General features: G+C 46.7%; 1 non-coding gene across 1 annotated transcript; it reads left to right on the forward strand.

Moving 5' to 3' along the window:
- Positions 1–29247: 29247 nt before the first annotated feature.
- TRNAQ-CUG (transfer RNA glutamine (anticodon CUG)) lies at positions 29248–29319 on the forward strand. The gene has a single exon. It is a non-coding gene; the product is annotated as a tRNA-Gln (tRNA).
- Positions 29320–72089: the final 42770 nt, after the last annotated feature.

Genomic DNA, 72089 nt, shown 5'->3' on the forward strand with positions numbered 1-72089 from the left:
ACACTCCAAGGTGTTCCCCAGGTTTCCTCTCCATTGCTTCGATCTTCCGGCTCTCGTTTAGTAGTTGTTGGAAACTACGCTGCATTGGGCCTACAAATTGGGTATGGGGTGTAGAGAGATGGTGTGTTACACTCCAAGGTGTTCCCCAGGTTTCCTCTCCATTGCTTCGATCTTCCGGCTCTCATTTAGTAGTTGTTGGAAACTACGCTGCATTAGGCCTACAAATTGGGTATGGGGTGTAGAGAGATGGTGTGTTACACTCCAAGGTGTTCCCCAGGTTTCCTCTCCATTGCTTCGATCTTCCGGCTCTCGTTTAGTAGTTGTTGGAAACTACGCTGTATTGGGCCTACAAATTGGGTATGGGGTGTAGAGAGATGGTGTGTTACACTCCAAGGTGTTCCCCAGGTTTCCTCTCCATTGCTTCGATCTTCCGGCTCTCATTTAGTAGTTGTTGGAAACTACGCTGCATTAGGCCTACAAATTGGGTATGGGGTGTAGAGAGATGGTGTGTTACACTCCAAGGTGTTCCCCAGGTTTCCTCTCCATTGCTTCGATCTTCCGGCTCTCGTTTAGTAGTTGTTGGAAACTACGCTGCATTAGGCCTACAAATTGGGTATGGGGTGTAGAGAGATGGTGTGTTCCACTGTAGAGAGATGGTGTGTTCCACTCCAAGGTGTTCCCCAGGTTTCCTCGCCAATGCTTCGATCATCATGCTCTCGTTTAGTAGTTGTTGGAAACTACGCTGCATTAGGCCTACAAATTGGGTATGGGGTGTAGAGAGATGGTGTGTTCCACTCCAAGGTGTTCTCCAGGTTGCCTTTCCTGAACTTCTATCTTCAGGCTCTCATTAAATTGTGGTTAAACGGAACAACTGCATTTGGCGTACTAGTTGTTTTGGGGCCTACTATCGGTGTCTGCCGCTCCTTGCTGTTCTCCTGGTTTCCTGTCCTGAAATTCCGTTTTCAGGCGCTCGTTAAGTAGTTGTTAATGTTAGACTGCATTTGGCCTACTAGTTGGGTTGGGGCCTACTATCGGTGTCTGCCACTCCTTGCTGTTCTCCTCCACTGAACAAAGCTGTGCCGCCTGTTTACTACTGTTGCCAATTTTGAACTGCATTTCGACTACTTACTGATTTGGGCCTACTCTCTGTGTCAGCCTCTCATTCCAGTTGTCCTCCACTGCAATGCCCCCTGATTAGTCCTGTGTTACCAATTTTGAACTGCATTTAGCCCACTTTATTCTTTGGGCCTATATCTGTGTTTCCTCCTCATCCTGCCCATTGCCCAGCCAGTGATAGATGAGTCTGCTGGTACATTGACCCATAACGCAACATTTCCCGTGCACGCTACACTGCAAGATTGTGACCCTGCTGAAAGTCAGGTCCCCCTTCCCGCATACCATACCACCTTACACGGGGACAAACAGGAAGGTGCAGATGAAAGTGCAGGTTCCTTCATCAGGTGGGGGGAGGAATACTAGTTGGCGACGTCACTGGCACAGGGCCTCTCATGGTACGCAAAAGTGTTGCTGCCGGTGGGAGGCGCCCCCGCCGTGCAAACACACCGCTGTACTTTGAGGGGCCCTGTGCCAGTGCCAATGCCAACGAGTGGGCCCCCCCTGCTTGCTCAGGTTCACAGCACTTGCAAAGTTGAAATACTTACCTCTCCCTGCTCCACTGCCGTGACGTGGTCCAGATTTCCTGGGCCCACTAATTACTTGAACCAGCCCTACCCACCACAACTTTAGCCAAATGACCCCCAATTTCAAATGCCTTCCAATTATTATAAGGTAAATTACGCTTGACAAGCTTCATTCAGAAGAATGGATGGTTTTGACATTAAAATGGGCACTCTAGGTGTTTTCCTGGCCCCCACTCACTGCCGACTATGCTGCCCCATTGACTTGCATTGGGTTTCGTGTTTCGGTCGATCCCGACTTTACGTCATAATCGGGCGATTTCACTCGACCCGACTTTTGAGATAGTCGGGTTTCGCGAAACCCGGCTCGACTCTAAAAAGGTCAAGGTCGCTCTCCATTGCTTCGATCTTCTGGCTCTCGTTTAGTAGTTGTTGAAAACAACACAGCATTAGGCCTACTAGTTGGGTATGGGGTGTAGAGACGGTGTGTTCCACACCAAGGTGTTCCCCAGGTTGCCTCTCCATTGCTTCGATCTTCTGGCTCTCGTTTAGTAGTTGTTGAAAACAACACTGCATTAGGCCTACTAGTTGGGTATGGGGTGTAGAGACGGTGTCTTCCACTCCAAGGTGTTCTCCAGGTTGCCTCTCCATTGCTTCAATCTTCATGCTCGTCTTTAGTAGTTGTTGAAAACAACACTGCATTAGGCCCTACTAGTTGGGTATGGGGTGTAGAGACGGTGTGTTCCACTCCAAGGTGTTCCCCAGGTTTCCTCTCCATTGCTTCGATCTTCTGGCTCTCGTTTAGTAGTTGTTGAAAACAACACTGCATTAGGCCTACTAGTTGGGTTGGGGCCTTCTATCTGTGTCTGCTGCTCCTTGCTGTTCTCCTACAATGAACAAAGCTGTGCCGCCGGTTTACTACTGTTGCCAATTTTGAACTGCATTTAGAATACTTACTGATTTGGGCCTACTCTCTGTGTCAGCCTCTCATTCCAGTTGTCCTCCACTGAACAAAACAATGCCCCCTGGTTAGTCCTGTTACCTATTTTGAACTGCATTTAGCCCGCTTTATTCTTTGGGCCCATATCTGTTTCCCCCTCATCCTGCCCATTGCCCAGCCAGTGATAGATGAGTCTGCTGGTATATTGACCCATAACGCAACATTCCCCGTGCACGCTACACTGCAAGATTGTGACCCTGCTGAAAGTCAGGTCCCCCTTCCCGCATACCATACCACCTTACACGGGGACAAAGAGGAAGGTGCAGATGAAGGTGTAGGTTCCTTCATCAGGTGGGGGGAGGAATAGTCGTTGGCAACGTCACTGGCACAGGGCCCCTCATAGTACGCAAAAGTGTTGCTGCCGGTGGGAGGCGCCCCCGCCGTGCAAACACACCGCTGTACTTTGAGGGGCCCTGTGCCAGTGCCAATGCCAACGAGTGGGCCCCCCCTGCTTGCTCAGGATCACAGCACTTGCAAAGTTGAAATACTTACCTCTCCCTGCTCCACTCCCGTGACATGGTCCAGATTTACTGGGCCCACTAATTACTTGAACCAGCCCTACCCCCCACAACTTTAGCCAAGTGACCCCCAATTTCCAATGCCTTACAATTATTATAAGCTAAATTAAGATTGACAAGCTTCAGTAACAAGAATGGATGTTTTTGCCATTAAAATGGGCTCTGTACATGTTTTCCTGGCCTCTACTCACTGCCGACTATGCTCCCCCATTGACTTGCTTTGGGTTTCGTGTTTCGGTCGATCCCCGACTTTTCGCGATAATCGGCCGATTCCACTCGACTCGACTTTTGAGATAGTCGGGTTTCGCAAAACCCGACTCGACTCTAAAAAGGTCAAGGTCGCTCAACCCTAATCAACACTACACAGTGCCACTTCTCCTGTCCTGTTTATATACACTGCACTGTACCTCTTCTCCTGTCCTGTATATATATAAACTGTAAAATACCACTCTTCCTGTCCTGTATATATACACAGTACAGTATCACTTCTCCTGTGTATATACACTGCACTGTACCACTCCTCCTGTCCTGTATATATACTTTGCACAGTACCTGTCCTGTCTTGTTGTCGAAGAGGCGACATGGACTTTGGGAGGGTCTATATTGGTTTAGTATTTTCAATATTACTATGGCCAGATAAAATATTGGAAACCTGTTTAAATGGATTATCGCAAGTAATCTCCTCTCCTCTGGATAGGGGATAAATTTCCAGTCACTGGAGATCCAACTGCTGGGATCCACATGATCCTGAGAATCGGAGCTCTGTAGAGTACCATGTAAATGCAACTGTGGTCGATCATACGCACTGTGGTGCCATTTAAACATGGCTCATCAAATAACTTTTATGAGAGTAAAGGGCACTACAAAATAAAGCAAAATTAACTGATCAGGGGTGGGAAGTTTTATAGTATGTGGCTGGTGGGGTTTGTGTGGCAGGGCTGCTTTTTTGGCCCAGTCCGGCCTTGCTGTGGTGGCAGGACCTCCAGGTACAGGCACATACATCTCCTGTCATGACAAGACAGGGCAAAAAGCTTGAACAAACTGCTTGACAAGTACACAGCATTCAGCAAGATGACCCCCTGCTAAAAGAACAACAGATAAGGAGAAGGGGAGTGTGTGTTGACATTGCTGCTCACCTGGAACAATATGCAAGGACCCCCAGAAGCAGGGGAATATCATGGTAACCAAGCCCCTCAGGTAGCTCTGTTTGTTTTTCACACAGAGGGACTGATGTGGAGATGGAGCAGGGAGATTGGCCAGCAATAAATGCTCCTCTGAGGACTGCAACCTCCATCTTTCACCTCACTAGTAAGAATGCAGTGCCTGATAACAATGAAAGTGAGGAAGCAGAATCAACAATGAAATATATATATCGGATCCTAGCATAACCCCTTCCTGACCCATGACGCCACGTAAGCATCATGAAAGTCGGTGCCAATCCGACCCATGACGCCTATGTGGCATCATGGAAAGATCACGTCCCTGCAGATCCGGTGAAAGGGTTAACTCCAATTTCACCAGATCTGCAGGGACAGGGGGAGTGGTAGTACAGCCCGGGGGGTGGCTTCACCCCCCCGTGGCTACGATCGCTCTGATTGGCTGTTGAAAGTGAAACTGCCAATCAGAGCGATTTGTAATATTTCACCTATTAAAACTGGTGAAATATTACAATCCATCCATGGCCGATGCTGCAATATCATCGGCCATGGCTGGAAACACTGGTCTGCCCCCCCACCACCACCACCGATCCCCCCCAGTCCTCCGATCAGTCTTGTACACTGCTCCACTCCCCTCCATCCCCCTGTCTGCTCCCTACGTGCTCTTGTCTGCTCCCCCCATGCTCCAATCCCACCCCCATGCTCCAATCCAACACCCCTGCACTCCGATCCACCCCACATGCTCCATTCCACCCCCCCATGCTCCAATCCACCCTCCATGCTCCGATCCACCCCCCGTGCTCCAATTCACCCCCCCGCACTTCGATCCACCCCTCCATGCTCCGATCCACCCCCCCCCCCCCGTGCTGCCCCCCACCCCATCATACTTACCGATCCTCCCAGGGTCCGTCCATCTTCTCCATGGGCGCCGCCATCTTCCATAATGGCGGGCGCATGCGCAGTGCGCCCGCCGAATCTGCCGGGAGGCAGATTCGTTCCAATGTGCATTTTGATCACTGTGATAAAACCTATCACAGTGATCAAAATAAAAAAAAAATAGTAAATGACTTCCCCCCCCTTTGTCACCACCATAGGTAGGGACAATACTAAAATAAATAAATTTTTTTCCCACTAAGGTTGGGGTTAGAACTGGGGTTAGGGTTATGGTTTCGGTATGTGCACATGTATTAGGGTTAGGGTTTTGGTATGTGCACACGTATTCTGGTCCTCTGCGGATTTTTCTGCAGCGGATTTGATAAATCTGCAGTGCTAAACCGCTGCGGATTTATGGCGGATTTACCGCGGTTTTTCTGCGCATTTCACTGCAGTTTACAACTGCGATTTTCTATTGGAGCAGTTGTAAAACCGCTGCGAAATCCGCAGAAAGTGACATGCTGCGGAATGTAAACCGCTGCGTTTCCGTGCAGTTTTTCTGCAGCATGTGTACAGGATATAATGGAACTAGAGAGAGTACAAAGGAGGGCAACAAAATTAATAAAGGGGATGGGAGAACTACAATACCCAGATAGATTAGCGAAATTAGGATTATTTAGTCTAGAAAAAAGACGACTGAGGGGCGATCTAATAACCATGTATAAGTATATAAGGGGACAATACAAATATCTCGCTGAGGATCTGTTTATACCAAGGAAGGTGACGGGCACAAGGGGGCATTCTTTGCGTCTGGAGGAGAGAAGGTTTTTCCACCAACATAGAAGAGGATTCTTTACTGTTAGGGCAGTGAGAATCTGGAATTGCTTGCCTGAGGAGGTGGTGATGGCGAACTCAGTCGAGGGGTTCAAGAGAGGCCTGGATGTCTTCCTGGAGCAGAACAATATTGTATCATACAATTATTAGGTTCTGTAGAAGGACGTAGATCTGGGGATTTATTATGATGGAATATAGGCTGAACTGGATGGACAAATGTCTTTTTTCGGCCTTACTAACTATGTTACTATGTTACTATGTTACAGCGATTTTTGTTTCCCATAGGTTTACATTGAATTGTAAACTCATGGGAAACTGCAGCGGATCCGCAGCATTTTCCGCAGCGTGTGCACATACCTTTAGAATTAGGCTATGTGCACACGGTGCGGATTGGCCGCTGCAGATTCGCAGCAGTGTTCCATCAGGTTTACATTACCATGTAAACCTATGGAAAACCAAATCCGCTGTGCCCATGGTGCGGAAAATACCACGTGGAAACGCTGCGTTGTATTTTCCGCAGCATGTCAATTCTTTGTGCGGATTCTGCAGCGTTTTACAACTGCTCCTCAATAGGAATCCGCAGGTGAAATCCGCACAAAAAAACACGGGAAATCCACGGTAAATCCGCAGGTAAAATGCAGTGCCTTTTACCCGCGGATTTTACAAAAATGGTGCTGAAAAATCTCACACAAATCCGCAACGTGGGCACATAGCCTTAGGGTTAGGGTTGGAATTAGGGTCGTGGTTAGGGTTGTGATTAGGGTTATGGCTACAGTTGGGATTAGGGTTAGGGGTGGTTTGGGGTTAGTGTTGGAGGTAGAATTGAGGGGTTTCCACTGTTTAGGCACATCAGGAGTCTCCAAACGCAACATGGCGCCACCATTGATGTCAGCCAATCTTGTATTCAAAAAGTCAAATGGTGCTCCCTCACTTCTGAGCTCTCCCGTGCGCCTAAACAGTGGTTTACCCCCACATATGGGGTACCAGCATACTCAGGACAAACTGCGCAACAATTACTGGGGTCCAATTTCTCCTGTTACCCTTGTGAAAATAAAAAATTGCTTGCTAAAACATCATTTTTGAGGAAATTAAAATGATTTTATATTTTCATGGCTCTGCGTCTGTGAAGCACTTAGGGGTTCAAAGTGCTCACCACATATCTAGATAAGTTCCTTGGGGGGTCTAGTTTCCAAAATGGGGTCACTTGTGGGGGGTTTCTACTGTTTAGGCACACCACGGGCTCTGCAAACGCAATGTAACGCCCGCAGACCATTCCATCAAAGTCTGCATTTCAAAAGTCACTACTTCCCTTCTGAGCCCCGACGTGTGCCCAAAACAGTGGTTTACCCCCACACATGGGGTATCAGCGTACTCAGGAGAAACTGGACAACAACTTTTGGGGTCCAAATTCTCCTGTAACCCTTGGGAAAATAAAAAATTCTGGGCTAAAAAAATATTTTTAAGGAAAGAAAACGTATTTATTATTTTCATGGCTCTGCGTTATAAACTTCTGTGAAGCACTTGGGGGTTCAAAGTGCTCACCACATATCTAGATAAGTTCCTTTCGGGGTCTAGTTTCCAAAATGGGGTCACTTGTGGGGGCTTTCTACTGTTTAGCCACATCAGGGTCTCTGCAAACGCAACGTGACGCCCGCAGAGCATTCCATCAAAGTCTGCATTTCAAAACGTTACTACTTCACTTCCGAGCCCCGGCATGTGCCCAAACAGTAGTTTACCCCCACATATGGGGTATCAGCGTACTCAGGAGAAACTGGACAACAAATATTGGGGTCAAATTTCTCCTGTTACCCTTGGGAAAATTAAAAAATTCTGGGCTAAATAATTATTTTTGAGGAAAGAAAACGTATTTATTATTTTTACGGCTCTGCGATATAAACTTCTGTGAAGCACTTGGGGGTTCAAAGTGCTCACCACACATCTAGATAAGTTCCTTTCGGGGTCTAGTTTCTAAAATGGGGTCACTTGTGGGGGGTTTCTATGGTTTAGCCACATCAGGGGCTCTGCAAACGCAACGTGACGCCCGCAGGTCATTCCATCAAAGTCTGCATTTCAAAACGTCACTACTTCACTTCCAAGCCCCGGCATGTGCCCAAACAGTGGTTTACCCCCACATATGGGGTATCAGCGTACTCAGGAGAAACTGGACAACAACTTTTGGCATCAAATTTCTCCTGTTACCCTTGGGAAAATAAAAAATTGCGGGCTAAAAAATCATTTTTGAGAAATTTTTTTATTTTTTTATTTTCATGGCTCTGCGTTATAAACTTCTGTGAAGCAGTTGGGGGTTCAAAGTGCTCACCACACATCTATATTAGTTCCTTTGGGGGTCTAGTTTCCAAAATGGGGTCATTTGTGGGGGATCTCCAATGTTTAGGCACACAGGGGCTCTCCAAACATGACATGGTGTCCGCTAATGATTGGAGCTAATTTTCCATTTAAAAAGCCAAATGGCGTGCCTTCCCTTCCGAGCCCTGCCGTGCGCCAAAACAGTGGTTTACCCCCACATATGGGGTATCAGCGTACTCAGGATAAACTGGACAACAACATTTGGGGTCCAATTTCTCCTATTACCCTTGGTAAAATAGGAAATTCCAGGCTAATAAATCATTTTTAAGGAAAGAAAAATTATTTTTTATTTTCATGGCTCTGCGTTATAAACTTCTGTGAAGCACCTGGGGGTTTAAAGTGCTCAATATGCATCTAGATAAGTTCCTTGTGGGTCTAGATTCCAAAATGGGGTCACTTGTGGGGGAGCTCCAATGTTTAGGCACACAGGGGCTCTCCAAACGCGACATGGTATCCGCTAACTATTGGAGCTAATTTTCCATTCAAAAAGTCAAATGGCGCGCCTTCCCTGCCGAGCCCTGCCGTGTGCCCAAACAGTGGTTTACCCCCACATATGAGGTATCGGCATACTTGGAATAAATTGTCCAACAAATTTTAGGATCCATTTTATCCTATTGCCCATGTCAAAATGAAAAAATTGAGGTGAAAAGAATTTTTTTGTGAAAAAAAAGTACTTTTTCATTTTTACGGATCAATTTGTGAAGCACCTGAGGGTTTAAAGTGCTCACTAGCCATCTTGATAAGTTCCTTGGGGGGTCCAGTTTCCAAAATGGCGTCACTTGTGGGGGAGCTCCAATGCTTAGGCACACAGGGCCTCTCCAAACGCAACATGGTGTCCGCTAATGATGGAGATAATTTTTCATTCAAAAAGTCAAATGGTGCTCCTTCCCTTCCGAGCCTTACCATGTGCCCAAACAGTGGTTTACCCCCCCATGTGAGGTATCGGTGTACTCAGGAGAAATTGCCCAACAAATTTTAGGATCCATTTTATCCTGTTGCCCATGTGAAAATGAAAAATTTGAGGCTAAAAGATTTTTGTGTGAAAAAAAAGTACTTTTTAATTTTTACGATTGGTGATCGATGTGAGACATCAATGTAGATTACAATGGATCTGTGGAGGTGTTTTTTTGGAGAAACAATAGGTGAAAGATGTTGTCTAAAGGTACCGTCACACTAAGCGACGCTGCAGCGATACCGACAACGATCCGGATCGCTGCAGCGTCGCTGTTTGGTCGCTGGAGAGCTGTCACACAGACAGCTCTCCAGCGACCAACGATCCCGAGGTCCCCGGTAACCAGGGTAAACATCGGGTAACTAAGCGCAGGGCCGCGCTTAGTAACCCGATGTTTACCCTGGTTACCAGCGTAAAAAAACAAACAGTACATACTTACATTCAGCTGTCTGTCCCTTGCCGTCTGGTTCCTGCACTGACTGCTGGCCGTAAAGTGAAAGTGAAAGCACAGCACAGCGGTGAGTCACACAGCGGTGACTCACCGCTGTGGCTGTGCTCTGCTTTCACTTTACGGCCAGCAGTCATTGCAGGAACCAGACGGCAAGGGACAGACAGCTGAATGTAAGTATGTACTGTTTGTTTTTTTACGCTGGTAACCAGGGTAAACATCGGGTTACTAAGCGCGGCCCTGCGCTTAGTTACCCGATGTTTACCCTGGTTACCAGCAAAGACATCGCTGAATCGGTGTCACACACGCCGATTCAGCGATGTCTACGGGGAGTCCAGCGACGAAATAAAGTTCTGGACTTTCTTCCCCGACCAGCGATCTCCCAGCAGGGGCCTGATCGCTGCTGCCTGTCACACTGGACGATATCGCTAGCGAGGACGCTGCAACGTCACGGATCGCTAGCGATATCGTCTAGTGTGACAGTACCTTTAGTTTTTATTTTAAAATAAAGCACTTATCTGTGTGTGTGTGTGTGTGTGTGTGTGTTTATTTACAGGTTTAGTAATGGGAGTGTCTGACTGACACCTCTCCATTAGTAACCCTTGGACTTGATGTCAGGTGTGATTTTTGACAAATCACAGCTGTCATCAAACTCATATATTACCCTAATTGCCACTGCACCAAGGCATGGGGATAATGGGGTAAAGTGCCAGAATTTGCAAATCTGATGTGATGTGCCAATTCTGGGGCAGCTGTGGGCTTCTATTTTTTGGCTGGGACAGCCTGATAATAGAAGCGCCCAGCTTTATCTGTGCTGGTTTTAAAAAGGTGGGGGACCCTGCACCGTTTTTTAATTTAATGTGTAAAAAAAACAAACAAAAAAACAGTATCTATTTATCTCTTTAATTTCTATGCTGCATTTCATGTCATACATGTCAGGCGGACAGCAAACTAACAGCGCACGGATATGTACAGCACACGGATAATACACACGGATGGTACATGGACCAAGGATCTCACCTGTACTGGTTTTTCCAGTACCGGAAACACCAGGACGTGTGGAGGCCTATTATCTTTGCACATATTTAAAGCTTAAAAATCAGTAATTACTTGATTAATGCATTATATTGTGGTATGTGTCACACGGACTGAAAAAACATGGACACGGATGCTGATAAAAAAAATGCTCGGATGGCGAAAACGGAATGTCCCAGAGCTGCAGAATATGATGGCGCTATATAAACAATACATAATAAAATACATAGCAATTCACCACTAACTGTTTAGAGTTGTGTGAAAGGTTCCCTTTAAAAAAAAACCTGACACCATCAAAATCAGAGGTGAGCTAAGCCCACCAGCATCAGGAGCTTATCTACAGCATTCTGTAATGCTGTAGATAAGCCCCCCATGTATCCAGAAAGATGAGAAAAAGAGGTTAGATTATACTCACCCAGGGGCGGATCCCGGTCCGGTTCTGGTCCGATGGGTACCGCGGTCCGGTCCGGGGCCTCCCATCTTCTTACGATGACGTCTTCTTCTTGTATTCACGCTGCGGCTTCGGCGCAGGCGTGCTTTGTCTGCCCTGTTGAGGGCAGAGCAAAGTACTGCAGTGTGCAAGCGCCGGGCCTCTCTGACCTTTCCCGGAAACTGCGCACTGCAATACTTTGCTCTGCCCTCAACAGGGCCGACAAAGTACGCCTGCGTCGGAGCCACAGCATGAATACAAGAAGAAGACGTCATCATAAGAAAATGGGAGACCCCGGACCGGACCGTGACGCCCATCGGACCAGAACCGGACCAGGACCGCCCTTGGGTGAGTATAATCTAACCTCTTTTTCTCATATTTCAGGATACATGGGGCGCTTATCTACAGCATTACAGAATGCTGTAGATAAGCCCCTGATGCTGGTGGGCTTAGCTCACCTTCGATTTTGGGGGTGACAGGTTCCCTTTAATGAAAACAGCTGGAGTGTATATTGGTACTAAGTTGTGATACTTTTGATTTTTAACCCCTTTATCCCATGGGTGGTTTGCACGTCAAAAGACAGGGCCAAATTTTACAATTTTGACCACTGTCCCTTTATGAGGTTATAACTCTGGAACGCTTCAACGTATCCCGGTGATTCTGACAATGTTTTCTTGAGACATATTGCACTTAATGATCGTGGTAAAATTTCTTTGATATGACTTCCGTTTATTTGTGAAAAAAATGGAAATTTGGTGAAAATTTTGAAAATGTCACAATTTTACAACTTTGAATTTTCATGCCCTTAAATTACAGAGGTCTGTCAAACAAAATACTTAATAAGTAACATTTCCCACATGTCTACTTTACATCAGCACAATTTGGAAACACATTTTTTTGTTAGGGAGTTATAAGGGTTAAAAGTTGACCAGCGATTTCTCATTTTTACAACACCTTTTTTTTTTTTAGGGACCACATCATATTTGAAGTCACTTTGAGAGGTCTATATGATAGAAAATACCAAAAATTTACACCATTTTTAACCCTTCAGGTGCTTCACAGGAATTTTTGGAATGTTTAAAAAAAAATGAACATTTAACTTTATTCACAAAAAAATTAATTCAGACCCAATTTGCTTTATTTTACCAAAGGTAACAGGAGAAATTAGACCACAAAAGTTGTTGAACAATTTGTCCTGAGTACGCCGATACCCCATATGTGGGGGTAAACCTCTGTTTGCGCGCATGGCAGAGCTTGGAAGGGAAGGAGAGACATTTGACGTTTCAATGCAAAATTGGCTGGAATTGAGATAGGACGCCGTTTGGAGAGCCCCTGATGTGCCAAAACAGTGGAAACCCCACTCAAGTGACACCATTTTGGAAAGTAGACCCACTGATGAACTTATCTAGATGTGTGGTGTGCACTTTGAACACCCAATTGTTTCACTAAGTTTTATCATGTAGAGTGGAAATTAAAAAGTCTTTTTTTTTTCACGAAAATGATTTTTAGCCCCCAATATTGTATTATCCCAAGGGTATCCGGAGAAATTGGACCCAAAAAGTTGTTGGGCAATTTGTCCTGAGTATGCTGATACCCCATATGTGGGGGAAACCACAGTTTGGGTGCATGGCAGAGCTCAGAAGGGAATGAGCGCCGTTTTAGAATGCAGACTTTAATGGAATGGTCTGCTGGCATCACGTTGAGTTTGCAAAACCCTTGATGTACCTAAACAGTAGAACCCCCCACACAAGTGACCCCATATTGGAAACTAGACCCCCAAAGGAACTTATCTAGATGTGTTGTGAGAACTTTGAACACCCAAGTGTTTCACTAAAGTTTATAACGCAGAGCTGTGAAAATAAAAAATCTTTTTTTCCTCAAAAATGATATTTTAGCCCCCAGTTTTGCATTTTCCCAAGGGTAACAGGAGAAATTGGACCCCAAAAGTTGTTGTCCAATTTGTCCTGAGTACGCTGATACCCTATATGTGGGGGTAAACCACTGTTTGGGCACATGGCAGAGCTCGGAAGGGAAAGAGGGCTGTTTTACTTTTTCAACGAATAATTGGAAGGAATTGAGATCGGACATCATGTTGCATTTTCAGAGTCCCTGATGTGCCTAAACAGTGGAAACCCCACAATTCTAACTCGAACCCTAACCTCAACACACCCCTAACCCTAATCCCAAGCCTAGCCACATCCCTAACCCCAACATACCTCCGATCCCAACCCTAATCCCAACCCTAACCACACCCCTAACCCTAACACACCCCTAACACTAATCCCAACACACCCCTAACCTTAATCCCAACCCTACACCTAACCCGAACACACCCCTAATTTTAGTCCCAACTCCAACACACCCCTAACCCTAACCACACCCCCAACCCTGACACACCCCTATCCCAACCATAAACATAATCCCAACCCTAACCCCAACTCTAGCCCCAACCCTAACTTTAGCCCCAACCCTAACCCTAACTTTAGCCCCAACCCTAGTCCTAACTTTAGGCCCAACCCTAACTTTAGCCCCATCCCTAATGGGAAAATGGAAATAAATACTTTTTTAATTTTATTATATTTCCCTAATGAACGGGGTGATGAAAGGGGGTTTGATTTACTATTTATAGCGGGTTTTTGTTCGGCAGCTGTCACACACTAAAAGATGCTTTTTATTGCAAAAAATAGTTTTTGAATTACCACATATTGAGAGATATAATTTTTCCATATTTTGGTCCACAGAGTCATGTGAGGTCTTGTTTTTTGCAGGCTGAGTTGATGTTTTTATTGGTACCATTTTCGGGCACATGACATTTTTTGATTGCATTTTATTCTGATCTTTGTTAGGCAGAATGAACAAAAACCAGCAATTCATGAATTTTTGGGGGGAGGTGTTTATACCATTCCGCGTTTGGTGAAATTGATAAAGCAGTTTTATTCTTCGGGTCAGAACGATTACAGCGATACCTCAATTACATAATTTTTTTATGTTTTGGCGCTTTAATACAATAAAAACTATTGTATATAAAAAAAATAATTATTTTTGCATTGTTTTATTCTGAGTGCTATAACTTTTTTATTTTTTTCCTGATGATGCTGTGTGGCAGCTCGTTTTTTTGCGGGATAAGATGACGTTTTCAGCAGTGCCATGTTTATTTATATCTGTCTTTTTGATCGCGTGTTATTCCGCTTTTTAAGTCAAAAACACACTGGCGCTGGCCTATTTAGCTGTAGTGTTTAAGTCACTGGCACCCTGGCAGATGGGATGTGCAAGTCTGCCCAGTAAAATGTCTCAAGTGTAATAGAAAAGGGGCTGCCGGGCTAATACTATTGTGCCGATGCACAAACTTTCTTCTCAAGAAAGAGGGACGGTTCCCTCGAAACGCGTCGGGATTGGCCCTTGTACATGTCCATCTTCTATGGACAGGTGACGTCACCACTAACCACGCCCCCCGCTCACCATACTACTACACGGCGGCGCCTTCGGCCGAGGCAAACCGCCGGTTCTTGCGGACGGGGATTCAGGAGCCATTTCGGTGCTAAGGCAGGACGCTTCCCATCTGGGGACTTATTTTAGCCAACCACATCGCCAAAGACTCCAGGAACAAACAAGTAAGTGCCACTCGATTAATTCTGGAACGCGCAGTGACTACAGGCATACAGCCACTGAGTTTGTGCATCGGCACACTGGTATTAGCGCGGCAGCCCCTTTTCTATTACACTTGAGACTTTTTTTTGCCTCTTTTTTTTACAGTGTTCGCTGAAGGGGTTAACTATTGGTACAGTTTTATAGGTCGGGTCATTACGGACGCAGCGATACTAAGTATGTGTACTATATATATATATATATATATATATATATATATATATATACATATATATATATATAAAGAAAAGTATTTATTGGAACAGTATTTTTTTTTTTTTTTATTTAGGAATTTAAAAAAATATATTTTTACACATGTTAGCTTTTTTTTTTAAACTTTTTTACTTTGTCCCAGGGTGGGACATCACTACTGTATATAGTGTCAAATCGCTGATCTGACACTTTGCACAGCACTGTGTCAGATTAGCAATCTGACTGGCAGTGCAGGAGGCTTGCCGGCACCTGCTCTCAGCAGGGACTGACAAGCCACCTCCCTGCAAGACCCAGAAGGACCCCGTGGCCATCTTGGATCTGGGGGCCTGAAGGGAGGAGGCCCTCGAAACAATGCGATCACATTGCGTTGTTCTGAGGGTCTCAGGGAAGCACGCAGGGAGCCCCCTCCCTGCGCGATGCTTCTCTATGACCCCGAAATGCTGCAATTTTGTTTGATTGCAGTGTTCAGGGGGTTAAAATGCTGGGAGCGGTCTGCGACTGCTCCTGGCACATAGTACCGGATGTCAGCTGTGATAATCAGCTGATACACGGCCGCGCTCCCCCTGGGAGCACGGCTGATCGCATGTGCCGCACTATTCTGTCCATGGTAGAAAAGGGTTAAATCACTTTTTTTGTACAGTGGGATGAACAAAAAAAATTGCGTGCATGAATTTATGAAATCCTGTCTTTTTTGATGGGTTAAAAGAATTTTCTGGCACCGTTTGGTTCCAGATTGGGAAGTGAGAGGGGTTGATATTCTGCCGTCAAAGCAAAACTGTCAATCATGCATCTGTCCTGTCAGGTACCTGTAGACATGATGCCCTCAACGCTGCTCACCTCCCAATGCAGCACTGAAAAAACCCTTAAAGTGAACCTGTCAGCTGATACAGGCTACCTGATTCATGGGCAGGATGTTTCTGACACTGACGATCTCTCAGCCATGCATGTTTGACTTTGAAATGCTGCGGCGTCACAGAGAAAAAGCATACTTTGGCTTTTTCTCACCTGCTGTCAGTGACTGACAGGAAAGAAAATTCAATGAATGGGAGCTGATGGGGAGAAGCCACAGAGGACCTAAGGCCGGAGTCACACTAGAGAGGAATACGGATGAGTGCTATGTGAGAAAACATCACATAGCACTCGGGCCGCTGTTAATCTATGGGGCAGCTCCCATCATCCGTTTTTTTCTAGGCCTTATTATACGTGCGAGTGAAATCGTAGAATGCCGCGATTTGCACCATATATCGGCCGAGACTCGCCAATACAAGTCTATGGGTGCGAGAAAAAAAACAGACAACACATGGACAATCAGTGTGACTTGCGAGAAATACGCAAGCATTTTCCTCATTTCAGCTCACTGAGCCATTAACCCCTTAAGCCCCGAGGGTGGTTTGCACGTTAACCCCTTCATGACCCAGCCTATTTTGACCTTAAAGACCTTGCCGTTTTTTGCAATTCTGACCAGTGTCCCTTCATGAGGTAATAACTCAGGAACGCTTCAATGGATCCTAGCGGTTCTGAGATTGTTTTTTCGTGACATATTGGGCTTCATGTTAGTGGTAAATTTAGGTCAATAAATTCTGTGTTTATTTGTGATAAAAACGGAAATTTGGCGAAAATTTTGAAAATTTCGCAATTTTCACATTTTGAATTTTTATTCTGTTAAACCAGAGAGTTATGTGACACAAAATAGTTAATAAATAACATTTCCCACACGTCTACTTTACATCAGCACAATTTTGGAAACAAAATTTTTTTTTGCTAGGAAGTTATAAGGGTTAAAATTTGACCAGCGATTTCTCATTTTTACAACGAAATTTACAAAACCATTTTTTTTAGGGACCACCTCACATTTGAAGTCAGTTTGAGGGGTCTATATGGCTGAAAATACCCAAAAGTGACACCATTCTAAAAACTGCACCCCTCAAGGTGCACAAAACCACATTCAAGAAGTTTATTAACCCTTCAGGTGCTTCACAGCAGCAGAAGCAACATGGAAGGAAAAAATGAACATTTAACTTTTTAGTCACAAAAATGATTTTTCAGCAACAATTTTTTTATTTTCCCAATGGTAAAAGGAGAAACTGAACCACGTACGTTGTTGTCCAATTTGTCCTGAGTACGCTGATACCTCATATGTGGGGGTAAACCACTGTTTGGGCGCACGGCAGGGCTTGGAAGGGAAGGAGCGCCATTTGACTTTTTGAATGAAAAATTGGCTGCACTCTTTAGCGGACACCATGTCACATTTGGAGAGCCCCCGTGTGCCTAAAAATTGGAGCTCCCCCACAAGTGACCCCATTTTGGAAACTAGACGCCCCAAGGAACTTATCTAGATGCATAGTGAGCCCTTTAAACCCCCAGGTGCTTCACAAATTGATCCGTAAAAATGAAAAAGTACTTTTTTTTCACAAAAAAATTCTTTTAGCCTCAATTTTTTCATTTTCACATGGACAACAGGATAAAATGGATCCTAAAATTTGTTTGGCAATTTCTCCTGAGTACACCGATACTTCACATGTGGGGGTAAACCACTGTTTGGGCACATGGTAAGGCTCGGAAGGGAAGGAGCGCCATTTGACTTTTTGAATGAAAAATTATCTCCATCGATAGCGGACACCATGTCGCGTTTGGAGAGACCCTGTGTGCTTAAACATTGGAGCTCCCCCACAAGTGACCCCATTTTGGAAACTGGACCCCCCAAGGAACTTATCTAGATGCCTAGTGAGCACTTTAAACCCTCAGGTGCTTCAGAAATTGATCCGTAAAAATGAAAAAGTACTTTTTTTTCACAAAAAATTTATTTTCGCCTCAATTTTTTCATTTTCACATGGGCAATAGGATAAAATGGATCCTAAAATTTGTTGAGCAATTTCTCCCGAGTACGCCGATACCTCATATGTGGGGGTAAACCACTGTTTGGGCACACGGCAGGGCTCGGAAGGGAAGGCGCGCCTTTTAACTTTTTGAATGGAAAATTAGCTCCAATTGTTAGCGGACACCATGTCGCATTTGGAAAGCCCCTGTGTGCCTATGCAATGGAGCTCCCCCACAAGTGACCCCATTTTGGAAACTAGACCCCCCAAGGAACTTATCTAGATGCATACTGAGCACTTTAAACCCCCAGGTGCTTCACAGAAGTTTATAATGCAGAGCCATGAAAATAAAAAATAATTTTTCTTTTCTCAAAAATGATTTTTTAGCCTGGAATTTCCTATTTTGCCAATGGTAATAGGAGAAATTGGACCACAAATGTTGTTGTCCAGTTTGTCCTGAGTATGCAGATACCCCATATGTGGGGGTAAACCACTGTTTGGGCGCACGGCAGGGCTCAGAAGGGAAGGCACGCCATTTGGCTTTTTAAATGGAAAATTATCTCCAATCATTAGCGGACACCATGTCGCGTTTGGAGAGCCCCTGTGTGCCTAAACATTGGAGATCCCCCACAAATTACCCCATTTTGGAAACTAGACCCCCAAAGGAACTAATCTAGATGTGTAGTGAGCACTTTGAACCCTCAAGTGCTTCACAGAAGTTTATAACGCAGAGCCATGAAAATTAAAAAAAAAAATTATTTTCTCAAAAATGAATTTTAGCCCGCAATTTTTTATTTTCCCAAGGGTAACAGGAGAAATTTGACCCCAAAAGTTGTTGTCCAGTTTCTCCTGAGTACGCTGATACCCCATATGTGGGGGTAAACCACTGTTTAGGCACATGCTGGGGCTCGGAAGTGAAGTAGTGACGTTTTGAAATGCAGACTTTGATGGAATGCTCTGCGGGCGTCACGTTGCGTTTGCAGAGCCCCTGATGTGGCTAAACAGTAGAAACCCCCCACAATTGACCCCATTTTGGAAACTAGACCCCGAAAGGAACTTATCTAGATGTGAGGTGAGCACTTTGAACCCCCAAGTGCTTCACAGAAGTTCATAACACAGAGCAGTGAAAATAATAAATACGTTTTCTTTCCTCAAAAATAATTTTTTAGCCCAGAATTTTTTATTTTCCCAAGGGTTACAGGAGAAATTGGACCACAAAAGTTGTTGTCCAGTTTCTCCTGAGTACGCTGATACCCCATGTGTGGGGGTAAACCACTGTTTGGGCACACGTGGGGGCTCAGAAGGGAAGTAGTGACTTTTGAAATGCAGACTTTGATGGAATGGTCTGCGGGCGTCACATTGCGTTTGCAGAGCCCCTGGTGTGCCTAAACAGTAGAAACCCCCCACAAGTGACCCCATTTTGGAAACTAGACCCCCAAAGGAACTTATCTAGATGTGTGGTGAGCACTTTCAACCCCCAAGTGCTTTACAGAAGTTTATGACGCAGAGCCGTGAAAATAATAAATACGTTTTCTTTCCTCAAAAATAATTTTTTAGCCCAGAATTTTTTATTTTCCCAAGGGTTACAGGAGAAATTGGACCACAAAAGTTGTTGTCCAGTTTCTCCTGAGTACGCTGATGCCCCATGTGTGGGGGTAAACCACTGTTTGGGCACACGTGGGGGCTCAGAAGGGAAGTAGTGACTTTTGAAATGCAGACTTTGATGGAATGGTCTGCGGGCGTCACGTTGCGTTTGCAGAGCCCCTGGTGTGCCTAAACAGTAGAAACCCCCCACAAGTGACCCCATTTTGGAAACTAGACCCCCCAAGGAACTTATCTAGATATGTGGTGAGCACTTTGAACCCCCAAGTGCTTCACAGACGTTTACAACGCAGAGCCGTGAAAATAAAAAATCATTTTTCTTTCCTCAAAAATGATGTTTTAGCAAGCAATTTTTTATTTTCTCAAGGGTAACAGGAGAAATTGGACCCCAGTAATTGTTGCGCAGTTTGTCCTGAGTATGCTGGTACCCCATATGTGGGGGTAAACCACTGTTTGGGCACACGTCGGGGTTCGGAAGTGAGGGAGCACCATTTGAATTTTTGAATACAAGATTGGCTGGAATCAATGGTGGCGCCATGTTGCGTTTGGAGACCCCCTGAAGTGCCTAAACAGTGGAAACCCCTCAATTCTACCTCCAACACACCCCTAACCCTTATCCCAACTGTAGCCGTAACCCTAATCACAACCCTAACCCCAACACACCCCTAACCACAACCCTAACCCCAACACACCCCTAACCCTAACCACAACCCTAATTCCAACCCAACTCTAAGGCTATTTGCCAACGTTGCGGATTCGTATGAGATTTTTCAGCATCATTTTTGAAAAATCCGCGGGTAAAAGGCACTGCGTTTTACCTGTGGATTTACCGTGGATTTCCAGTGTTTTTTGTGCGGATTTCACCTGTGGATTCCTATTGAGGAACAGGTGTAAAACGCTGCGGAATCCGCACAAAGAATTGGCATGCTGCGGAAAATACAACGCAGCGTTCCCGCGCGGTATTTTCTGCACCATGGGCACAGCGGATTTGGTTTTCCATATGTTTACATGGTACTGTAAACCCGATGGAACACTGCTGCGGATCCGCAGCGGCCAATCCGCACCGTGTGCACATAGCCTAATTCTAAAGGTATGTGCACACGCTGCGGAAAACGCTGCGGATCCGCAGCAGTTTCCCATGAGTTTACAGTTCAATGTGAACCTATGGGAACCAAAAATCGCTGTACACATGTCACTTCTTTCTGCGGATTCCGCAGCGGTTTTAGAACTGCTCCAATAGAAAATCGCAGTTGTAAAACCGCAGTGAAATGCGCAGAAAAACCGCGGTAAATCCACGATAAATCGGCAGCGGTTTAGCACTGTGGATTTTTCAAATCCGCTGCGGAAAAATCCGCATAGGACCAGAATACGTGTGCACATACCGAAACCCTAACCCTAGCCCTAACCCTACCCCTAACCCTACCCCTACCCCTAACCCTAGCCCTAACCCTACCCCTACCCCTAACCCTACCCCTAACCCTAACCCTACCCCTAACCCTACCCCTAACCCTACCCCTAACCCTAACCCTAGTTCTTACCCCAACCTTAGTGAAAAAAAAAAATTCTTTATTTTTTTTATTGTCCCTATCTATGGGGGTGACAAAGGGGGGGGTCATTTACTATTTTTTTTATTTTGATCACTGAGATAGGATATATCTCAGTGATCAAAATTCACTCTGGAACGAATCTGCCGGCCGGCAGATTCGGCGGGCGCACTGCACATGCGCCCGCCATTTTGGAAGATGGCGGCGCCCAGGAAAGAAGACGGACGGACCTCGGGCGGCCAGGTAAGTATAAGGGGGGGGAGATCAGGGCACGGGGGGGGCGTCGGAGCACGGGGGGGTGGATCGGATCATGGGGGGGGTGGATCGGAACACGGGAGGGAGGATTGGAGCACGGGGAAGGATTGGAGCACGGGGTGAGGGATCGCTGTGCGGGGGGGGGTGGATCGGAGCACGGGGGGGGGGTCGCTGTGTGCGGGGGGGGATCGGAGTGCGGGGGGGTTTGATTGCAGCACAGGGGGTGTGATTGGTGCACGGGGAAGCGGACAGGAGGACGGGGGAGCGGAGCACAGGACGGAGGGGAGCGGACCACAGATCGGGGGGCTGGGGGGGCGATCGGAGGGGTGGGGTGGGTGCACATAAGTGTTTCCAGCCATGGCCGATGATATTGCAGCATCGGCCATGGCTGGATTGTAATATTTCACCAGTTTTTTAGGTGAAATATTACAAATCGCTCTGATTGGCAGTTTCACTTTCAACAGCCAATCAGAGCGATCGTAGCCACGAGGGGGTGAAGCCACCCCCCCTGGGCTAAACTACCACTCCCCCTGTCCCTGCAGATCGGGTGAAATGGGAGTTAACCCTTTCACCCGGCCTGCAGGGACGCGATCTTTCCATGACGCATATGCTGCGTCATGGGTCGGAATGGCACCGACTTTCATGACGCAGCGTATGCGTCAAAGGTCGGGAAGGGGTTAATGACCGGGCCAATTTTTACAATTCTGACCACTGTCCCTTTATGAGGTTATAACTCTGGAACACTTCAACGGATCCCGGTGATTCTGACATTGTTTTCTCAAGACATATTGTACTTCATGATAGTGGTAAAATTTCTTTGATATTACCTGCGTATATTTGTGAAAAAAAAACGGAAATTTGGCAAAAATTTTGAACATTTCGCAATTTTCCAAATTTGAATTTATCACAGAGATATGTCACACAAAATACTTAATAAGTAACATTTCCCACATGTCTACTTTACATCAGCACAATTTTGGAAACAACATTTTTTTTGTTAGGGAGTTATAAGGGTTAAAAGTTGACCAGCAATTTCTCATTTTTACAACACCATTTTTTTTAGGGACCACGTCACATTTTAAGTCATTTTGAGGGGTATATTTGATAGAAAATACCCAAGTATGACACCATTCTAAAAACTGTACCCCTCAAGGTGCTCAAAACCACATTCAAGAAGTTTATTATCTCTTCAGAGGTGTTTCACAGGAATTTTTGGAATGTTTAAATAAAAATGAACATTTCACTTTTTTTCACAGAAAAAATTTACTTCAGATCCAATTTGTTATATTTTACCAAGGGTAACAGGAGAAAATGGACCTGTACAATTTGTCTTAAGTACGCCGATATCCCATATGTGGGGGTAAACCACTGTTTGGGCGCATGGCAGAGCTCGGATTGGAATGAGCGCCATTTGACTTTTCAAATTGGCTAGAATTGAGATGGGACGCCATGTTGTGTTAGGAGAGCCACTAATGTGCCTAAACATTGAAACCCCCCACAAGTGACACCATTTTGGAAAGTAGACCACCTAAGGAACTTATCTAGATGTGTGGTGAGCACTTTCACCCACCAAGTGCTTCACAGAAGTTTATAATGTAGAGCCGTAAAAATAAAAAATATTTGTCACAAAAAAAACTCTTCACCCCCCAATTTTTTATTTTCCCAAGGGTACCAGAAGAAATTGTACCCCAAACGTTGTTGCGCAATTTGTCCTTAGTACGCTGATACCCCATATGTGGGGGTAACCACTGTTTGGACGCATGGCAGAGCTCGGAAGGGAAGGAGCGCCATTTGGAATGAAGACTTAGATGGAATGGTCTGCAGGCGTCACATTGTGTTTGCAGAGCCCCTAATGTACCTAAACAGTAGAAACCCCCCACAAGTGACCCTGTATTGGAAACAAGACCCCAAGGAACTTATCTAGATGTGTTGTTAGAACTTTGAACCCACATGTGTTTCACTACAGTTAATAACGCAGAGCCATGAAAATAAAAAATCCTTTTTTTTCACAAAAATTAACTTTAACACCTAGTTTTGTATTTTCCCAAGGGTAACAGGAGAAATTGGTCCCCAAAAGTTGTTGTCCAATTTGTCCTGAGTACGCTGATACCTCATATGTTGGGGTAAACCCCTGTTTGGGCGCACGGGAGAGCTCGGAAGGGAAGGAGCACTGTTTTACATTTTCAACGCAGAACTGGCTGTAATTGAGATCGGACACCATGTCGCGTTTGGAGAGCCCCTGATGTGCCTAAAGAGTGGAAACCCCCAATTCTAACTGAAACCCTAACCCAAACACACCTTTACTCCCAACCACACTCCTTACCCCAACCCTAACCACACCCCTAACCCTAATCCCAGCTGTAAATGTAATCCAAACCCTATCCCTAGCCCCAACCCTTAACCCTAACCCTAGCCCCAACCCTAACCCTAGACCTAACCCTAGCCCCAACCCTAGCCCTAACCCTAATGGGAAAATGGAAATAAATACATTTTTTTATTTTTTTATTTTTCCCTAACTAAGGGGGAGATGAAGGGGGGTTTGATATAGTTTTGTATTAGGCTTTTTAGCTGATTTTTATGATTGGCAGCTGTCACACACTAAAAGACGCTTTTCATTGCAAAAAATATTTTTTTGCGTTACCACATTTTGAGAGCTAAAATTTTTCCAAATTTTGGTCCACAGAGTCATGTGAGGTCTTGTTTTTGGCGGGACGAGTTGACGTTTTTATTGGTACCATTTTTGGGCATGTGACATTTTTTGATCACTTTTTATTCCATTGTTTGTGAGGCAGTATGACCAAAAACGAGCCATTCATAAATTTCTTTTGGGGGGGCGTTTATACCATTCCGTGTTTGGTAAAATGGATAAAGCAGTTTTATTCTTCGGGTCAGTACGATTACAGCGATACCTCATTTATATCATTTTTTTATGTTTTGGCGCTTTTATACGATAAAACCTATGTTAGAGAAAAAATAATTATTTTTGCATTGCTTTATTCTGAGGACTATAACTTTTTTATTTTTTCACTGATGATGGTGTATGGTGGCTCCTTTTTTGTGGGACAAGATGACGTTTTCAGCGGTACCATGGTTATTTATATCTGTCTTTTTGATCACGTGCTATTCCACTTTTTGTTCGGTGGTATGATAATAAAGCGTTTTTTGACTCTTTTTTTAGGGTGTTCACTGAAGGGATTAACTAGTGAGACAGTTTTATAGGTCGGGTTGTTACGGACGCGGCGATACTATATATGTGTACTTTTATTGTTTTTTTTATTTAGATAAAGGAATGTATTCATGGGAACAATATTTTTTTTTCTTTATTTAGGATTTTTTTTTTTTTTTTTAAACACATCTAAATATTTTTTTTTTTACTTTATAACATTGTTTCGGGGGGCATCATGTTACAAGGTCAGATCGCTGATCTGACACTTTGCAGAACACTGTGTCAGATCAGCGATCTGACATGCAGGGCTGCAGGCTTACCAGCGAATGCTCTGAGCAGGCGCTGGTAAGCCACCTCCCTGCAGGACCCGGATGTAGCCCTGCGGCCATTTTGGATCCGGGGTCTGCAGGGAGGAGACGCTCGGTACAAGGTGAGCACATCGCCTTGTACCGAGGGTCTCAGGGAAGCACGCAGGGAGCCCCCTCCCTGCGCAATTCTTCCCTATGCCCCCGGGGGCTGTCCATGACCTCTCCTGGCACATAGTGCCAGATGTCAGCTGCGATAGTCAGCTGACTCCCAGCTGCGATCGGCCGCGCTCCCCCCGTGACCGCAGCCGATCGCTATGACGTACTATCCCGTCCCTGGGAATTAAGTCCCAGGTCACCTTGATGGGATAGTACGTCATATGGGATTAAGGGGTTAAATTCAATGAGGAAAAGCATTGAGAAATATGCATGTCACACGGATGCCATGCGGATGTCACATGGATACATAGAGGAGAGGAAATCGCATCATTGCATTGCAAACGAATTACATAAGGATCACTGTTCGGGAACATTTGTGCGGTTCTCGTCCATGAAAAATGGACCATTTTTTTATACGTTATGTGTGACTCCGGCTTCACTGTCTGACTATTCTTTCTTGCGATTTGGTCAGATATAAAATGCGGCCACTCCCTTTCAGGGCTTATATCCCGCATTCTATTATGCTGTATATCTGCCCCCAACCCGAACTGTAAAAGAAGACATTAACTTTTATTATACTCACCTGCGGGGCGGTCAGGTCCGAGTGGTGTCGCTCTTCTTGGTCAGGTGCCTCCCATCTTGCGATGCCATTCTCCTGCTTGCTTCATGTGGATGATGTGTCTCTGCGTCATCCACACAGTCTCCCATTGAGGGCAGGCAAAAATTTGCAGTGTGCAGGTGCCAGAAAAGGTCAACGCGCCCCGGCACATGCGCAGTGCAGTACTTTGTTCTGCTCTGAACAGTGCAGAGAAATATGCCTATGCAGGAGCGCGATGCCAAGGAGACTGTGTGGATGACGCAGAGACACGTCATCCACATGAAGCAAGCAGGAGAGTGCCATCGCAAGAGGATGGGAGGTGCCGGACCAAGACCAGCGACACCCATCGCACCGGATCGCCCCGCAAGTGAGAATAATAAATGGTCTTTTTCTTCTCTTGCAGGTCGGGTTGGGGGCAAATATACAGCATTATAGAATCCTGTATATCAGCCCTGTAAGGTGATGACCGTTACATATATCAGCCAAAACTGGTGACAGGTTCCCTTTAAAGTATGTTTTCCCCGGAAACGCAGCAGCATTTCAAGGAAACACATATGTGGTTGAAATCATGTAGCCAGTGTCCATTACACACTGCCCATGGATCAGGCAGCCTACATAAGCAAACAGGTCCCCTTTAAGACCCCATAAATAGTGTTGAGCATCGGCCAATATTTGCGGTATCGGAATTCCGATACCGAGTTCCGATATTTTTGCGATATCGGGAATCAGTATCGGGATGAATAATCATGTGTAAAATAAAGAATAAAAATAAAAAATATTGATATACTCACCCTCGGACTCGCCCTGGTTGTAACCGCTGCAACCAGCAGCCTCCCTTCCTAAGACTGAGCGAGTGAAGGACCTGCGATGACGTTGCGGCTTGTGATTGGTCGCGTGAGCGGTCACATGAGCGGTCACGTGACCAATCACAAGCCGCGACGTCATCGAAGGTCCTTCACCTTGCATTCTTAGGAACGCAGGCTGCCGGTTACACCGCTAAGGTCCAGGGTCCGCCAAAGGGGTGAGTATATCGATATTTTTTATTTTTATTCTTTATTTTTTACATGAATATGGATCCCAGGGCCTGAAGGAGAGTTTCCTCTCCTTCAGACCCTGGGAACCATTCCAGGATACATTCCGATATTTGTGTCCCATTGACTCGTATTGGTATCGGGTATCGGTATCGGCGATATCCGATATTTTTCAGATATTGGCTGATACAATCCGATACCGATACTTTCAAATATCGGAAGGTATCGCTCAACACTACCCATAAGTGCTATTTATGTTAAGTGTAGTGATGTTATGTGACCATTATCCTTTTGAGAAGTATAACTCCCAACATGTCCTGAAGCTCCAATGGCATGCTGTGAGTTATAGCTCGCCACAGGACATGTACAGTGCTTTTATTTGCTCTTATGTTTATTTTGATGCTTGCCTGAAATTTACAACAAGTGAAACTCTGGTCTCCGGTTCTCTCTGCAGCATGACTCGCGAGTTTAAGTTTTCTTGCCCTGCCTATAGTGGGCTGCTCAATCTCGTTCCTGCACACTCTGCCACTGTCAGCGGCTCTATCGTGCAGTATACTGCATCTGATTCGTCACTTTGTGCCCAGCTGCTGCGCTAGACAGGAGGAAGTGGGCGGTCTTCCATCCAGATCATAAGCTGCAGTGACGTAGTTGAGAAGGCAGGGCCAGAAAAGTACAGCGTGCGGCTCCCCTGGCCCTGCCTCTTTACTTGTGTCACTGCAGCTCGTGATCTGGATGGAAGATCACCCTCTTCCTCCTGTCTATCGCGGAACCAGGGCACAGTGACGAATCTGATGCAGAATATTGCACAATTGCGCCGCTGACAGTGGCAGAGCGTGCAGGAACGGGATTGAGCAGCCCACTACAGGCACCGGCCCTTCTGGTATGTGCCAGAAGTGCCAATGCTCAGTCCAGCCCTGGGTACCAGAGACTCTTGAGCCAGTTCCCATGCTTTTAGAAGAGAAAGAAGATGAGGAGAGTGATGACTAAAGACTCGGGGTCCCCGAAGGATCTGATCCAGAGAGTACAGACACATCATTGCGCCATCTTATAGAACCTGATTCTGTCACTCAAGAGGATTCCACTACTCCTTCCAACTTACGACGCTCCGAGCAAATAACAGCTGGCAAACCCCCCAATCGTTACGATCATGAACACTTCATTTGGAAGCAAAATGTATGAAAGAAAGGAAGGAAGAAGGCCACAAGAATCCACGCCGGTGGAATGAAGAGCAAAAGGAGTAAGGGAATGTAGGAAGATGGCCGGGGCCAGTGGTCTCTCTTGCATGTCTGGGCCGGAACTGTCGAGGCTGTCACCATTGTTGCCGGGGAAAAGACTTTCTGACCAGAGCAGACCTTTGCATTTGACTGTTGGGGGCGGTTCTGACATAAAAGGGATTGAGTGCACGAGAGCGGGGCTTTTGGGGGGTCCTTAGCATGTGCCACAAGAGAAGGTTGACTCCCTCTCCGCTGACCGATGCCAACAGACAGGGCCACACGATTCGAGTCCAGTTCCCACTCACAGAGACTGTGTACCACAAGGGGACATTTCCACGCTACCCTCAGACCTTAACAACACTAACTGGTCTATACCTCTGACAACTCCAGACACGCAACGGAGTACCGATCCTATGGTGCACGCTGACGGTAGTAGTGATACTGCAGTCTTCACTCTGGGACTTTGTACACCACCTGCTGTGCTTCAGACCTCCCTGTGGGCAGAATCTTGATCCAGGACCAAGAAACCACGTGTAGGAAGGCCAGGATACTTCACCACCGTGCAGAGACAGTACTTCACTTATCTTCTGGACCGGCTCAGAGACTTCGCTTCACCTATGGCGCCATCGTGGGATTTTCCAGCCTCCATCATCCAGGAACCAGAGACTGATAAGTTAACTCGTTATTTCACCCTCTGGTATTACCCTGTTATCATTAACATTTTTGTGTTTCAACATACTTTCACCCTCATACTCCCTGGAGTATTACTGTTGTGTTAACCAAATACTGTATAACAAACCGTTACATTTACACATGTGGTCAAAATTGCTGGTACCCCTCGTTTAATGACAGAAAAACCCACAATGGTCACAGAAACAACTTGAAACCGACAAAAGTAATAATAAATTATAAAATCTATGAAAATGAACAAATTAAATTCAGACATTGCTTGTAAACCATGTTTCTACAGAAGGGGTACGAGGGGTACTAACAATTTTGACTACGTGTGCAGATGGAGTAATTTAATACAAAAATGAAAGATTAAACTGGCACTTTACCAAATAAGAAAAATTATAGCAGCACACTGGTTAAGTATTTATCCTCCAAAATTTAGAGAATTTAGTGAGAAGATTCATTTATTAATTTGGTTAGAGTTAGAGTGTATACAACAAAAGGACAGCCTATCATGGTACGTAGATTTTGTCATACTAAGTTCTATATCTAAGTAAAATTCACACTTTTAATTAGGCTATATGTTGGAAAATTAAATTAAATTTATAACAACCTAAGTTACACAAGAGTAATATGGGACAATAGGAAATACAGGTGCTTTTCATTAAATTAGAATATCATAAAAAAAAGTTAATTTATTTCAGTTCAATACAAAAAGTGAAACTCATCTAATACGGTATATAAAGCTGAATGTGTTTATGTGTGTATGTATGTGTGGTTCCATGGTGTAATGGTTAGCACTCTGGACTCTGAATCCAGCAATCTGAGTTCAAATCTCAGTGGAACCTGGGCAGCTCTTTGTAGGAATGTTTCAATTTTCCTTACTAACTATGTTACTATCGAGGGGTTCAAGAGAGGCCTGGATGTCTTCCTGGAGCACAACAATATTGTATCATACAATTATTAGGTTCTGTAGAAGGACGTAGATCTGGGGATTTATTATGATGGAATATTGGATGGACAAATGTCTTTTTTCGGCCTTACTAACTATGTTATGTGTGTGTGTGGTATGTCCGGGATTGGCATCTGTACCGTCGCAGCTACAGCCACAAACTTTTGCACAGTCACACGTCTGGACCCTGAGAGCGTCATAGGCTATGTTGTGAGGCGAAATTTTAACCCCTCGTGTTCCAATTCACCAAACAATATTGCCCCTATCTACATGATGGGGAAAAAAGTGAAAGGAAAAGTGTTGGAGGCGTCGCAGCTACAGCCACAAAATTTTGCACAGTCACACGTCTGGACCCCGAGAGCGTCATAGGCTATGTTGTGAGGTGAAATTTTAACCCCGCGCTTTCCAATTCACCAAACAATTTTGCCCCTATCTACATAATGGGGAAAAGTGAAAGGAAAAGTGTTGGAGGCAAATTGACAGCTGCCAGATGTGAACAAGGGGGACTTAAAGAATGAAAGCGATGGCGCCAAAGAGTATATACCGTACAGTTGCTAAGGTGGGGCCCCGACATGGGATACTCACCACACACGGGGATATGAACACACACACAAAATGCGCCACAAACTACCACGTGCTTGAACACATATTACCCTCAGCACACATTTCACCATACATACACCAACCTCGCCACATAAAAGTCGAAACACAAAAGTCGCCGCTCAAAACTCACCACGCGCAAAACTCGCCACATGCAAAAACTAGGCTCACACAAAACTCGCCACAAGTGCAAAACTCACCTCATGGAAAACTCGCCACATGCAAAACTTGCACACGCGGAAAAATTGCCACATGCACAAAAGTTGCAACACATGCAAAAGTTGCCTCACACAAAACTTGCACATACTCAAAAGACACCACACATAAAACTCGCCACGCGCAAAACTCGCCATGCGCAAAACTTGCTACACTAACCTGTCACATGCAACTCGACACACAAAAAGTTGCTACATGCATGTCGCCACACGCAACTCAACACACACAACTTGACAAACGAAACTCGCCCTAAAACACACACAAGTCTGGTATTATCCTTCAAAAATAAAAATCTGATTAATAAGCAAACTACAAGAGCAACAAATGTACCATATAGGAAATACGGCAGCTGTCAGTCACATGACCTGTCTATTATGTGTATATGTGAGCTAATATATACTGCCAGGGGGGAGGGCTTCCTGTTGGCTGGGGATTTATCAGGCTGCCAATTTAGCTTACAAATACTGAGGTAAAAATATTGAGCAAATAACGTGTGAACGAGGTCTAATACAGGAGGAGATGACATACAGATATATACTATATACAGTGGAGATGACACAGGTATATACTATATACAGGGGAGATGACACACAGGTATATACTATATACAGGGGAGATGACACACACATATATACTATACACAGAGGAGATGACACACAGGTATATACTATATAGAGGAGGAAATGACATACAAGTACATACTATATACAGGAGGAGATGACATACAGGTTTATACTATATACAGGAGGAGATGACACACAGGTATATACTATATACAGGAGCAGATGACCTACAGGTATATACTATATACAGGGGAGATGACACACAGGTATATACTATATACAGGGGAGATGACACACACATATATACTATACACAGGGGAGATGACACACAGGTATATACTATATACAGGGGATATGACACACAGATATATACTATATACAGGAGAGATGACACACAGGTATATACTATATAGAGGAGGAGATGACATACAAGTACATACTATATACAGGAGGATATGACATACAGGTATATACTATATACAGGAGGAGATGACACACAGGTATATACTATATACAGGAGCAGATGACCTACAGGTATATACTATATACAGGAGGAGATGACATACAGGTATATGCTATATATAGAAGATGACATACAGGTATATACTATATACAGGAGGAGATGACACACAGGTATATACTATATACAGGAGGAGATGACCTACAGGTATATACTATATATAGAAGGAGATGACATACAGGTATATACTATATATAGGAGGAGATGACATACAGGTATATACTATATACAGGGGAGATGACACACAGCAGGTATATACTATATACAGGAGATGACATACTGGTGTATACTATATATAAGGGAGATGACAAACATGTATATACTGAGGTGAAAATGAGAGGTGTGAGGTGAAAATGAAAAGGTGTGAGTGCAAAATGAGAGGAGTGAGGGAAAATAGTGGAGTGATCTGAAAATGACAGATGTGAGGTCAAAATGACAAGTGTTAGGGCGGAATGAGAGGAGTGAGGGAGAAAATGAGAGATGTGAGGGGGAAAATGAAAGATGTGATTGGGAAAATGAGAGGCGTGATGGGAAAATAAGAGAAGTGAGCTGCTATAACTAACCACAGATATTTACTATGCCCAGGCAACGCCGGGCTGTTCAGCTAGTATATTATATAGAGTCATTAAAAACAGAGAGCTATTTCAAGTATTTTTTTTCTGTTAATGTTGATAATTGTGGCCAATGAAAACCCAAAAGAAATTATCACAGTAAATTAGAATAATTAACAAAAAACACATGCAAAGGCTTCCTAAGCATTTAAAAATGCCCCTTATTCTTTTTCAGTAGGCTCCACAATCATAGGGAAGACTGCTGACTTGACAGATGTCCAGAAGGCAGTCATTGACACACTCCACAAGGAGGGAAAGCCACAAAAGGTAATTGCTAAAGCAGTTGGCTGTTCACAGACTGCTGTATCCAAGCATATTAATGGAAAGTTGAACAGAAGGAAAAAGTGTGGTACAAAAAGGTGAACAAGCAATCGGGATAACCGCAGCCCCTTGTGAATCTATCCCAAATTTTTCAATGGCCTTTTTTTAACAATCCTTTCAAGGCTGCAGTTATCCCAGTTGTCAGGCCTACGCTTAAGCTACACACACCCATTGCAGCTCCATAGAGCTCTACAGAGGTTCAGAAAGAGGAGAAGAAAGGGTTAAAGCTATTCTGCAAGGAAAGGGTTAATAGCTAATGCAGCGCCGCAGAGTCCTGGTCATTGTAGTAATGTTATTCTTCCACCAGGGGGAGTGATGTTACGTCTGAGGGCAATGAAGGAGATCTTCTGTCCAGGTATCACAACCACAAAACACACTTCACACTCCAGTCCGCCAGAGGGAGCCATGCTTTTATCTATTAGGGCACTCCTCACACTAAGGTAAAACTGGTGGGTTGGTTACGAAGTTAGACAGAAGCTGACTGGAGGGAGTAGGAGATAGTCAGTGAGTCCCGACCGAGTCTGGCAGAGGCTGGTTGGAGTGTGTTCCAGCCAGCTTCAGACTGCGGCCTGTGGAAGGTGAGGGTACACGGAGCTGCACCTGCATCCCATGCGGCAGCATCCCAAGAAAGAGACATTGAAAGGAATTGTTTTGCAGTGAGTGAGCAACGAAGTCATAGCAACAGGAGAGGAATATCAGCGGGAGACCAGCTAGAAGCAGGCTGCCTCCTTCTGAAGTGCAGTACCGGTAGCCAGAACACCGAGGGAGTAAGGATCTCTATGCCGTTACTTCAGAGACTGGCAGGACAGTTGATTCGACATTGGCTGTCCGACCATATACCCAGGAGACAGGGTGGCAACTTGTGGGAGCCAGGGCGTCTCTAGGGTCCCTATAAAAAGCCTCAGGCCACCAGTCATACGGGTTTGTCCTATCCGTCAGGGGGACAGAGAGAAAGAGAATTAACATCTACAATAGTTGTGAGGACCTTACCAAGTTGCTCAGCAGGGAGGTACTACAATGCCCAGGCGCTAGAGGAAGGCTATTGACTTCCACCTGGATAAGGGGACTCCGGATTTGCCTTCAGACCGGCCGGACTCTGCCTACACTGTGGTCCCTACCCTGGACTGTGGATGCTGAAGCCTTCAGTAAAGGTAAAGAGACTGCAACTTTGTGTCCTCATTATTCACTGCGCCTTACATCATCCACCATCCACTATCTACACTCTGGTAAGCCCTGGGGACATACTTCACCTGTGGAAAGGTATACCATCTAGCTGCCATAACATCACCCCAACGGACCTCTAAGCAGCGTCTGTCACCCTAACCGAATACCACAGGTGGCGTCACCAACATTATCCCTTTAAAGACCTGTCCCCACAATCTACAGCGGATGTTCCCCTAGGGCCACGGACCGGTTCAGCCACCGTGACATCCCCTCACTGAGAACCAAAGGGGCCCGGCTCCGAGTACCCTACAGCCCTTGGGGGCACTCCAATAATGTTGCAAATCCACAAAAGAATGTTAGGTGGCGTGCGGTTGGCGTTTAGATCAAATGAGATGGTATTTGGGTTTAGAAATGGGTTAGGAAATTGTGGGAGGGGCTGGGGGTATCCGAGGTCTCTTAAAAAATGAATAAGAATGTTATACAGGAAGGATTTGTGGATTATGTCCGTGCTGCTAACCAATTCGCATGTTGATGTGGTATTTCCTGACGAAGGAGTCATATAGACTCTGAAATGCGTTGAATAAACCATCATAATTCCTTCACTATGTCTGGCTTCGAATTGGTTAGCAGCGCAGACATGATCCACAAATCTTCCTTTATAACATTCCTGTTATGGTAGCGTGTCGACCCGTGGATCTGCAGCATCTGGCATATACACGCTTTCATTACACTACAATCAGGTAAGCAGCTTTTTGCTGATACGATACTTGTAAATCATGAGATAAGACCCTATCTGCGCTGCTCTTTTTCCTGCAAGTTTTTATTTCCAAAAAATGAATAAGAGGAGCTGTAGATCGTCTTCCCTGTGGATCGAGGACCATGCACCCAGTTTTGATGTCCTCCCTGAAGGTTGCATCAGAAAAGCATGGCCGCAAGTAGCAAGTAAGTCCTGATTTCCCCTGTTGATCCAGGAGGATTAAGAGCCCATCAGTGACCCCTCTGTCTTTACCAGATAAGTGGTCAGAAGCACCTGAAGCTCTACCAGTGTGTGGAGGGACTGCAGAAGGGAGGCGGAGCTCCCATCTCTTACTTAATCCACTCAGGCTGCATGTTCATCCAGACCAAGTAATAGAAAATTGGACAAAGAACTAGTCTGAACTAGTGCATACTAAAAAACTCACATAGCAAATAAAGAAAAAGGTTGCACTAAATTGCACTAATGAAAGTCGATGTGAAATACATGAAATGTGAATAGCATATTGGCTTTTTAAATTAATGAAAAAACACACAAGATGCTTAGCACATGATTTGGCCAAAAATTGTAAGCCCATCCAAAAGCATCAAGGTAATGTCATAGATCGGATGGGCTACTGACCTTACTTCTAGTGTGAACTGTGATTTTAATTACATCCAATCACACTTTGTTCCAACCTACCATACTTATAAATATAGACTTTACCAAGACATTAGCCAGAGCTAAGTGTTCACACTAGGCAGTTAGGTCAGGGACCCATCCGATCCATGAGATTGCCATATTCATTCTCTTTAATAGCAGGCGCACAGGTTAGCTGCAGCCATTAGCTCCTGCAGCTGCTGGGTGATCTTTGTGTGCCCCCATCATCTTCCTGGTATATATGATCCCCAATCCTGGTATACATGGCCCCGACTATGCCACACACATAAAAACTAAACTATACTCACCTTCCCTCTGCTCCCTTGCAGCTCGGGGTCCTGTTCTGCTGTGTAATCAGCGCAAGATGTCACTGCCATGTGCCCCTAGACGCCGAGGTCAGCTGCAGGAATATTCACTGCTCCCCATGCCCGAGATTATGGGAGTTGAGAGCAGTGAATAATTCTCTTTAATAGCGGGCACACAGGTTAGCCATATAGTAGCTGCCGTCTCCTGCCAGCTGCCTGGGCGACACATGTGCCCATGATTAAAGAGAATGAATATTCACTGCTCCCCATGCCTATAGTTCCACCACCTCTATGCACTGAAGACATCGGCGAATCTGGACCACATTCAAATGAATGAGGGGCCCGAAGATCCGATGTTTACCACACTGTCATCTGTGACAGTGTGAAAAACACTGACTCTGATCGGCAGTAAGGTTGTTACTGCCGGTCAGAGTGCTGCGATTCCAACTCTGTCATACAGATGACAGTGTGTGAGCCAGCAGCTGTGACCAGAGGTAAAAAGTTTACCGTTGGTCAGAGCACAGCAGTTTCCTTGCAATCATACAGATGACAGCGTGTGAGCCAGCAGTTGTGAACTACTACTCTCATCATTGTACACTTGGTCTAGCTGATCACAGCAAGAGCAGGCATACAATGATGAGAGTATTCATCAGCCAGCGCCTGTGAAATAAATAAAATTTAAAAAATAGCATGGGACTCCTTTATTTTTGCTAATCAGTGCAGGTAAAGTTGATAGCTGTGAACTGCAACCCCCAGCCGTCAGCTTTACATTGGTTATTAAAAATTGAGGGGTCCATTGCTGTCTTTTTAAATTATTTAAATAAATAATAAAATTAAAAAGCCAGCGAAGGAACTTATACGGATTGTTCAACTTCTGACCATAAGGCCGGCGTCACACTACCGTGTTTTACGGACGTAAGAGAGGTGCTGAAAATACGGATTGCATACGATACAATGCTTCTCTATGCCCCAGCTCCTATCAGCCGTGTTTTACTGATCCGTATAATACGGTCTTCTACGGCCGTAGAAAATCGCAGCATGCTGCGTTTGTCACCGTATTACGCAAAAAATCCGCCAATGAAAGTCTATGGGGGACAGAAAAATACGGATTACACACGGACCAGCAGTGTGACTTGCGAGAAATACGCAGCGGTGTTAGAGAGAAAAGCCGGCAATTCAGTGCGGTGTACAGTAAAATCACACTGACAGGTTAGAATAGAATAGGTAGAATAAATGTGTACACATAGAATAGGTATATATATATATATATATATATATATATATATATATATATATATATATATTAATATTTCATCCAGCACAAGATAGCATAAAAGCCGGTAATTCAATTGCCGGCTTTGCTATCTCCTTCCTAAACCCGACATGATATGAGACATGGTTTACATACAGTAAACCATCTCATATCCCCATTTTTTTTGCATAATCCACACTACTAATGTTAGTAGTGTGTATGTGCAAAATTTTGGCTGTCTAGCTATTAAATTAAAGGCCTACAGAGGAGATACGGACCACTATTTTGGGGACTTTTCTGCGTATTACGGCCGTAAATTACTGACCATGCGCTGAGTGTGACGCCGGCCTAATTATCATTTTACACGTCACAGTAAATGCAGCTCTCTTGGTATTAGAATTTTTGGCTCTAGACATTTCAGACTTATAATCCAAATTATTTAGTATGGTTTTCCAATGTGTGCATAAAAAAATATTGTCTGTTCATGATTTTTTCATAAGCTGTCCAGAAAAACTAAAAAGACAAGTTGGCAACTCTGGTCATAATATACTCCTCATATTTCTGTGCGTTTCCTAAGATTCCTATGATTCTCTATGGCCCAGCTCCTATCTGCCGTATTTTACTGATCCGTATTATACGGTCTTCTACGGCCGTAGAAAATCACAGCATGCTGCGTTTGTCACCGTATTGCGCAAAAAATACACCAATGAAAGTCTATGGGGGCGAGAAAAATACGGATTACACACGGACCAACAGTGTGACTTGCGAGAAATACGCCAGACATCTCCAGACATCGCCAGGTGCAAGGAATTGTGGCAAACCCTCAATCAGGAAGCTCAGACATGCTAATTAGCTCAAAAAGCCATACAGACATCCCGGAAGTCTGGTGCTCGCCTCCACGGAGTTCAAAACAGTATGGCAAGCATCATAAACGTTGAAATGCACCTCATCCAGATGCAACAACCACAAAATGGCCATATGGGAGGGTGCCACCTGTTGTAGAGGCCTTAAATAGGGTTGCTGATGGTGATTTAAAGCAATTGCAGCCTCAACAACCGTTAAATGTCCATTTTGTCAGGTTGCGTAAAAAAACGCATTACGGTTGGCATACAGATTACATACGCAACATTACATGTGCAAAATACGCGACCAAACCTTGCCTACGGATTACATACGGATCACCATTTTTGGAATTTTATGGCGTATTACGGCCGTAAAAAAACAGACCGTATTTTCATACGCTGAGTGTGACGCCGGCCTGAGAGTACTACAGTTTCTCAGTAAGTGGATATAGGGGCACAGTGCTCAGGTAAGTGCAGTGCCTCGTCTTTTCTAGCATCAGTGGGAGCTCATAAAGATTGGGCCCATTTGATGACAATCTTCAAATAATAATAACAATCTTTATTTTTATATAGCGCTAACATATTCCACAGCGCTAGTGACTATTTAACAGATGAACCTTTCCCTTTATTTCCATAAGTTTCTATACTTCACCTGCAATGCTTTAATTTCTTCTCTTAAATTAATGTTCTCTCTTTCTTTTGTTTCGGCAGCCAATTCGAATCGACCCTTAAATAAAAAAAATACAAAATAGAATATGAAGGCATAATGGCAAATTCAATCAAAAAAATGTGTATGATCTCTAATCTAATTAAAGGGTTTTCCAGGAACAGAAATATACACTAAATATATATATATATATATATATATATATATATATATATATACGGTATATTTTTATAAATGAATTCCAAAATCCTTCAATTAACAGATTATGCTTATTTTGTCTAAGGAGCTAACAAGAAAACTGTCCTTGAATGTTAATAGGAAAAGTGTGTTTTTGCATGAGCAGCAGGAACTTCACTGACGTGACCTGGAGAGATAAAATATGCCACATATTATCAAGCTATCTCTAGGTAACAGCAGCTGCATGGCATTCACAAAGACATGATGGAGAGAAGTGTGATCAGTCACTGCCTATATTAGTCTAATTTCACACTAGCGTCGTTTTCAATACGTCGCAATGCGTCGTTTAGGGGAAAAAACGCATCCTGCAAAGTTGTCTGCAGGATGTGTTTTTTCCCCATAGACTAACATTAGCGACGCATTGCGATGCATTGACACACGTCGCAACCGTCGTGCCACCCTGCTCACTGCATTCTGCTCCAGACTCAGCTAATAGTTACATAGTAACATAGTTATTAAGGTTGAAGGAAGACTTTAAGTCCATCTAGTTCAAGCCATAGCCTAACCTAACATGCCCTAACATGTTGATCCAGAGGAAGGCAAAAAAAAACCATGTGGCAAAGAGTAAGCTCCACATTGGGGAAAAAAATTCCTTCCCGACTCCACATACGGCAATCAGACTAGTTCCCTGGATCAATGCCCTATTAAAGGGACTCCGTCACCTGAATTTGGAGGGAACAATCTTCAGCCATAGTGGCGGGGTTTTCGGGTGTTTGATTCACCCTTTCCTTACCTGCTGGCTGCATGCCGGCTGCAATATTGGATTGAAGTTCATTCTCTGTCCTCCGTAGTACATGCCTGCACAAGGCAATCTTGCCTTGCGCAGGTGTGTACTATTGAGGACAGAGAATGAACTTCAATCCAATACTGCAGCCAGCATGCAGCCGGTGGGTAAGGACAGGGTGAATCAAACACCCGAAAACCCCGCCCCTATGGCTGAAGATTCTTCCCTCCAAATTCAGGTGACAGAGTCCCTTTAGAGAATCTAGTATATGTAACCTGTAACATTATACTTTTCAAGAAAGGTATCCAGTCCCTTCTTAAATTTTAGAAGGGAATCACTCATTACAACATCATACGGCAGAGAGTTCCATAGTCTCACTGCTCTTACAGTAAAGAATCCGCGTCTGTTATTATGCTTAAACCTTCTTTCCTCCAGACATAGAGAATGCCCCCTTGTCTCTGTCTCAGGTCTATGATTAAAAAGATCATCAGAAAGGACTTTGTACTGTCCCCTCATATATTTATACATTAAAATAAGATCACCCCTTAGCCTTTGTTTTTCCAAACTAAATAGCCCCAAGTGTAATAATCTATCTTGGTATTGCAGACCCCCCAGTCCTCTAATAACCTTGGTCGCTCTTCTCTGCACCCGCAGCTATGTCTTTCTTATACACTGGAGACCAGAACTGTATACAGTATTCTAAGTGTGGTCGAACTAGTGACTTGTATAGAGGTAAAATTATGTTCTCCTTGCAGCGCCCCAGGGTCCTGGTCGCTGCAGTAATATCATTCTCCTCAAGGGGGGAGTGATGTTACATCAGATGGCAATAAAGGAGATCACTTTACCAGGTATCACAAATCATACACCACACTTCACACTCCAGTCCACCATGGGGAGCTTTGTTCCTATCTATTAGGGCACTCTTCACAATTAGGTAAAACTGGTGGGCTGAATAGGAAGTTAGGCAGAAGCTGACTTGGCTTCACCCAGGCAGCACCTGTCAGGCAGAGAGGGGGAAGGAGGAACATCTAAGAGCTGCAGACAGAGTGGTCCCTGACAGGGGTGGGATCCTGTCAGAGGCCTAGACAGAAGGCCACGGAGCTGCGCCTGCTTACCAATGCGGCAGCATCCTAAGAAAGGACTCAAAGAGAACTGTGTTGTAGTGGGTTAGAAACGAAGTCATAGCACAGGAGAGGAAACCAGAAGGAGTTCTGCCCTGTAAAAGGCTGCCTCCTTTCTGAGGAGCAGAAGCCGGTAGCCAGAACACCGGGGGAGTAAGGATCTCTAGGCTTTACTTCGGAGACTGGCAGGACAGTTAATTCCACGTTGGCTGCCCGACCTTATACCCAGGAGGCACGGTGGCAACTTGTGGGGGCTGGGGCGTGATAGGGTCCCTGTAAAAAGCCTCAGGCCATCAATCATACGGGTTGTTCCTATCCATCTGGGGGACAGAGAGAAAGACTTAACATCTAGAACACCAACAACAGTTGTGAGGACCTCACCGAGAAGCTCAGCAGGGAGGGACTACAAGACTCAGGCGCTAGAGGAAGGCTACTGATTTCCACCTGGATAAGGGGACTCTGGAATTGCCTTCAGACCGGCCGGACTCTGCCTGCCCTGTGATCTGTGCTCTGGACAGTGGATGCTGAAGCCTTCAGTGAAAAGGTAAAGAGACTGCAACCTTGTGTCCTCATTCTTCACTGCGCCTCACACCATCCACCATCTACACTTCGGGAAGCCCTGGAGATATACTTCACCTGTGGGAAGGTATACCATCTAGCTGCCATAACATCACCCCAGCGAACCCCTAAGCAGCGTTGGTCACCCTGACCGAATACCACAGGTGGCGTCACCAACATTTCCCCTCTAAAGACCTTTCCCCCATTTATCAACGGACGTCCCCTAGGGCCACGGACCGGGTCACCAACCGAGACATCCCCCTTGAGAACCGAAGGGCCCGGATCCGAGTACCCCACTGCCCTACTGGGGGGCGATCCATCCTCATGAGCATCTATGCCTCTTTTAATGCATCCCATTATTTTATTTGCCTTTGTAGCAGCTGCCTGACACTGGCCACTAAATGTGAGTTTGTTATCCACCCATACACCAAGGTCTTTTTCATTGACTGCTTTACCCAGTGTTTTACAATTAAGCACATAGTTATACATCGTATTACTTCTGCCCAAGTGCATGACTTTACAATTATCCCCATTAAAGCTCATTTTTCATTTATCAGCCCAAGCTTCTAGCTTACATAAATCATCCTGTAATATAAAATTGTCCTCCTCTGTATTGATTACCCTGCAGAGTTTAGTGTCAGCGGCAAATATTGAAATTCTGCTCTGTATGCCCCCTACAAGGTCATTAATAAATATGTTAAAAAGAAGAGGGCCCAATACTGACCCCTGTGGTACCCCACTGCTAACCGCGACCCAGTCCGAGTGTGCGCCATTAATAACCACCCTTTGTTTCCTATCCATGAGCCAGCTCTTAACCCACTTACACATATTTTCCCCTATCCCCATTATTCTCATTTTATGTATCAACCTTTTGTGTGGCACCATATCAAAAGCTTTTAAAAAGTCCATATACACTACATCCGCTGCATTCCCTTGGTCCAGTCCGGAACTTACCTCTTCATAGAAATTGATCAGATTAGTCTGACAGGAACGGTCCCTAGTAAACCCATGTTGGTATTGGGTCATCATGAGGTTATTCCTCTTCAGATACTCCAGTATAGCATCTCTTAGAATACCCTCCAGGATTTTACTAACAGTAGAGGTTAAGCTTACTGGCCTATAATTTCCGAGTTCAGTTTTTGTTCCCTTTTTGAATATTGGCACCACATTTGCTATATGCCAGTCCAGTGTCACAGACCCTGTTATTATGGAATCTTTAAAGATTAAAAATAATGGTCTATCAATGACTGTACTCAATTCCTGCAGTACTCGGGGGTGTATCCCATCCGGGCCCGGAGATTTGTCAATTTTAGTGATTTTTAGACGACGCCGTACTTCCTGCTGGGTTAAGCAGGTGACATTTAATGGGGAATTTTTGTTATCACTGATCATATTGTCTGCCATGGAATTTTCTTGTGTAAATACTGATGAAAAAAAGTAATTTAGCATATTGTTTTTTTCCGAATCCTCATCCACCATTTCACCCAGTCTATTTTTAAAGGGGCCAACACTATCATTTTTTAGTTTCTTACTATTTATGTAGTTAAAGAATATTTGGGGATTATTTTTACTTTCTCCAGTAATGAGTCTCTCTGTCTCAATTTTTGCTACCTTGATTTGCTTTTTACAGAATTTATTAATTTTCTACATTTATTGCCTCATCACTACCTACTTGCTTTAATTCTTTTAATTCTCTAAATGCTAGTGTGGGTCTGCTAGTGTTCAGTCCACAAATCCTAATAAACCAACAGTCCTTTTTAGGGCTAATTCGAGGTTAAATAGATTGCAGCGCTAGGTAGGCAGGGGAGTCTTTGTGCACATATCAACATCAGTGCAAGGCCTGCAGGCACTGTATGTGAGTACATAGATCTCACTGCATACCTAAAAAAGCTCCATTACTGTCTGCTGCTGCTGCTTATTTTATATATACGTAGCTGCAGTTATCCGTGGCAATTTTTTTTTTTTGCAGCTTAAACCTGCTCATTTTATTATAAAGCAATCCATAGCCCCCTTTTTTCTACATTTATTTGCTTTGTCATGCTGCAGACTACAGCCAGGTCATTGCAATACAAGAGCGTGCAAATCTAAGAATTAAAAAAAAAAAATTGTCCCAGGGATTAGATGTGAGTGCGCCAAAAAAATCTGCCCTTTTTTTTTTGTACTAGCTAATAATTTGATAATTTGTAGCATCTTACAACATTTTTGGACACCATTTCGTTGCCCCAAAAATCTGTAGGTGGCCCAAAAATAGTTAGCTACAGTTCTTATATTTATCACTGTGAGTTGTACGCCACACGCAACGCATATCATTGGCTAAATATCTTACAATTTTAGTGCTCCAATTTTTTTTTAGTGTCATAGCCAACTTATTGACACAGTATTTGTGTGCCCAAAAAAATCAAGGCCACATTTTGATCAGACTGTTATCTCTGGCTGACGCCTGGTGCATATGTGGTGTCAAAATCCTTGTTTTGCAGGCCTACGTTGCATTGTTCTGTCTGCTAGTCTTGGTCTACTCAGTATTTAGAGTTTTCAAAAAAAAAAATAAAAAAAAATAAAAAATATATATATATATATATATATATATATATACAGCTCTTACAGTTATTCAGTTTATAAAATGTATACAATTTAGACATCCATAACCTGTCTCCTCCATATACTGTATCTCTGAACTAATCGCCCAATATCTTCCCTCACGTAATCTCCGGTCCTCCTAAGACTTCCTTCTCTCCTCCACACTTATTCGCTCCTCACCCAACCACCTCCAAGACTTCTCCTAAATATTCCCCATCCTCTGGAATTCTTTGCCCCAACACGTCCGACTATCAACCACATTCGAATCCTTCAGACGGAACATGAAAACCCACCTCTTCAGGAAAGCCTACACTGACTCCGCTGCCTCCTCACCACTACCGAGCTACCGCCTCACCAACACCAGAGCTCCTGCAACCCTCAACCTACTGTATCCTTCCCCACCATCCTGTAGAATGTAAGCCCGCAAGGGAAGGGTCCTCGCCCCTCTGTATCAGTCTGTAATAGTTAGTTTGCTTACTGTAAGTGATATCTGTAATTTGTATGTATCCCCTTCTCATGTACAGCACCATGGAATCAATGGTGCTATATAAATAATAATATACAGTCTCTTATCTCCGTCAGACGCCTGGTGTATCTGTGGTGTCAAAATCTTCGCTTCGCAGGCATATGCTGCATTGTTCTGTCTGCTAGCTTTGGTCTACTCAGTATTTAGTGTTTTAAAAAATTACAAAAAGACATTAAAAAAATTATCGTATATACTCGAGTATAAGCCGAGATTTTCAACCCATTTTTTGGGACTAAAAGTGCCCATCTTGGCTTATACTCGAGTCATTGTCCCAGGGGGTCAGCGGGGAAGGGGGAGCAGCGGCTGTCACATCATACTCACCTGCTCCTTGCGCGGTCCCTGCTTCTCAGATTGTCTCGGACGTCGGCAGCTTGTTCCTGTATTTTAGCGGTCACGTGGTACCGCTCACTAAAGTAATGAATATGGACGCGACTCCACTCCCATAGGGGTGGAGCGCATATTCATTACTTTATTGAGCGGTATTATGTGACCGCTGAACACAGGAACAAGCTGCTGGCGCCAGAGACGCTCGCATTGAAGAAGCATGGACATCAACAGGAGGGGTTGAGTATGATGGGGGAGGGCCATGCTCTATTCACTTGTCTGCCTGAACAGTCACTGCAGAGACTCAGACTCAGACTCAGAAGACACAGCAGCGTGCAGCAGTGGAACGGGTACAGGTTAATATCGCTAGTGCCGGGGGCCTGAGCAACGAGAGGTGAGTGTTATGAACTGGTGATTCAGAACCACAATAGACCTGGTGGTTAAGAGCACACAAAGTGACCTGATAGTTACTAATAACATAGGACGAGCTCTGAGGCGTGGGAACTCTGCTGACCGCAATCCCTAATCCTATCACACCACACTAGAGGTAGCCGTGGAGCGCTCCTGACCAGACCTAGGCGCCTCGGGCACAGCCTGAGAAACTAGCTAGCCCTGAAGATAGAAAAATAAGCCTACCTTGCCTCAAAGAAATTCCCCAAAGGAAAAGGCAGCCCCCCACATATAATGACTGTGAGCAAAGATGAAAACACAAACACAGGGATGAAATAGATTTAAGCAAAGTGAGGCCCGACTTACTGAATAGACCGAGGATAGGAAAGATAGCTTTGCGGTCAGCACAAAAACCTACAAACAACCACGCAGAGGGAGCAAAAAGACCCTCCGCACCGACTAACGGTACGGAGGTGCTCCCTCTGCGTCCCAGAGCTTCCAGCAAGCAAGAAAAACCAATATAGCAAGCTGGACAGAAAAAATAGCAAACAAAAGTAACACAAGCAGAACTTAGCTTATGCAGTGAAGACAGGCCACAAGAACAATCCAGGAGAGAGCAAGACCAATACTGGAACATTGACTGGAGGCCAGGAACAAAGAACTAGGTGGAGTTAAATAGAGCAGCACCTAACGACTTAACCTCGTCACCTGAGGAAGGAAACTCAGAAGCCGCAGCCCCACTCACATCCACCAAAGGAAGCTCATAGACAGAACCAGCCGCAGTACCACTCATGACCACAGGAGGGAGCTTGACCACAGAATTCACAACAGGTGAGTATGTCATTTTTTTTCAATCGCAGCAGCATATGGGGCTTAATATGCTGTGGAGCATCTTATGGGGCCATCAAACTTTGTGCAGCATTATATGGGGCATATTATGCTATGGAGCATCTTATGAGGCCATCAACCTTTGTCTGCTAGCCTTGGTCTACTCAGTATTTAGTGTTTTCAAAAATTACAAAAAAAAAACATTTAAAAAAATGTATACAGTCTGTTGTCTTCGTCAGATGCCTGGTGTATCTGTGGTGTCAAAATCTTCGCTTCGCAGGCATACGTTGTATTGTTTTATCTGCTAGTTTTGGTCTACTAATTTTTTTTGTTTAAAAAATATTACAAAAAAAAATGTAACTGTCTGTTATCTCCGTCAGACGCTCGGTGTATCTGTGGTCTCCAAATACTTGCTTTTCAGGCATACTGATCACATATAAGTTTTACATCCATTTGTATTGAACTTTTCAGGCTACTTTCACACTTCCGTCTTTTGTCCTCCATTGCTATCCGCCGTTATGTGCAAAAAAGGGATCCTGCAAATGTGCTTGCAGGATGCGTTTTTTGCCCATAGACTTGTACTAGCGACGGATGGGCACACGTCGCATCCGTTGTGCAATAGATCCGTCGTGTTTTGGCGGACGCGACGCACAAAAGAACGTTCAATTTAATGTTTTTTGTGCTACGTGTCCGCCATTTTCAACAGCGCATGCACGGCCGAACCTCCGTCCCCTCCTCCCCGAACTGCAGAATGGGCAGTGGATGCGTTGAAAAACTACATCCGCTGCCCACGTCTTGCAGTTATTTCACAACGTCCATCAGTACATCGGCCCGACGGAAGTGTGAAAGTAGCCTTAAACAACTTAGTAGTAAATTTAAAATGGGCAAGGCAAGGGGCAAGGGACAGGGAAGTGGACGTGATGCTGATGGTGCATGCAGAGGACGATGAAGTGGCCAAGCTGAAAGTGGGCCACAACAAAGACCCACATTTTCGCGCTCGACCTTCCTGTCCCAGTTTCATTGCAGCTAGAGCAGTGTGAAATGGTTGTTGGTTGGATAGCAGATAATGCTTCCAGTGACTTAGCCACCACCACGTTTTCCACACGATCAAGTCGGAGTAGCCGTGAGTGTGGACCGGATTTTTCTCACCCTGATCCTCCTTCCTCCCACCATGGCGAGGGTCCTGAGACAACTGATCCCACACTTGGAAACTCCGAAGAGCTGTTCAGTTTTCGCTTTAACCCCTTCACGACATGCGCAGTACTAGTACGGCGCATGTCGTGTCTCCCCCTTTGATGTGGGCTCTGGCACTGAGCCCACGTCAAAGTCACGACATGTCAGCTGTTATGTACAGCTGACATGTGCGCGCAATAGCAGCAGGTGGAATCGCGATCCACCTGCCGCTATTAACCTGTTAAATGCCGCTGTCAAACGCTGACAGCGGCAATTAACTACCGCTTCCAGCCGCAAATGACTGCATTGCCGACCTCCGTCCCATGATCGGGGGTCAGCAATGTGTCAGGACAGCAACCATGGATGTCCTTGAGACCTCTATGGTTACTGATGCTGGCCTGCTGTGAGCGCCACTCTGTGGTCGGTGCTCATAGCAAGCCTGCAATTCAGCTACATAGCAGCGATCTGATGATCGCTGCTATGTAGCTGAGCCGATCAAGTTCCCATGGAGGCTATTGAAGCATGGCAAAAGTTAAAAAAAATAATTTTAAATTATGAAAAAAATCAAAAAAATATAAAAGTTGAAATCACCCCCTTTTCGCCCCATCCAAAATAAAACAATAAAAAAAAAATCAAACATACACATATTTGGTATTGCCGCGTTCAGAATCGCCGATCAATAAAAAAAGCATTAACCTGATCGCTAAACAGCGTAGTGAGAAAAAAATTTGAAACGTCAGAATTACGTTTTTTTTGGTCGCCGCGACATTGCATTAAAATACAATAATGGGCAATCAAAAGAACGTATCTGCACAAAGTGGTATCACTAAAAACATCAGCTCAGCATGCAAAAAATAAGCCCTCACCCGACCCCAGATCATGAAAAATGGGGACGCTATGGGTATCGGAAAATGGCACAATTTTTTTTTTTTTAGCAAAGTTTTGAATTTTTTTTCACCAAAAAAAATCACCTAGACATGTTAGGTGTCTATGAATTCGTAATGACCTAGAAAATCACAATGGCAGGTCAGTTTTAGCATTTAGTGAACCTAGCAAAAAAGCCAAACAAAAAACAAGTGTGGGATTGCACTTTTTTTGCAATTTCACCACACTTGGAATTTTTTTCCCATTTTCCAGTACAAGACATGGTAAAACCAATGGTGTCGTTCAAAAGTACAACTCGTCCTGCAAATAATAAGCCCTCACATGACCATATTGATGGAAAAATAAAAACAGTTATGGCTCTGGGAAAGAGGGGAGCGAAAAACAAAAATGCAAAAACTAAAAAGGGCTGCGGCGTGAAGGGGTTTTTAAAGATTCCAGACTCTCGGCCGGTCAACTTGAAGTGGGGCCAGAGGAGATCGCATGTAGTGATGCCCAAAGATTTGAACAGCCACGGTCACACAAAGGCGATGGTGGGAAAGTGTCACAAGAGGTGGACGATGATTAGACACAATTGCCAGAAAGTCAGGAGGAGCAGGGTGCGGATGTGGAAGACAAGAGGGTGGATGACATAGTGACTGACCCAACCTGGCAGGAAAACATGCAGAGTGAGGACAGCAGCACACATGGGGAAGGAGGCATATCACCCCAACAAGCAGAAAGAAAAAGTGTGGTGGCCAAAGACAGAAGGCGTGCATCCGTTCCCCATAACACCAACATGACGGAAGTTGCCATTCCAATTGTTAGATCTTGTCGAGTCTGCCAACAAGCCATATGCAGCACCTGCCATGCCCACATCAGCAGGGGTAGCAAAACTACCAGCCTAACCACCACCAGCAGGATTAAGCACATGGTAGCAAAGCAACCGACTTTGTGGGCTGAACCCCAGGCTCCAGGAACACTGTTTGCAGCTCACACAACTGCTTCTTCCGCTGTTTTGCGTAGACGCCAATCCCCAGTTCATCATGTCTGTAAAGATGCCTTGGGCCCTGCACCTGTTGTTTCCCACAGACAACCAGCACCACCATCAAGCTGTCCCAGCGCAGTCTTCAGTTGTCTATACCTCAGTCATTGGAATGCAAGCGTAAATACCCAGCCAACGCCCCACAGGCCACAGTACTAAATTTTCACATTTCTCAGCTGCTTGCACTCGAAATGTTGCCTTTTAGACTCATTGAGACAAAAGCTTTCCACAACCTGATGGTGGCGGCCGTCCCAAGGTACTCGGTCCCCAGTCGCCACTATTTCTCCTGGTGTGCCATACCGGCATTACACCAGCATGTGTCCCACAACATTAGCCGTGCCCTCAACAATGCTGTTACAGGGAAAGTCCACCTAAACATGGACACATGGACAAGTGCTTGTGGGCAGGGATGGTACATCTCACTGATGACACATTGGGTTAACATAGTGGAAGCCGGGACCCAGTCGGACCTTGGGATGGAACACATGCTCCCCATGCCAAGGACTGCGAACCCTACGTCAATCAGGGTTGCCCCCACAGCTCCTGCACCTCCTCCTCCTCTTCAGCCTCCACCTCTGAAATGAACACATCAGTTAGAAGCTGGAAGCACTGCAGCACTGCCTCAGCCAAGCGGCAACAGGCTGTGCTGAAGCTAATATGCTTAGGTAACAAACCGCACAATGCTGAAGAGTTGTGGACAGCGCTGAAAGAGCAGTCAGATGTTTGGATGACACCACTGAACCTACAGCCTGACATGGTCATGTGTGACAATGGCCGGAACCTGGTGGCAGCTCTGAGGCAAGGTGAGCTCACACACATACCTTGCCTAGCCCATGTGCTTAACCTCGTGGTTCAACATTTTCTCAAAAGCTAACCGGATAGCTGCCGGATCCGCTAGTGAAAGTACGCCTTCTGTCTGCCCATTTTAGAAAGTCAGCTACAGCTTTAGCCTCCCTTGCCGTGCTTCAGCAGCGTTTTCATCTTCCGGCTCACCGACTGGTGTGTGATGTCCCCAAGCGTTGGAACTCTACACTGCATATGTTGGAAAGGATTTCTGAGCAGAAGAGGGCAGTTGTTGTCTACCAGCATCAACAAGGTCGTCGATATTCAGTTCAGACTCCACACATAAGACCTCAGGAATGGACATGGATGTCAGACATATGTACCATCCTCCAAAACTTTGAGGACTGCACCAAGATGGAGAGCAGCGATGACGTCATAATTAGCGTCACCATACCACTTTTCTGCATTCTGAAAACATCTCTACTCACAAATAAAGAGGATGCATTGCAGGCAGAGCACAAGGACATGGAGTAAGGCGGTCAGTTTACTGTTTTTTCTACTTGCAATAAATGATTCGCCACTGTAGACAATGTTCTACTTTGTCTACGGTGGCAAATGAATTTTTGCAAGTACATTCCAGTAGCCTGCAAGGCCTTCGTGTGGTAGGCTTACAGAAATTGCCCAATAGTATTCATAAAACAGACCGCGAAGGAGAATTATTGAGATTAGAATCTAGGTGGATTTGTAAACTCAATTCGGTTGCCCCCATGGCATTAATGAAAATTATTTACAGTTTCTTATGTCAAACTGGTTGGTTTATCTTTATTATTAGTATGGGGCTCTCTAGCTCTAATAATTTAATCCTCTCAGAAAGTCCCAGTCTACAAGGTCCCCAGTATTTTGCCCCTATTAATAGATGGTGCTAATAAGGGGTTATACGTTTTATAAGAGCCTGTTTAGTATATTTCTTTCATCATGCTTTGAGCATAGTGCCCTTTTCTAATGGATAGGTTGTTTCTTATACAGGTGTTCTAATAACCATTTCTCATGATTTTGTTTTGATACAGGAATTCCACATTTGGTGAATTATCTTAGTGATAAACTTCATATATATCAGTAGTTCCCTAGCAATGTGACATACTTTGGAGTGGTTTTGATACATGTGACATATATAATTTAGGTATATGCTAGAGCAGCTGTATGGGTTGACCGATATATATCAGTTCTTTCTTATTTCATTGTCAATGAGCATACACATGCAAATGCTGGTATTGGTGCCTGTAATACATCCCTGGCAGGCATGCTATTTTACAGTGAGCGTATCTCATTTCTCCTTCTTTGACTGCTTCAAGTATGTAGGTGTAACAACTCTGCTGGCATCACAGCATGGCCTCTCATCTCTCACACACCATCTTACCCACTGCTCCAGGTAATGTTGTGGTCTTCATCTGCTGCCGGCTCCATGCTCTGTGTCTCTTGCTTTCTGCCTGCTCTCAGCATGCTTCCTGGCTATGTGCATAGGGGGGCGGCGCCAGAACTCTCTGGTTCTTATAGAATCAGGGCGCACCTGTCTAATGTGTTCCTGAACAATTACCAAGAGGCCTCCAGTATTTAGGGCAGCTCCACCCTGTGGACTGGATCTGTGCAATGTCTAAACTCAGTTAGTGTCTAGCTTCTGAGCCGCCAGGCCTTGCTCTGTGTTCTCCTTCTCTGGAGGTTCTACTCCTAGCTTTGCCTTGATCTTGTCTGTCTGCACAGTGACACAATTGTCCAGTGGTCAGTGTGTACAGCGAGGGTGGGGTGATGACGAGCGGGCAGAGATCATGTCTCAAGCAGGGGAGAGCGTTTCTGGGGCAGTTGGCAGTCTGCAGCACATGGTGGATTTCATGCTACAGTGCCTGAGAAACGACCGCCGCATCGACCACATTCTCAACATGCCTGATTATTGGGTGTTCACCCTCCTCGATCCTCGCTACCGGGACAACGTCCAAAACCTCATCCCAGCGTTGACCCGGGAGCGTAAAATGCGGGAGTACCACGACACACTGGTGAATTCCATCATCTTCTCCAGTCCAACTGAGAGGAGTGCTGCTAGTGCTTTACAAAGCAGCTCAGTGCGTCGAGGCAGTGGGGGAGGCTCTGCACAAAGAGGGAGCAGAAGTAGTGCCTCTGCCCAAGGCAAGACCAGTATGGCACAACTGTGGCAAACTTTTGTGTGCCCGCCCCAAATGTCTACACCATCACTGGCGGCCCCAGTCAGCAGGAGGCAACGGTTCCGTCAGATGGTGACAGACTACATGGCTTGCCCTCTTACTGTACTCCCAGATGGCTCTTCCCCGTTCAAGTTTTGGGTCTCTAAGCTGGATACATGGCCAGAGCTAAGCCAGTATGCATTGGAGGTGCTGGCTTGCCCTGCGGCTAGTGTCTTATCGGAACGTGTCTTTAGTGCCGCAGGTGGTGTACTAACAGACCGTCGCATGCGACTATCCTCCGATAACATTGACCGGCTTACTTTCCTGAAAATGAACCAGGCCTGGATCTCGCAAGAATTTGCCACTCCTCTGCCTGAATAAGTAATTGGGTGTCATCCAGGTATCCTGATGTGTTCATCTTTCTACCACCTGAACTGCTATTCCTGGGCTCCAACACCGCCAGTTGCGGCTCAGAAGTGCAGGCTGCACAGTCAAAACATACGACCCAGTGTTATTGGGTTTCAGTAACATCAGCTGATCCCCAACTGTGTAGCCGGCAATGTGTCCTGCGACCGCTATGCTGGCACAACAACCTAAATGTAAGGGAACCCCCCCGGCGTTTGTTACTGAAAGAGCCATCTTGTGCAGCAGTAATGTTGCACAAGGAAAAGGTAGCTCTTTTAGTTTAGCTCCTTGCACACGCAGAACTTAACACTTATAAAATGTGTTCACTGATACCGTTATACCGTCCCGGAGCTGGGACTTTCCTTTGTAATGTGATGCAGCACAGCCGTCATTCCTACCCCCTTGGTGCCATGCGTTGCTTCCTCAGCGTTGTTTTAAGCAGTCACAGAGCCTCCGCTGTTCTTTTATCCCTTGGCCATGCCCAATTTGCGCTGCCTGTCTTCTGACATAATTTGGTGTCAGGCTGGCTGCGCCTGTGCGCCTGCGCTGCCCAAGAACCCGCCTCGCAGTGTCTTCTGATTGAATCACACTGCGAGCCTGGGATCCATGGGCATGCGCAGTGCATATTTTCCCCTCGGGCTCTCGCTCATCTCCCTCCGCCTTCTTTAGACTGTGCACCGTCAGCTGATCACTAATAGCATGCCATGGCCGTGACGCCGCACAGTCTGAAGAGGGAAGGAGGGGAGTGAGAGTCGAGGATATGCACTGTGCATGCCCATGGATCCAAGGCCCGCAGTGGGATTACATTAGACGACACTGCGAGGTGGGATCTGGAGCAGCGTGGACGCACAGGCACTGACAGCCTGACACCAAATTATGTCAGAAGACAGGCAGAGCAAATTGGGCATGGCCAAGGGATAACAGAACAGCGCAGGCTCTGTGACAGCTTAAAACAACGCTGAGGAGGCAGCGCACGGCACCAAGGGGATAGGAATGACAGCTGTGCTGCGTCCCATTACGAAGGAAATTCCCACCTCCGGGACGGTTTTACGGTATAAGGGGACACATTTTTAGTGTTTACTTCTGTGTTTGCAAGGAGCATAATTAAAAGAGCAACCTTTTCCTTTTGCATCCTTAGTGCTGCACAAGATGGCTCTTTCAGCTACAAACGTCTTGGGGGGGGTTAAAGGTTCCCTTTCAACTTGCTCCAATCAGGCTTCGGCCTACACTCTGTTCCTCTGCTCCTCCTGCTGTCCCTGGGCTCTAACACCGCCAGTTGGTGCCTGGAAGTGCTGTCTGCACAGTCAACAGTCGCTCCTCTGTTGTTGGGGTTCAGTAACGTCAGCTGATCCCCAGCTGTGTATCCGGCAACGTGTCATGCGACCGCCACGCTGGCACAACAAAAATGTAAGGGAACCTGTCCCCCCCCCCCCAGGCGTTTGTTACTGAAAGAGCCACCTTGTGCAGCACTAATACTGCACAAGGAAAAGGTCGCTCTTTAAATTATGCTCCTTGGAAACGCTGAACTACACACTCATGTAATGTGTCCCCTCACACCGTCAAACCGTCCCGGAGGTGGGACTTTCCTTTGTAATGTGACGCAGCACAGCCGTCATTCCTACCCCCTTGGCTCCGTGCGCTGCCTCCTTAGCGTTGTTTGATTCTGTCATGGACCCTGCGCTGTTATGTTATCCCTTGGCCATGCACAGTTTGCGCTGCCCGTCCTCTGACATCATTTGTTGTCGTCCTGGCTGCGCCTGTGCGTCCACGCTGCCCGAAATCCCATCTCGCAGTGTCATCTAATGTGATCCCACAGTGGGCCTGGTATCCATGGCCATGCGCAGTGCATATACTAGCCTCTCACTCCCCTTCTTCACGCTTCTTCAGACTAGGCGGCGTCAGCTGATCCCTAATAGCATGCCACGTCCGTGACGCCGCACAGTCTGAAGAAGCAGGAAGGAGGGGAGGGAGAGGCGATGATATGCACTGCGCATGCCCATGGATCCCAGGCCCGCAGTGGGATTACATTAGATGACACTGCGAGGTTGGATCTCGGGCAGCTTTGACGCACAGGCACTGCCAGCCTGACACCTAAATGATGTCAGAAGACGGGCACCGCTAACTGTGCATGGCCAAGGGATAACATTACAGCGCGGGCTCCGTGACAGAACCAAACAACGTTGAGGAGGTGGCACACAGCACCAAGGGGGTTGGAATGACGGCTGTGCTGTGTCACATTACAAAGGAAAGTCCCACCTCCGGGACGGTTTAACGGTGTGAGGGGACACATTATATGAGTGTGTACTTCAGCGTTTGCAAGGAGCATAATTTTAGGAGCCACCATTTTCCATGTGCAGTATTACTGCTGTACAAGATGGCTCTTTCAGCAACAAAAGCCTGGGGGGGGGGTAAAGGTTCCCTTTCAACTTGCTCCACTGCAGGCTTCGGCCTACACTCTGCTCCTCTTTGATTCCCTGGGTTTCAACACTGTCAGTTGCCACCTGGAAGTGTTGTCTACACAGAAAAAACACTAGCTGATGTGTCAGTGGGGTTCAGCACCGCCAGCTGTTCCCCTGCTGTGTAGTCGGCAACGTGTCCAGCACAAGCCACGCTGGCACAACAGACCAAAAGCTGCCACCAGTGCAGGCTTCGGCCTACACTCTGCTCCTCTCTTCCTCCTGCTGACCCTGGGCTCTAACACCGCCAGTTTTTGCCCGGACGTGCTAGCTGCACAGAGAAAAACACCAGCAAATGTGTCAGTGGGGTTCAGCACCGCCAGCTGTTCCCCTGCTGTGTAGCTGGCAACGTGTCCTGCAAACGCCATGCAGGCACCTGAACTGAAATTAAAGGGAACCTGCCCACCCCCAGGTGTTTCTATGTATAACAGCCACCTTGTACTGCAGTACTGCTGCATTTGTACAAGGTGGATGACTTATTCTCCTTGCCCACGTTGAATTTCACACGTACAAAATGTGTCTCATTACAGACCATTACAATGTCCCTGAGGTGTGACTTTCCTTTTTAATGACACGCAGCACCCCCTTTGGTAGCGCTGCCCGTCTTCTGACATCATTGGTTGGCTGCCTGTGCCTCTGCGTCCGCCCTGCCCGACACAACGCCCCTCGTTGTCTGATCTATTTTGACTGCGAGGGTGTGATTGATGGGCACGAGCAGTGCATATCTTGGCGTGTCTTCACTCCCCTCCTTCCGCCTTCTTCAGACTGTGCGGCCTCATGGCCGTGGCATGCGATAAGGGATCAGCTGAGGCCACCCAGTCTGAAGCAGGTGTAAGGACATGTGTGAGCGGCGAAGATATTTACTGCACAAGGCCACGAATCCCAGCCCCGCACTGTGACTTTATGAAAAGACACTGTGGGTCTGGGATTCATGGCCATCGTTAACCGCACCAGCCAACATGAAATGAGGTCATAAGACGGGCAGCGCTAACTGGGCATGGCCAAGGGCTAACAAGAGCGCAGACTCCTGTACAGCAAATAACAATGCTCAGGAGGCTGCGCTCAGCACCAAGGCGTTATTTTTGGACACCTGTGCTGCGTCTCCTTAAAAAGACAAGTCACGCCTCCAATACAGTTTTACTGTACAATGGGCAAAATTGTGTATGTCTTTCATTCTGCGTGTGCAATGAGCAAAATTTAAAGAGCAACCTTTCACTTGTGTAGCATTACTGCTGCACAAGGTGTGGCTCTTCTACATTGTAACACCTGAGGGTGGGTTAAAGGTTACCTTTGAAATTGGTTCAATTAGACTTCGGCCTACACTCTGCTCCTCTCCTCCTCCTGCTGACCCTGGGCTCTAACACCGCCAGTTGGGGCCCGGACGTGCTAGCTGCACAGAGAAAAACACCAGCCAATGTGTCAGTGGGGTTCAGCACCGCCAGCTGTTCCCCTGCTGTGTAGCCGGCATCGTGTCCAGCACAAGCCACGCTGGCACAACAGACCAAAAGCTGCCACCAGTGCAGGCTTCGGCCTACACTCTGCTCCTCTACTCCTCCTGCTGACCCTGGGCTCTAACACCGCCAGTTGGGGCCCGGATGTGATAGCTGCACAGAAAAAAACACCAGCCAATGTGTTAATGGGGTTCAGCATCGCCAGCTGTTCCCCTGCTGTGTAGCCGGCATCGTGTCCAGCACAAGCCACGCTGGCACAACAGACCAAAAGCTGCCACCAGTGCAGGCTTCGGCCTACACTCTGCTCCTCTCCTCCTCCTGCTATCCCTGGGCTCTAACACCGCCAGTTGGGGCCCGGATGTGCTAGCTGCACAGAGAAAAACACCAGCCAATGTGTTAGTGGGGTTCAGCACCGCCAGCTGTTCCCCTGCTCTGTAGCCGGCATCGTGTCCAGCACAATCCACGCTGGCACAACAGACCAAAAGCTGCCACCAGTGCAGGCTTCGGCCTACACTCTGCTCCTCTCCTCCTCCTGCTGACCCTGGGCTCTAACACCGCCAGTTGGGGCCCGGATGTGCTAGCTGCACAGAGAAAAACACCAGCCAATGTGTTAGTGGGGTTCAGCACCGCCAGCTGTTCCCCTGTTGTGTAGCCGGCATCGTGTCCAGCACAAGCCACGCTGGCACAACAGACCAAAAGCTGCCACCAGTGCAGGCTTCGGCCTACACTCTGCTCCTCTCCTCCTCCTGCTGACCCTGGGCTCTAACACCGCCAGTTGGGGCCCGGATGTGCTAGCTGCACAAAGAAAAACACCAGCCAATGTGTTAGTGGGTTTCAGCACCGCCAGCTGTCCCCCTGCTGTGAAGCCGGCAACGTGTCCTGCAAACGCCACGCAGGCACCTGAACTGAAATTAAAGGGACCCTGCCCCCCCCCTAGGTGTTCCTATGTATAACAGCCACCTTGTACAGCAGTAATGCTGCATTTGTACAAGGTGACTGACTTTTTCTCCTTGCCCACGTGGAACTCAACACGTACAAAATGTGTCTCATTAGAGACCATTTCACTGCCCCTGAGGTGTAATTCTCCTTTTTAAATGACACGCAGCACCCCCCTTGGTAACGCTGGCCGTCTTCTGACATCATTGGTTGGCTGCCTGTGCCTGTGCGTCCGCCCTACCCGACACAACGCCCCTCGTTGTCTCATATATTTTGACTGCGAGGGTGTGATTGATGGGCACGAGCAGTGCATATCTTCGCCTGTCTTCACTCATCTCCTTCCGCCTTCTTCAGACTGTGCGGCCTCATGGCCGTGGCATGCGATAAGGGATCAGCTGAGGCCGCCCAGTCTGAAGCATGTGTAAGGACATGAGTGAGCGGCGAACATATTTACTGTGCAAGGCCATGAATCACAGCCCTGCAGTGTGACTTAATGAAAAGACACTGCGGGTCTGGGATTCATGGCCATCGCTAATCGCACCGGCCAACATGAAATGAGGTGAGAAGACAGTCAGCGCTCACAGCGCATGGCCAAGGGCTAACAAGAGCGCAGACTCCTGTACAGCAAATAACAACGCTCAGGAAGCTGCGCCCAGCACCAAGGCATTATTTTTGGACACCTGTGCTGCGTCTCCTTAAAAAGACAAGTCACACCTCCAATACAGTTCTACTGTACAATGGGCAAAATTGTGTACGTCTTTCATTCTGCGTGTGCAATGAGCAAAATTTAAAGAGCAACCTTTCTCTTGTGGAGCATTATTGCTGCACAAGGTGTGGCTCTTCTACTTTGTAACACCTGAGGGTGGGTTAAAGGTTACCTTTGAAATTGGTTCAATTAGGCTTCGGCCTACACTCTGCTCCTCTCCTCCTCCTGCTGACCCTGGGCTCTAACACCGCCAGTTGGGGCCCGGACGTGCTAGCTGCACAGAGAAAAACACCAGCCAATGTGTCAGTGGGGTTCAGCAACGCCAGCTGTTCCCCTGCTGTGTAGCCAGCAACGTGACCTGCAAACGCCACGCAGGCACCTGAACTGAAATTAAAGGGGCCCTGCCCCCCACCCCCAGGTGTTTCTATGTATAACAGCCACCTTGTACAGCAGTAATGCTGCATTTGTACAAGGTGGCTGACTTTTTCTCCTTGCCCACGTGGAACTCAACACGTACAAAATGTGTCTCATTAGAGACCATTACACTGTCCCTGAGGTGTGACTTTCCTTTCTAATGATACGCAGCACCCCCCTTGGTAGCGCTGCCCGTCTTCTGACATCATTGGTTGGCTGGCTGTGCCTGTGTGTCCGCCCTGCCCGACACAACGCCCCTCGTTGTCTCATTTTTTTTGACAGCGAGGGTGTGATTGATGGGCATGTGCAGTGCATATGTTCGCCTGTCTTCACTCATCTCCTTCCGCCTTCTTCAGACTGTGCAGCCTCATGACCGCGGCATGCGATAAGGGATCAGCTGAGGCCGCCCAGTCTGAAGCAGGTGTAAGGACATGTGTGAGCGGCGAACATATTTACTGCACAAGGCCATGAATCCCAGCACCGCAGTGTGAATTTTTGAAAACACACTGTGGGTCTGGAATTCATGGCCATCGCTAACCGCACCGGCCTACATGAAATGAGGTCAGAAGACAGTCAGCGCTCACAGCGCATGGCCAAGGGCTAACAAGAGCACAGACTCCTGTACAGCAAATAACAACGCTCAGGAGGCTGCGCCGAGCACCTAGGTGTAAATTTTGACACCAGTGCTGCGTCTCCTTAAAAAGACAAGTCACGCCTCCATTACAGTTTGACTGTATACTGGGCTAAATTGTGTACGTGTTTCATTCAGCGTGTGCAAGTAGACAAATTCTTAGAGCAACCTTTGAATTGTGCAGCATTAATGCTGCACAAGGTGTGGCTCTTGTACTTTGTAACACCGGAGGGGGGGTTAAAGGTTACCTTTGAAATTGGTTCAATTAGGCTTCGGCATATACTCTGCTCCTCTCCTCCTCCTGCTGACCCTGGGCTCTAACACCGCCAGTTGGGGCCCGGACGTGCTAGCTGCACAGAGAAAAACACCAGCCAATGTGTTAGTGGGGTTCAGCACCGCCAGCTGTTCCCCTGCTGTGTAGCCGGCATCGTGTCCAGCACAAGCCACGCTGGCACAACAGACCAAAAGCTGCCACGAGTGCAGGCTTCGGCCTACACTCTGCTCCTCTCCTCCTCCTGCTGACCCTGGGCTCTAACACCGCCAGCTGGGGCCCGGATGTGCTAGCTGCACAGAGAAACACACCCGCCAATGTGTCAGTGGGGTTCAGCACCGCCAGCTGTTCCCCTGCTGTGTAGTCGGCAACGTGTCCAGCACAAGCCACGCTGGCACAACAGAACATAAGCTGCCACCAGTGCAGGCTTCGGCCTACAATATGCTCCTCTCCTCCTCCTGCTGACCCTGGGCTCTAACACCGCCAGTTTTAGCCCGGACGTGCTAGCTGCACAGAGAAAAACACCAGCCAATGTGTTAGTGGGTTCAGCACCGCCAGCTGTTCCCCTGCTGTGTAGCCGGCAACGTGACTTGCAAACGCCATGCAGGCACCTGAACTGAAATTAAAGGGACCCTGTCCCCCCCCCAGGTGTTTCTATGTATAACAGCCACCTTGTACAGCAGTAATGCTGCATTTGTACAAGGTGGCTGACTTTTTCTCCTTGCCCACGTTGAATTTAACATGTACAAAATGTGTCTCATTACAGACCATTACAATGTCCCTGAGGTGTGTCTTTCCTTTTTAATGACACGCAGCACCCCCCTTGGTAGCGCTGCCCGTCTTCTGACATCATTGTTTGGCTGCTTGTGCCTGTGCGTCCACCCTGCCCGACACAACGCCACTCGTCTCATATATTTTGACTGCGAGGGTGTGATTGATGGGCATGTGCAGTGCATATGTTCGCCTGTCTTCACTCCCCTCCTTCCGCCTTCTTCAGACTGTGCGGCCTCATGGCCGCGGCATGCGATAAGGGATCAGCTGAGGCCACCCAGTCTGAATCAGGTGTAAAGACATTTGTGAGCGGCGAACATATTTACTGCACAAGGGCATGAATCCCAGCCCCGCAGTGTGAATTTTTGAAAACACACTGGGGGTCTGGGATTCATGGCCATCGATAACAGCATCGGCCAACATGAAATGAGGTCATAAGACGGGCAGCGCTCACAGCGCATGGCCAAGGGATAAAAAGAGTGCAGACTCCTGTACAGCAAATAACGCTCAGGAGGCTGCGCCCAGCACCAAGGCGTTGTTTTTGGACACCTGTGCTGCGTCTCCTTAAAAAGACAAGTCACGCCTCCAATACAGTTTTACTGTACAATGGGCAAAAGTTGTGTACGTCTTTCATTCAGCGTGTGCAATGAGCACAATTTAAAGAGCAGCCTTTCACTTGTGGAGCATTACTGCTGCATAAGGTGTGGCTCTTCTACATTGTAACACCTGAGGGTGGGTTAAAGGTTACCTTTGAAATTGGTTCAATTAGACTTCGGCTTACACTCTGCTCCTCTCCTCCTCCTGCTGACCCTGGGCTCTAACACCGCCAGTTTTTGCCCGGAAGTGCTAGCTGCACAGAGAAAAACACCAGCCAATGTGTCAGTGGGATTCAGCACCGCCAGCTGTTCCCCTGCTGTGTAGTCGGAAACGTGTCCAGCACAAGCCACGCTGGCACAACAGAACAAAAGCTGCCACCAGTGCAGGCTTCGGCCTACACTCTGCTCCTCTCCTCCTCCTGCTGACCCTGGGCTCTAACACCGCCAGTTTTTGCCCGGACGTGCTCGCTGCACAGAGAAAAACACCAGCCAATGTGTCAGTGGGGTTCAGCACCGCCAGCTGTTCCCCTGCTGTGTAGCCGGCAACGTGTCCTGCAAACGCCACGCAGGCACCAGAACTGAAATTAAAGGGACCCTGCCCCCCCCCCCCAGGTGTTTCTATGTATAACAGCCACCTTGTACAGCAGTAATGCTGCATTTGTACAAGGTGGCTGACTTTTTCTCCACGTGGAACTCAACACCTACAAAATGTGTCTCATTGGAGACCATTACACTGTCCCAGAGGTGTGACTTTCCTTGTTAAGGATACGCAGCACCCCCCTTGGTAGCGCTGCCCGTCTTCTGACATCATTGGTTGGCTGCTTGTGCTTGTGCGTCCGTCCTGCCCGACACAACGCCCCTCGTTGTCTCATATATTTTGACTGCGAGGGTGTGATTGATGGGCATATTCAGTGCATATGTTCGCCTGTCTTCACTTATCTCTTTCCGCCTTCTTCAGACTGTGCGGCCTCATGGCCGCGGCATGCGATAAGGGATCAGCTGAGGCCGCCCAGTCTGAAGCAGGTGTAAGCACATGTGTGAGCGGCAAACATATTTACTGCGCAAGGCCATGAATCCCAGCCCTGCAGTGTGACTTTATGAAAAGACACTGTGGGTATGGGATTCATGGCCATCGATAACCGCACCGGCCAACATGAAATGAGGTCAGAAGACAGGCAGCGCTCACAGCGCATGGCCAAGGGATAACAAGAGCGCAGACTCCTGTACAGCAAATAACAACGCTCAAGAGGCTGCGCCCAGCACCAAGGCGTTATTTTTGGACACCTGTGCTGCGTCTCCTTAAAAAGACAAGTCACGCCTCCAATACAGTCTTACTGTATAATGGGCAAAATTGTGTACGTGTTTCATTCAGCGTGTGCAATGAGCAAAATTTAAAGAGCAACCCTTCACTTGTGGAGCATTACTGATGCACAAGGTGTGGCTCTTCTACTTTGTAACACCTGAGGGAGGGTTAAAGGTTACCTTTGAAATTGGATCTACTAGGCTTCAGCCTACACTCTGCTCCTCCTGCAGACCCTGGGCTCTAACACCACCAGTTTTTGCCCGGAAGTGCTAGCTCCACAGAGAAAAACACCAGCCAATGTGTCAGTGGGGTTCAGCAACGCCAGCTGTTCCTCCGCTGTGTAGCCGGCAACGTGTCCTGCAAACGCAACGCAGACACAAAGCTGCCTCCAGTGCAGGCTTCGGCCTACACTATGCTCCCCCTGCTTACCCTTTGCTCCAACACCGCTAGTTGGGGCTCTAGGAAGACAATCTTGAATAGGCAACGCATCCGTGTTCCAGCACCGCCAGCTGGTTCTCGGCAGTGTTTTTGTCACGGGTACTCCCTCGTGCCCAGCCTGGTTCCAGCACCGTCAGCTGTTTCTGGGTAGTGTCAAGCTCAATGACACCCCTATGCGTTGCCCCGTCATGTTGCGGTCGGGTTAGCCAACTCCAGGGTGCCTCCAGTTTAGGAGCTTCCTATGTGGGCTGCGTGAATTGGCAGTCAAGGCTGGTTCTGTAGTGCCTAAGGCCAAGCTCCCCCTGTAGGACTGTAGGGGTTCGGTAACTGCGGCTGCCTCGCGGCCTAGCTGTTCTCTCCTCTCCTGTGGACCTTCTGGTCCACATCCTGGTTCCAGCACCGTCAGCTGGTTCCGGGCAGAGCCTTTGGCTTAGGTGCCTCCTCCTGGGTATCCGAGTTCCGCCAACGCCAGGCGGTCCTTGGTAGTGCTTTTAAGCACGGGCACCTACAGCTTAGTAACCGGGTTCCAGCACCGTCAGCTGGTCCTCGGTGCCATTGGCTCTTGCACACTGGGGCAACGCATCTGGGTTCCAGCACCGCCAACTGGTTCTCGGCAGTGTTTTTGTCACGGGTACTCCCTCGTGCCCAGCCTGGTTCCAGCACCGTCAGCTGTTTCCGGGTAGTGTCAAGCTCACTGAGACGCCAATGCGTTGCCCCGTCGTGTTGCGGTCGGGTTAGCCAACTCCAGGGTGCCTCCAGTTTAGGAGCTTCCTATGTGGGCTGTGTGAATTGGTAGTCAAGGCTGGTTCTGTAGTGCCAGTAGGCCAAGCTCCCCCTGTAGGACTGTTGGGGTTCGGTAACTGCGGCTGCCTCGTGGCCTAGCTGTTCTCTCCTCTCCTGTGGACCTTCTGGTCCACATCCTGGTTCCAGCACCGTCAGCTGGTTCCGGGCAGAGCCTTTGGCTTAGGTGCCTCCTCCTGGGTATCCGAGTTCCGCCAACGCCAGGCGGTCCTTGGTAGTGCTTTTAAGCGTGGGCACCTACAGCTTAGTAACCGGGTTCCAGCACCGTCAGCTGGTCCTCGGTGCCATTGGCTCTTGCACACTGGGGCAACGCATCCGGGTTCCAGCACCGCCAGCTGGTTCTCAGCAGTGTTTTTGTCACGGGTACTCCCTCGTGCCCAGCCTGGTTCCAGCACCGTCAGCTGTTTCCGGGTAGTGTCAAGCTCACTGAGACGCCTATGCGTTGCCCCGTCGTGTTGCGGTCGGGTTAGCCAACTCCAGGGTGCCTCCAGTTTAGGAGCTTCCTATGTGGGCTGCTTGAATTGGCAGTCAAGGCTGGTTCTGTAGTGCCAGTAGGCCAAGCTCCCCCTGTAGGACTGTTGGGGTTCCGTAACTGCGGCTGCCTTCGCGGCCTAGCTGTTCTCTCCTCTCCTGTGGACCTTCTGGTCCACATCGTGGTTCCAGCACCGTCAGCTGGTTCTCGGCAGTGTCTTTTGCTCTTGTACCTTCTGCTCCCCATCCTGGTTCCAGTACCGTCAGCTGGTTCTGGGCAGAGCCTTTGGCTTAGGTGCCTCCTTCTGGGTATCCAAGTTCCACCAACGTCAGGTGGTCCTTGGTAGTGCTTTCAGGCACGGATACCTCCTGCTTAGTAACCGGGTTCCAGTAACGTCAGCTGGTCCTCGGTAGTTCTATTGGCTCTTTGACCTTCGGCTACCCATCCGGGTTCCAGTACCGTCAGCTGGTTCTCGGCAGTGTCTTTTGCTCTTGTACCTTCTGCTCCCCATCCTGGTTCCAGTAACGTCAGCGGTATCTGAGTTCCACCAACGTCAGGCGGTCCTTGGTAGTGCTTTTTAGCACGGGTACCTCCTGCTTAGTAACCGGGTTCCAGTAACGTCAGCTGGTCCTCGGTAGTTCCATAGGCTCTTAAACCTTCGGGTAGCCATCCGAGTTCCAGTTCCATCAGCTGGTTCTTGGCATTTTCTCAGCCTTCTTGTACCTTCTGCTACATTTCCAAGTTGAAGACCCTAAAGACAACGACCCGGAAGACCACCCCTAAGATGACGACGACACCAGAGACGACAACCAGTGAGATGACGACGACCCTGGAGATGACGACCCTGAAGACCACCCCGATGACGACGACGACGGCGGAGACGACGATGGCGGAGACGACGACGGCGGAGACGATGACCCTGGAGACGACGACCCTGGAGACGACGACATGGAAGACCGAGAAGCAGAGGAACAAGAGGCTGCAGAACAAAGAGCAGAAGACCATTAAGCATAACACTTAATATCAGAGCAAAAGATATCTAAATTATATGCAGAAGAAGACTAAGCAGTGTATGGGGGTGAGTCCGTTCCTCCTCGTGGTGCCCCTGGATAAAGCCTGATGCTGCAGGCCAAACTGAACGCGGACAAATGTAACTTTTGTGACAGGCAGAACGGAAGGTGTAATCTTCAAACTTTTATAGACAACAACTATGGGAATGCCTGTCACAAATGAGAATATGATGAAGAAGTAGAATAGGAAGAATAATAATAGTTGAATAAAATGAATATGTAGAATAGGAAGAATAATAATAGTTGAATAAAATGAATATGAAGAATGTAATAAAAAAAAATGTAGAAGATGAAGAAGATGAATAAGGTGAAGAAGAAGTTGATGTCAAAGATGCTGATGATGATGAAGATGAAAGTGTGGGAAAAGTAAAAAAAAAAGAAGGGGAAGGGCGTGGAATAGTGAAACATCAATATCTGACAAAATTAAAAAAAATTTACATAGTCAATATCTTTCTCACTCCGAACGTCTTTAAAAAAAAAAAAAAAATCATGCTATTCTATTTGATTGGGCTAAACCTCTATGCCTTTAATGTCTCCGCCACCTCCCCAAATACATCCTGCATTATTCTTAGTTGTTTTCCTTCATGTAGAATGAACCTACAAGGAAAGAAAGGGTTTATTTTAATTCCGATATTTTGGTCCCATTGACTTGCATTGGGATCGGGTATCGGTATCGGCGATATCCGATATTTTTTGAATATCGGCCGATCCAATCCGATACCGATACTTTCCGATATCGGAAGGTATCGCTCAACACTAGTGATTAATCAAGTCTGAATATATTCTGTTCAATGTATGTGGTAACTTGATGAAACATTATACATCATTAGGTATATTTCTTAAAGCAATTGTATACATATTTGTTCTGATATCACATATATATGCCTGAAATTATTCATACATCGGTGCATATTCTGATAATTATACCAACTACATTTCCCCTGTTCATATATTGGGTTTATTCCAGCATTGCCATTTTTTAGGCCTTGAGGTTGTTTTATTGCATTACATTCATATATTTTTCTTTACTGTGAGCCTTCACTATGCTTCACTTTTTATGTGATTTTACATGTTTTTAATGTGTGCACTTGTTGTTGACTTAATAAAGCTTTTTTCACATGTAATTAAGTGGTGTGCACTTGTTCTTTGCACCTTCTTCTCTTGTAATTTCCAGATCACACTTGGGCGTATTGGTAGCACCCTTTTTTTAGTTCTACATTTATGAGCAGTTTCCGCTTTCCTTCTATGTAGCAATGGCAAAGTTCTGGGACAGTTCTCAGACTCTCCCATCTTGCCGGCACAGAGACAAGGGGTGCTGTCACAAGAAGTGCAATGTTTGGTAAGATGCTGAGGGAGTACCTTGCAGATCGTACAAATGTTCTCCGTGATTCCTCTGTGTCTTTTAATTATTGGGTATCCAAGCTGGACACATAGCATGAACTGGCCTGCCCTGCTGCTAGCGTTCTGTCAGAGCGGGTTTTTAGTGCCGCTGGTGGAATTATAACAGATAAGCGCATCCGTTTGTCAACTGAAAATGCTGACAGGCTGACTCTTATAAAAATGAGATGTACGTATATTCTTCCCATTTATTCTTGTACTAGATGGTGGCCGATTCTAACGCATCGGGTATTCTAGAATATGCATGTCCACGTAGTATATTGCCCAGCAACGTAGAATATTGCCCAGCCACATAGTATATTGCCCAGCCACGTAGTATATTGCCCAGCCACGTAGTATATTGCCCAGCCACATAGTATATTGCACAGTGACGTAGTATATTGGCCAGCCACGTAGTATATTACCCAGTGACGTAGTATATTGCCCAGTGACGTAGTATATTGCATAGCAACGTAGTATACAGCACAGAGACACGTAGCATATTGCCCAGCCACGTAGTATATTGCCCAGTCATGTAGTATATTGCCCAGCCACGTAGTATATTGCCCAGTGACATAGTATATTGGTCAGCCACGTAGTATATTGCCCAGCTACGTAGTATATTGCCCAGTGATGTAGTATATTGCACAGCAACGTAGTATACAGCACAAAGCCACGTAGTATATTGCCCAGTCATATAGTATATTGCCCAGCCACGTAGTATATTGCCCAGTGACATAGTATATTGCCCAGCCACGTAGTATATTGCCCAGCTACGTAGTATATTGCCCAGCCACGTAGTATATTGCCCAGTGACGTAGTATATTGCACAGTGACGTAGTATATTGCACAGTGACGTAGTATACAGCACAGAGCCACGTAGTATATTGCCCAGCCACATAGTATATTGCCCAGTGACATAGTATATTGCCCAGCCACGTAGTATATTGCCCAATGACGTAGTATATTGCCCAGCCACGTAGTATATTGCCCAGCCACATAGTATATTGCCCAGCCACGTAGTATATTGCCCAGCCACGTAGTATATTGCCCAGCCACGTAGTATATTGCGCAGCCACGTAGTATATTGCCCAGTGACATAGTATATTGCCCAGCCACGTAGTATGTTGCCCAGTCACGTAGTATATTGCCCAATGACGTAGTATATTGCCCAGCCACGTAGTATATTGCCCAGCCACATAGTATATTGCCCAGCCACATAGTATATTGCCCAGCCACGTAGTATATTGCCCAGCCACGTAGTATATTGCTCAGCCACGTAGTATATTGCGCAGCCACTTAGTATATTGCCCAGCCACGTAGTATTGTCATGCCCTCAGCCGCAGGTTCGGTCTCCGCTGTGCAGGGAGACCGGCGCCTATCACACAGCCTTACTCACCCTGTCCGTGGTTCCAGACGATCTGCGGCTTCTTTCTCTGCTAAGAACCTGCATCCTCTTGGCAGGTCTCCTGGAAATGCTCTTAGGAGCCGCGCCCCGCTTCCTGCACATACTTGAAACAGCAGGACACCTGTTCGCTATTAGGGCCGTCTGTGTTATGATGCTCTGTGCATAAAAAGCACCCTCCCCTTTAGGGAGGTGCCTGGGCTATGTGTTCATTCTTTGGATTGTTGCCACTGCTTCAGGCCACGCTCTGCTGTGCTCTGCACTTTACTTATGTCTCTATTTTCACAGAGTCCTCTTCTGGTGAATCCCATTCTGGACTTCTCTGGTCTCTCAGGTTCCCACTCCAGGTTTTCTTGCCTCTCCTCACGGAATCCTCCAGACCCTGCTACCAGTGGAAACTACCTTGCTGGATTTCATGGAGCTTCTGGGATTGTCCCCACAAGCTGGCTCAAGTATTCTACTGTGTTGCTAGTTTGTCAGTATGGGTCGTCCTCTGGTCCTGGATTCGTAGCATTCAGGCCACCTGGTGTTGTGACGGGGGAATCCCTGTATAGGGGTACACCTTGCCCGGTGCTCCACTACGTGGTACAGTGCTGTGATCCAGAGGTTCTTTCCCTCTGACACCTGTTTCCTTTTTGTTAATAAATATCTTTTGGTTTATGAGATCTACTCTCCTGTCTTTTGAGTATCGGGTATACAGCCGCCACTGCACCATCAGTGGTCTAGTGAGTCCACTTTACCTTGTCACACCCTGTGGGCGTAACAGTTAGCCCAGGCCATGGACTCCGCTGATACCCAATTCTCAGTCCAGAGAGAGCTAGCTGCGCTTTGTCAAAGCCAGGATCAGCTAGTCTCCTTCATGCAAACTCTGGATACCCGCTTATCTACTCTACAGGCTATTGAGTCCACCAACGTGACCCAGCTAGCAGAGCTCCGTCTGGAATTCAATCGCCAACATGAGATGCAGGCCCGCTTGTTGGACTACATGACCTCTGTGGATGACCGGTTAACTAAGGTACAGCATCCTACGCTTGAGCCCACCATGAGACACTGTCCTCCTCGTCTCTGCAAGCCTCCTCGTTACTTTGGTGACCCCAAGTTGTGCAGAGGATTTAATAATAATAATCTTTATTTTTATATAGCGCTAACATATTCCGCAGCGCTTTACATTTTTTCACACATTATCATCGCTGTCCCCGATGGGGCTCACAATCTAAATTCCCTATCAGTATGTCTTTGGAATGTGGGAGGAAACCGGAGTACCCGGAGGAAACCCACGCAAACACGCAGAGAACATACAAACTCTTTGCAGATGTTGTCCTTGGTGGGATTCGAACCCAGGACTCCAGCGCTGCAAGGCTGCAGTGCTAACCACTGCGCCACCGTGCTTTCTTAACCTGTGCTTGCTGCATTTTCGTTTTTTGCCTCAGCATTTTCAGACAGACATGGCCAAGGTGGCTTTCCTTGCCTCTCATCTGGAGGGAGAGGCTTTAGCTTGGTTCAACCCCCTAATGGAGCGGAATGATCCCATCGTGTCTGATCTGCAGGTATTCTTGGACACGTTCCGCAAGATTTTGATGAGCCTGGTCGTGTCACATCTGCCATGGAGTCTCTCTTTGATTTGCAACAGGGCTCTCTCTCTGTTGGTCAGTATGCCATCCGTTTCCGTACCTTGGCTTCGGAGCTCCAGTGGACCAATGAGCCCCTGGTCGGAGTCTTCCGGCGAGGGTTGTCTGGAAGAGTCAAGGACGAATTGGCAGGCAGGGACCTACCCGAGACCCTGGATGATCTCATATCCCTCGCCATTCGGATTGACATGCGTCTTCAGCAGCGCTCCAGAGAGAGGCGTCTCGAGAAGCAATTTCCTCATCCAGCGTCTTCTTCACCGAAACCTCGGTTTCCGTGTCCTGCTCCGGTCTTTAAGGATGTGCCCATGGAGCTTGACCGCGTGAGGGTGAAGAGGAATCAGCAGGAGGAAATTCCCACTAGGAATCCATATTGTTATGATGGACGCTCCACTTCCGGTCAATGCAGTGGAACTGAGAGGTCAGAAGAACTCTTCCGCCTAGGACAGGTAAGGGAGACCTCCCTAGGTGAGAATGACTCTTCTCTCCCGCTAACCATATCCATACAGGTAATCTTCAGGAAGGTGCGGTTCTCCGAGACGGCCTATCTGGACTCTGGATCTGGTGGAAATTTCATCCAGCAAGCTGTGGCCAGGCAGTTCGGGATTCCAATTGTACCACTGCAGCGGTCCTGGCGCATCATCTCCGTAGATGGTAGACCCCTGAAAGATGCCATTATCGGTATCACCGAAGAGGTGGAGCTTCAAATCGGAGCACTACACAGGGAAAAGATTACCTTCTATGTGTTACCGAATCTTTCTCCACCATCCCTTCTAGGTCTTCCGTGGCTGCGCCTCCACGAACCTGTTCTGGATTGGCGGTCTGGAGATGTCCTTCGATGGGGTCAGTCTTGTCACGAACACTGCCTCATACCAGTACGGCCTGGTTCTACCCCACGGCCTCCGGCAGCTTTACCCGGGTTACCGTCTGCCTACTGGTCCTTCGCAGATGTATTCAACAAGAGGGAAGCCGAGACACTTCCACCACACAGGCCTTACGATTGCCCCATCGATCTTATCCCTGGATCTACTCCGCCTCGAGGTAGGATCTACCCTCTTTCTCCTACTGAGACTCAAGCCATGTCCGATTACATCAAGGAGAATTTGGCCCGAGGGTTTATCCAGAAGTCCTCCTCCCCAGCTGGAGCTTGGTTCTTCTTCGTCAAGAAGAAAGATGGGTCTCTTCGCCCATGCATCGACTACCGTGGTCTCAACCTAATAACGGTAAAGAACAGATACCCACTTCCCTTAATTCCTGAGCTCTTTGATCGGCTTCGAGGTTCCAGGATTTTCACCAAGTTGGATCTCCGTGGGGCTTACAACCTCGTCAGGATTAGATCTGGGGATGAGTGGAAAACCGCCTTCAACACGCAAGATGGTCATTACGAATATCTAGTCATGCCTTTCGGGTTAAGCAATGCTCCCGCCGTTTTTCAGGAGTTTGTCAATGATGTATTTCGTGACCTGCTCTATGTTTGTGTGGTGGTGTATCTGGATGACATCCTGGTGTTTTCTCCCGACTTGCCAACTCACAGGAGGAATGTTCGTCTCGTTCTTCAAAGATTGAGGGAGAATCGTCTCTACGCAAAGTTTGAGAAATGTCTGTTTGAACGGAGGTCTTTACCCTTTCTTGGCTATATTATTTCCGATACAGGTCTCGAGATGGATCCGGAGAAGGATTCTGCCGTGTTAAAGTGGCCAAAACCTGAGGGAATCAAGGCCATTCAGCGGTTCCTAGGATTCGCCAACTACTATCGGCAATTCATTCCACAATTCTCCTCTCTGGAAAGACCACTCACTGCCCTGACTTGTAAAGGAGCCAAATCAAAGGATTGGACTCCTGAGGCCGAATCAGCTTTCGCCTCCCTCAAACAAGCCTTCTCAACTGCACCAGCTCTTCACCGGCCTATGATCAACAAACAGTTTTTCCTTGAAGTGGACGCTTCGTCATCCGGATCCAGAGCAGTCCTCACACAAAAACTGCCTACTGGTAAGATGGTGACCTGTGGTTTCTTCTCCAAGGCATTTACACCCTGTGAACGTAACAACTCAATTGGTGATAGAGAGTTACTAGCAATTAAGCTAGCCTTAGAGGAATGGCGATATCTGCTTGAAGGCGCAGTTCATCCAGTCATCATTTACACTGATCATAAGAATCTGTCCTATCTTCAGTCTGCTCAAAGACTCAATCCTCGCCAGGCTCGTTGGTCATTGTTCTTTGCTCAGTTCAATTTCTCTCTCCATTTCCGTCCTGCAGAGAAGAATATCAAAGCCGATGCGCTTTCCAGGTCCTTCTTGTCTGACGACCTTGAAGAGGAGCTTCAGCATATCATTGAACCGTCCAAGATGATCACGGTGGCTCCAGTCAGGCTGTCACAACTCCCTCCCGGTAAGACCCTTGTAACTGAAAGAGACAAGAAGCGAGTTTTACACTGGGGTCATTCTTCTAAGCTTGCCGGACACGCTGGTCAAAAGAAGACGTTACAACTAATTTCTCAACACTACTGGTGGTCCACTTTGCGCCAAGATGTTCTGAACTTTGTTGCAGCCTGTTCCTCCTGTGCTCGTAATAAAACACCCAAGAAACTGCCAGCCGGTCACCTCCTCCCTCTCCCGATTCCGTCTGCTCCCTGGCAACACATTGCCATGGATTTCATCACAGATCTGCCAGCATCATCCGGTTGTACAGTAATCTGGGTTGTTGTAGACCGGTTCTCCAAGATGGGACATTTCACTCCACTGTCTGGTCTTCCTTCCGCTCCTAAACTCGCAAAGCTCTTCATTCAGCATGTCCTTCGGCTTCACGGACTTCCACTCCACATTGTTTCCGACAGAGGAGTCCAATTCATTTCCCGATTCTGGCGGTCCCTCTGTAAACTGTTGGATGTCACTCTGGACTTCTCCTCGGCCTATCACCCACAATCTAATGGCCAAGTGGAGAGAGTGAATCAAGTCCTCACCAACTATCTGCGACACTTCGTGAATGATCACCACAGCAACTGGGCCGACCTACTGCCATGGGCTGAGTTTTCCTACAATAATCATGTCGGTGAGTCCTCCTCTAACTCCCCATTTTTTATTGTTTATGGACAGCATCCTAAGATCCCGACTCCACTGCCTCTTGCTTCCAGCAATCCAGCAGCTGAGTCCCTGGCCAAGGACTTCACAAAAGTCTGGACTGAGACGAGGACCTCACTGGAGCAGGCATCTGTTCGAACCAAGGAACATGCGGATACGAGACGTCTGGATCCTCCACCTTTCCATCCCGGAGATAAGGTATGGATGTCTTCCAGGCACATCCGACTTAAAGTCCCTTCTTATAAGCTGGCTCCTCGTTTCATCGGTCCTTTTGAAGTACTCCACCGAATCAACGATGTGTGCTATCGTTTGAAATTGCCTGCCTCCTTACGGATCCATAACTCCTTTCATGTATCCCTGCTGAAACCAGTTGTCCTCAGCCGCTTCACCCAGGATCCTGGTAATTTTCCTTCTCCTGTCGGTTCCGAGGACGTTTATGAAGTGAAGGACATCCTGGCCATGAAGAAAAGAGGGGGCAGGTCCCTCTTTCTGGTTGACTGGAAGGGATACGGTCCTGAAGAGAGATCCTGGGAGCCTGTGGAGAACATTAATGCCCCAGTTCTTCTTAGAAGGTTCCTGACAGGTTTGAAGAAGGGGGGGTGTAAGGGGAGGGGTACTGTCATGCCCTCAGCCGCAGGTTCGGTCTCCGCTGTGCAGAGAGACCGGCG

The sequence above is a fragment of the Ranitomeya imitator genome, chromosome 9 (assembly GCF_032444005.1).
Source record: "Ranitomeya imitator isolate aRanImi1 chromosome 9, aRanImi1.pri, whole genome shotgun sequence".
Taxonomy (NCBI): Eukaryota; Metazoa; Chordata; class Amphibia; order Anura; family Dendrobatidae; genus Ranitomeya; species Ranitomeya imitator.